Here is a 60948-nt window from a genome sequence, read left to right as displayed (position 1 = left end):
ACTTTAGAAGACAATGTAGTAGGCTAACTTTATTTCACAAAATGGTTTATTATCATGTAGTTGTTGATCTTAAGCAATGTTGCACCTTACAAAAGATAGTCCAGACGCTACAATCATCTTGTGTTTCAGATACCATTTACTACAGCCAATTATTACAAAAAATCATTTTTCTCTAGAACAATTGTTCAGTGGAACACGTTACTATATGTCTCATGTAGTACGATCTTTGGATTCAAGTCAGCACTTGCTACATTCATGTTTACACCATAATTTCATTACTATCTTATCACTTTTATCCTGTTTTTAACCTTTCTAACATCGTCCGTCCTGCACAGTATATATTTTGCAGTGAAGGGATTTAAGGTGTTAGGGTTTTGTACCATTTTCTTCACAACTGTCAGGAAAACCTAGGTGGACTGAGTAGTCTAGGAAACCTGACAGTCTTTTACTTTTTCTAACCCCCAAGCATGGCCACAATATATCAAATGAAATATTGAATGTTTGTCATTATTGTAAAAGAAGAACGAGATAATTTATTTAACGTCGGGTAAGTATTTATAGCTATCTACATCTACATCTACATGATACTCCCAACAGTCAATAACTGACTATGACTGGGAGGCGGCTGTCTGGGGGACACTTTGTTGATTGAGCCGCTATTGAAAATTAGTGTGCAATATTAAAATCAGTACTACTATATTACAAGTTTAAGGTTAAAAGATGATAAAAACATTCATTTCAGGTTAGAACATCAGTACTTCCAGGCCGCTCCTGAACTCGTTAAGAGTAGCACTGGATTTTACATGATGTGGTAGGATGTTCCAAAGTCTAATGGTTCTAGGAAAGAATGAATTCATGTGATACTGTGTGCGAGAGAAGGGAATATGAAAGTTAAGGTTCCTAGATTCTATTAGGTACTGGTGATCTACACAGACAATGGAGTGATGGATTTTATACAACATACCGGGTAATTAGGAATGTGAAATTTCTCCTTGTTTCTAAAATTTGCCATTTAAGTACAGATGACATTTCAGTGACACTTGATCTAAAGTCATAGTTGTTGAGGACATATCAGGCTGCAGCTCTCTGCACTCTTTCAATTTCATATGTTAGATTTTTTTGCCATGGATGCCAAACAGTTGAGCAATATTCCAATTAGGGACGAACATATGTTTTATATGCAGTTTCTTTAATTTTTATATTTTTTGTTTGAACATTTCTTTTTATGTATTTTAGGGTATTGGTTGCCTTGTTTGATATATTTTGTAAGTGTGATTTCTAGCTAAAGTCCTCACTGATGGTTACACCTAAGTACTTAGTACTTTTAGTAGTTTTTAATTCTTGGTTATGTAACTTATAGGGAAAGGTGATGGTTTTTCTCTTATTTTTTTGATATCCTAATTACTTCGCACTTATCAGGATTAAACTCCATGGACCAGGTCTTTTCCCACAGTTCTAATTTATGGAGGTCCTGTTGGAGAGTCTCACAATCATGCTTGGTATTAACAGTTCGGTAAACTACTATATCATCAGCAAATAGTCTTACACTGCTTTTAAGTGAGACTGGCATGTCATTGATATAAGTTAGGAAAAGGCAAGGCCGAAGGACAGACCCTTGGGGTACCCCTGATATTACAGGAAGAACATCTGATTGGTGGCCTTCTACAACCACAGTTTATGTTCGTTTTTGAAGAAAAGATTTAATCCACATGACTGTTTTTCTGTCAATGCCTAATTTAAATAGCTTATATACCAAAAGATTGTGATCGACTTTATTCAACGCTTTACTAAAATCCATTACAATGAGATCTGTCTGTTTAGCAGCTTCAGTGTTATCAAAGATTTCTTGACTAAAAGCAATTAACTGAGATTCGCAACTGTGCTTAGAGCGGGGAAAAAAACAAAGAAAATATCAAACAGGGAATGCCATGTTCCAAAAACGCAGCCTCCCCAAAACGAAACCCACAGCACGCAGACGTGCACACTACAAACAAACACACACATACACACACACAAAGCAAACACACGAGGACAAAACGAACAAATGAAGGAACACAGTGGGGCACCGCCTTGGAACGGTCAGTGGCAAAAACACCACTGGGGAGCTTAAACCGGTTTATGGTGCGCACCTAACCTTACTCTTACCCCCACCATGTTTCAAAGACACGGGAAGCCGTGTTGTAAGGGGTTAAGTAAATTTTTATTATCTAGATGATTAATAATATTTGATACTAAAATAATGTTCCATCAGTTTGGATGCAATGCAAGTAAGAGAGATAGGCCTGCAATTGCTGGCTTTGCTACGTGGGCCGTTTTGTATACAGGGGCAACGATAGCCGTCCTCCAGTCTTGTGGTAAACTGCCAGTACCAAGTGAAGACATGAAAATTTTAGTCAGATAAGGGGCAATTTGTAGGTTTGTTTCTTTTAAGAGTCTTGGTGATATTTTATCTGCGCCTGAGGCCTTGTGAGGATTTAGGTCTTTAAGCATTTTTAGTACCCCTTCATTTTCAATGGTGATATAAGGCATGACATCTTGTAAGGGTTGCATTTTTCCAGATTCAAAAATTGATAATTCATACAAAAATTTCAGACTTGAGTGTTTAGATAATGAAAAAACAGACTCAAATCGTTCGCTTAAAATAGTTGCTTTCCTTGTCGGACAAGTATGTGTTATTCCATCAGAATTCAATGGTGCTATTCCACTTTTCTTATGTTTTACAAAAGAATAAAACTTCTTATTTTTTCTTTGTTTAAATCACTGGTAAAGATAACATTTTCTAAATAATGCCAGTAAGACTCTCTTATGTTTTTTCTGTATTTCAGATTTTAATACTGACAGTTTGTTTTTCAGTGTTATATAGTTTAAATTTCCTTTTTCTCTTTTGACTCGACAATATAATTTATCTCTTTTTTGAATTTTTATCCTACAAATACAAGTGAAAAAGCTTAACATAGGTTAAACCGCAGGCCCTAATCCATCAATTAGCAGGAATTCCAAGATAAAATTAGATAAGATAAGATAAGATAAGATAAGATAAAATGAAATAAGATAAGATTTATTTTAAGTCTGCAAGATATATAGTATGTCAACACATGCACCAAATACATTGGCTACCACGCGTGGGGAATGATAATTGTGGTTTCGTGTCTAGAATATGTAAGAGAGGATTCTCACAACTTTGATATACCACGGACACCGCTATTTAGTAAACAAAATTCTTGCTAAATTTTGTTTGTTTTAACATGTAATTTTGCTGAAAATGACGAAGTTGCGTGTACAACAATACATGGACAAACACAAACTAACACCGCTTTTTGAGGTATTTGCAAATTCTTGCGAGTTTTCCTTTTCCTGTCTTATTTATGTTAATTTGCAAAACTACATGTTGAGGCCTGCAATTTGAGTGAAGTTCGGATATAATGACTTTGAATATTATATGTATATCACTGTAAATTTACTAAAAATTAAGTACACACTAATGAGTGTATTGGCTATTTTTTGTTCTTATTTTATAAAATTCATCATATTTTCCTCTATTTATATTTCATAACTTTATCATGACATCACAGTGGGAAACACTACTTTCTATAGTTTTGTCGGCCATAGTCCAGGCTTTGCACCACTAAAATTATGACTCTAATATACTGACTAAAGGTTAGGGTTAGGTCGACTATGGCCACAGTGGTTCGTTTGCCCAGCCCTTCACAGTACATTATACAGGCTGGTAACATTGCCCGATCGGGCTTAAGACATAAAAAGTGATATTTCTTGAAAAATAATAAAGATATTTCTTTCAAACTTGGTCCATTTATTAAGCATTACATATGATGCTATCAAGATAGAAGTAACTTTGTTGCCTTCAGTTTTATTAGAATTACTTCCCTTTTTCAGATTTTTATGATGCATAATTTTTGAAGTCCAAAATAGTTATGTTTTAATGCAATGTTTAAAACAGAAAAGGTTCAATGGCTTTCTATTGCTCCAAACTTGTGCACCAATACCTTTATTCTATATATTTAGGGTTAATACTTCGTTTCTATTGCAGATGTATGAGCATTTTTTTTAAAACTAACATTTCTCTATGATGTTGTAAGTGAAAGCAGAGTAAAATGTAAACATTCATGTACTAGCGCAATAATTTAGAGCATTTGAAAGCCATTGAACCCTTTTTTTGTTTTAAACTGAGCATTAGAACATATTTTTTTGGACTTCAAAGATTATGCGTCATAAAAATCTGAAAAAGGGAAATAATTCTACCAAAACTGAAGGCAACCAAGTTATTTTTATTCTAATTTGTATAATTTGTTATGCTTAATAAATGGACCAAGTTTGAAAAAAATAACTTCATTAGTTTTCAAGAAATATTACTTTTTATGTCGAAAGCCCGATCGGGCAATGTTACCAGCCTGTTATAGGTTACATTCTACCAATTCAATTCCTTATTTATTTCATATTAACAATAAAATATTCAGACCTGATTTTCAGCACTTTAGAGCATTTCAGTGATATGATAACCATATATAGTCATTTAGCATGACATGTCTTCTTATCAAAAATAGAAAAAATATTGACATGTTATGTTGTATATAGGAAAAATAATCTGTTCTGAGAAACATCACCCTCTGAAAATGTCCCCATGAAAACAGACGTTTCGCAGTTATGCGTAGGTAGACATTTTTCGCAAAGAATAAAAGTTATTCCAGGAAATTCACAATGAAAATGGTGTAGATCTTTTCACAATACAATTAGCAGTAAAACTAAGCCGAAAATATAACTGTCACCTCCTCATGTCACTCATTATACCAGATTTCATCCATAGCATGGAACTATATTTTGGACTACTTCACATGTAACACTGAGTAGATCACTTCCAGTTTGGTGTAATCCGTCTTTAAAGGAAAATTTTCCATACTCAAAAAGTGTTATTTTCACTTAAATGGTACCAGTAACCTAAATGCATGGGCTGAAAAAATATCAGTTTCAGTTTGATACAATCAATTTTCAAGGTTTTATGGCTTTTTCAGTAATGTATGCTAGCGCGCCAAATTTCCTTAAAAATAGCTGTCGCGACATCATTTATGACCATTTTTCCTTGCTTGGGCTTTTTTTTGCCATATTTCATCAAGTTTTACCATCAACTGCACTCAAATCACACACTGTTACTGTAAAATGTACCCAAACTCACCCCTGACACCTAAAATTTAGCAATATTTAGTCAGAAAATATGCATTTTTGGAAACAAATACACCCAAAACAGTGAAATTGAATTAGTTTTAGTTTTTCTACTTTTTCTCTGCTAAATTGCACTGAAATTGTCATTTTCTATCATAATCTGACCAAACTAGCCTATTTAAAGCCACATCTAAACAAGTTTCAATTTTTACCCCTGCTCAACTTATAGGTTACTTTCTACCAATTCAATTCCTTATTTATTTCATATTAACAATAACATATTCAGACCTCATTTTCAGCACTTTAGAGCATTTCAATGATATGATAACCATAATATAGTCATTTAGCATGACAGGTCTTCTTATCAAACATAGAAAAATATTGACATGTTATGTTGTATATAGGAAAAATAATCGGTTCAGAGAAACATCACCCTCTGAAAATGTCCCCATGAAAACAGCCGTTTCACAGTTATGCGTAGGTAGACATTTTTCGCAAAGAATAAAAGTTATTCCAGGAAATTCACAATGAAAATGGTCTAGATCTTTTCTCAATACAATAAGCAGTAAAAGTAAGCCAAAAATATAACTGTCCCCTCCTCATGTCACTCATTATAACAGATTTCATCCATAGCATGGAACTACATTTTGGACTACTTCACATGTAACACTGAGTAATCACTTCCGGTTTGGTGTAATCTGTCCTTAAGGGTTCTAAATGACCAATCAGAGAGCTGCATTTTCGAGTACCTGCCAGTTTCCACTTGGGTATAACGAAGTATATTTACAATGAACATATAGTGACTTTGGAAATAAATATCACATAATTTTAGAAATCAAATTAAAATTTTTAGCCCGCCCGCTTAGCTCAGTAGGTAGAGCGTTGGTCTACGGATCGCGGGGTTGTGAGTTCGATCCTCGGGCGGGGCGTATGTTCTCCGTGACTATTTGATAAACGACATTGTGTCTGAAATCATTAGTCCTCCACCTCTGATTCATGTGGGGAAGTTGGCAGTTACTTGCGGAGAACAGGTTTGTACTGGTACAGAATCCAGGAACACTGGTTAGGTTAATTGCCCGCCGATACATGACTGAAATACTGTTGAAAAACGGCGTTAAACCCAAAACAAAAAAAAAAAAACAAAAAAAAATTAAAATTTTTCACTGCACATACATCAGATGATTCTACAAACAATAAAACTTTGAAGTTTCATTGAAAATTATATCGATTTAATACCTTTATTTCAGTTAAAAGTTTGAGATTTTACACAGGGAGTCTATGATAAAGTCCGAGTAAAATGTAATCAGTACCCAAGCGAAATTAGTGTCATTCCGCAATGTTTTGGACATGTTAAAATCCTGAATTAGATGCCCTGTAACAGGACACCTAGTTTTGGATACTGTAACTAAATAACTGACAGTGACCATTTTAGTTTAGTCCAAATAATAGGATGTTTTGAAACTGGTGTCAGGGTAGATATCTCCTCGCACTTGTCACATCATATTTTTGAAGATTAAAGTCTATTATTCAAAATTTTCAACAGGTTTTATTCAATACACGTGGGCACTTTCCGCATTCATTTTGTTTTCATAGTCCAGCGTCTCGCCGATGGCTTCAAAATGTCGCACACCGCAAAATATTATCTGAAAAAGATAGACGAAACAACAGCTAAAGGGTCTAAGAAAATTGACATTCTGTTAAAGCAGAGCCTTCTATCTCAAAGGTACTTCCCCATCTGTGCAGTGCATAATAGTTTTTGGCGTGACTTCCTCGCAAACCAAGAGAAATCGAGAACATGAATTTTCTTTTGTCTAAAAACTCTGAGACTTTCATTTTTTTAAACTTGTTTCTGTCACATTGTCATTAATAGATAATTTCTTGAATTTTAAATATACATGACTGTATTGACTAGAATATCATTTCTGTGATAGTTTATCAGGGTCTGCACTTTTTGTCATTTTTTGCAGATGCAAAATAGTTCAATTTTGCCAAAAATGATTATTTTGGAGGAAACAAATACTCCTTAAATATTTGATGTTGGAGTGGCCATATGATTGTATATTCTCAACCTGTGGCTAAAATAACCACACAATCCAAGATTCTATGTGGAATAAAACATGCCACAAAAATTCCCTTTTCAGCTGGTTTGTGTCAAAAATTTTCCCCGGCTAAGGGCACTGACCCCTTTCCTCCAAAAGTGGAAAAAAAAACTGTGTAATATTATTTAAATGTTTTATCGAAAAAAATTCAATATTAAACCTACATATAACGATTTTAACTACTTCCTTATTCTGCATCGCTATGGTCGCCATTTTGATTTATTTACTGTTATAAATTAGGACTGGGACAATTACTCGGTTAATCGGATCCGATTCGATTACAAGCAGAAACCGGTTTCAATTTTGCAAAACCGGTAATCGCTCCCAAACAACAAACATCACGATTCGTACTTATCTTTATACATTTCTTTGACCAGCACATACATGTACATCCACAGTATATTTCCGCTAAAACACATCAACTGAACATACCGTAATCAGTTGTCTCACGTTTGCATGTCGTGATATCTTTAAAAAAATACACCAAAATATGACTTATTAATTGTCACACAGCTTGTAAACGATAAAGTCGGTAAGTTTCTAATGAAGTCAGCTGCTGGAAGTACCTTGATAAGGTCGTCAGGAAAGAAAACAGCATTTTCAATATGGCGGCCAATTAACCGGTTGGATTCGATTTCAAACAAATGATTAACCGGTTTCAAAATTCTGAAATCGTCCCAGCCCTATTATAAATCCTGTTTACGGTAGTATTGAACTTGCATATGGAGAAACTTAGGAAACCAAAAATTAGTTAGGTGGTTTATGGAATACCTTGGTTATTGTCCATTTCAAAAATGGCGATCAACGAGAAAAACAGCAGATTTGCAGTGGTTTGAAAACATCGACAGAATTTATGGTATTTCTTACAAAAACATTGTGTTTTTTGGTGTATGCTGATAGAATTTGGTCCAATTGATGGGATACCAATAATTAATTTTGATAACATAAACATATTTATGCTAAAAATCAATTGTGCACATTCCACATGATTTTAATACAAATGTATTGTTTAAGGACTTGATGAACAGAGTGCTACATGAGCAGCCTGAGGATCCGATTGTTTATCTCATCAAATGTCTCTACAAGAAAGCTGCCATTCCAGTTCCAAAGGTATTGTATAAAATTGTTAATTACATACGTGATTTATTACATTATAAAGAACAGTTTGTTTTGAATTTTCAAAATTTAGGTTGTGGCAGATATGTAAATCATAAAATGAGCCGTGCCATGCGAAAACCAACATAGTGGCTTTGCGACCAGCATGGATCCAGACCAGCCTGCGCATCCGCACAGTCTGGTCAGGATCCATGCTGTTCGCTAACAGTTTCTCTAATTGAAATAGGCTCCATGCTGGTCGCAAACGCACTATTTTGGATTTCTCATGGCACGGCTCAAATGTCTTGAATATATTTATGTTTTAATCTTGTTCAAGGGTGAATTTAATTGTCTGTCGCTGTGTGGCATTCAAATGAATTATTTTGTGACAGAAAGATATTCTGAGAAATGATTTTTTTTTTCAATGTCATTACATGTACTGATAAATATGAATCAGTAATAAGGAGCCTTGCATAATTTTCATATTTCATCTTTTAATTCTGCAGGATCTAAAGACAAGCCCAGTGAGGAAAAGTTCTCCTGAAAGATTAGGTATAGTGTTTTTTGTATTGATGTTCTCTTTATGTGTTTATGAAATGAGCATTTTCAGCTTTCTTGTGCGATTTCATACCCACAAGCCTTGTCCTGGCATCATGTTAGAATTCTCAAATCATCTGCATCTGTGTATTCAGAGAATAAGGAGGGATGGGGTAAAAGTGCTTATGTCAGCTTCTCCTTTAACATTGCTTTATGGCATTTAGTGGCAAGCTTTTGAATTGCACTACATGTTTCTATTAAACTATTGCCTCTATTCTCATCATACTTCACACAAGGGTTGGTATTGGTAAGGGCCAGACTTCTAGAAGTTTAGGATCAGGTTTCCCAAATGTCATGGTTACTGGGTCAGAGGTTGTATATTGCAAGCTTCACAGTGCCACAATTGAGCCGTGCCATGAGAAAACCAACATAGTGGCTTTGCGACCAGCATGGATTCAGACCAGCCTGCTCATCTGCGCAGTCTGGTCAGGATCCATGCTGTTCACTGTTCAAAGCCACTATGTTGGTTTTCCCATGGCACGGCTCAAATTGTTTCTTTACTATCCCTGATAGCCACCCTAAACTTAACCTATGCCCTTCCCCCACTCCCAGCCCCAAGCCATCACAACTGCCGTCCTGTAAGTGATTACTGATACATTTCTCACACTAACATATCTTACTTTTCATGTTTTGTCTAAATATCTTTGTTTCCGTAGAAAACCACTCTCACCCATCTGCTTACAACTCTAAATTTGAAACATTTTTTTGCCATTTGAGTTCTGGATTTGAACCATGTACATTTTGTATATGTATATTATTGTATTTATATGACCAATGGCCACTTAAGCAAAATGTATGTACTTGTTAGAAAAGAAATGAGATTTAATTTCATTATGAAGAAAATGTGTAATAAGAAATTGTTATAATCAATATATGCTATTAATACTGTTAATACAAACAATATTTGATTGGAGGTTGCTGAGTTCACTTTTCCGTCTCTGCTCTGGGTTTGAAATCCTGCTTATCTTGTAGAATTATATGATGTGATGAAGCTATCCAGATGCTTTTAGAAAGTTGGTAGTTCGACCTGGGAGCCAGTTTATGTCCAAAATAGTGTCCGTTTAGGCATATATTTGTCAGCTTGACTTTAAATCAAAACCAAAACAAAATTCTGTATTAATTTATAAATTGTAATTGACGTGATATATATAATGTTAATCTTCAATCTGACTACAGCCAGAAGAAGCAAAAGTCCTGAGAAAGGAGCCACACAAGCATGGGCTGTTGCAAGTGGACCAGGTAAGAAATACTATTCAGTATCTTACCATAACTTTCATTTAACATTTTAAACTGTAGATGCCTTGTTATAACCCTCATTTGGAGCTGCAGAATTTAGTTAACAAATGGTTTTATGAATGTGACACATACACCAAAATTTGGTTTATACTACTGAAAAATACAATGAAAGTCATAAGGGTTGCATTATTCAAGAAATAAAGTATTATGTATGGGGGAAAAAGGCCCTAATTTTGACTTTTGAAATCTTATTTTCATGTCTCCTTACCATTTTGGCTAAAATGACAAACTTTAGTTCCAGTGTAACAAATAATGTTTGCAACATTTTCAGATTTGGTAGACCGATCTTACGACAAACCATGGTTAAAACACAGAAAGAAGGTCAGGTCAAAAGATGAGGAGCGATCTGATTCAAGACAAGGTATAATCCAATTTTAGATTAGTTACTTATGGGGATGTACTAGTTACTTACTGTATAGATGAATTTTGAATAAGTGGTCCAAGACACAATTGTAAACGAAACTCTTGTCAACAAATTCAGACATCAAAACAATGCCCCAAACCAGGCTCATTCTAATATTCTATATCATTTCTTTTGACAGAATTGCCATACTTCTTTATAACTTGTATATTAGAATGATATTTAGCTTGCTGTGACAGAATTCTTGTGAACTGTTGCTATAGATACACCATCAGCAGTATGTAGGTATATTGTTAACTGTTCCCAGCAAGCACTTGCCTCTCTACAGCTGATTTAAAATTAATACACCTATACTGATTATACTTTATATAGTGAATGGCATAGGGGCTGGAACTCCCGCTATCATGATAAAAATATGTCCTTGTTTGTACTTTTTATCCTCTTTTTATGCCCCGAAGGGAGGCTATTAGTTTTCAACGGTCCGTCCGTTCGTTAGTTAGTTAGTTAGTTCGTTCGTCACAACGTTAACTTTTTGCATGAAGGCACTTTACTCGCGAACCACTGCACCCAGGACCTTCAAACTTCACATGCTGATAGTACTTATTGAGTACACCACCCCTACTGACTTTGGGGTCACCAGGTCAAAGGTCAAGGTCACAGGGGCCATCGTTAACTTTTTGCATGAAGGCACTTTACTCGCGAACCACTGCACCCAGTACCTTCAAACTTCACATGCTGATAGTACTTATTGAGTACACCACCCCTACTGACTTTGGGGTCACCAGGTCAAAGGTCAAGGTGCTGCGGGGGCTTTTGTCACCATTAGTGACAGCTCTTATTGTACATTTTTATCAACAGAGATTTGTTAGCAGCTGTAAGCTGTTAGCAAATAGGTATTTCAGTAAATACAAATATTAGCTGAATAAAATGGCAATCATTCTTTCCCCATGATAGTCCCAAGTGAATGACAAAGGATTCTTGATACTAAATATCATTTTCATGAGCTGATGCCTCTTTTTGTACTTAGACATTTTTAGCTTGCCTGAGCACCATGTGCTTAGACATTTTTAGCTTGCCTGAGCACCATGTGCTTAGACATTTTTAGCTTGCCTGAGCACCATGTGCTTGGGTTAGTTATAGTGAACACTCCTGACCGTCCATCCACACTTTTCTTCACATAGCATCTCCTCTGAAACTACAGTAAAGAAGTACACCACCCCTACTGACTTTGGAGTCACCAGGTAAAAGGTCAAGGTCACAGGGCCCAACGTTAACTTTTTGCATGAAGGCACTTTACTCACGAACCACTTCACCCAGGACCTTCAAACTTCACATGCTGATAGTACTTATTTAGTACACCACCCCTACTGAATTTGGGGGTCACCAGGTCAAAGGTCAAGGTCACAGGGGCCAACGTTATCTTTTTGCATGAAGGCACTTCACTTGTGAACCACTGCACCCAGGACCTTCAAACTTCACATGCTGATAGTACTTATTGAGTGCACCACTCCTCCTGACTTTGGGGTCACCAGGTCAAAGGTCAAGGTCACAGGAGCCAACATTAACTTTTTGCATGAAGGCACTTTACTCGCAAACCACTTCACACAGGACCTTCCAACTTTACATGCTGATAGTACTGTATGAGTACACCAACCCTACTGACTTTGGGGTCACCAGGTCAAAGGTCAAGGTCACAGGGGCCAACGTTAACTTTTTGCATGAAGGCACTTTACATGCGAACCACTGCACCCAGGACCTTCAAACTTCACATGCTGATAATACTTATTGTGTACACCACCCCTACTGACTTTGGGGTCACCAGGTCAAAGGTCAAGGTGCTGCGGGGGCTTTTGTCACCATTAGTGACAGCTCTTATTGTACATTTTTATCAACAGAGATTTGTTAGCAGCTGTAAGCTGTTAGCAAATAGGTATTTCAGTAAATACAAATATTAGCTGAATAAAATGGCAATCATTCTTTCCCCATGATAGTCCCAAGTGAATGACAAAGGATTCTTGATACTAAATATCATTTTCATGAGCTGATGCCTCTTTTTGTACTTAGACATTTTTAGCTTGCCTGAGCACCATGTGTTTAGACATTTTTAGCTTGCCTGAGCACCATGTGCTTAGACATTTTTAGCTTGCCTGAGCACCATGTGCTTGGGTTAGTTATAGTGGACACTCCTGTCCATCCATCCACACTTTTCTTCACATAGCATCTCCTCTGAAACTACAGTAAAGAATTGCACCAGTCTTGGTCATCCTGGTATGGTCCTCTATCAAGTTTGTTCAAATGTTTCGGGTTGGCCCCTTGAAGGGGCTTACAGAGCTAAAAATAGAAAAGCCTTTAATTGACTTCTTCTCATTAACTGCTTGATGGATCTGTATCAAATTAGGTCTGAGGCATAATATAAGGTCTTTAAAGTTTCCAGATTTGTTCAAATGGGGATGCTTGGTCCCATTTTGGGGCTGCTAAAGGTTAATAAAGGAAAAAATATTTAAATGATCTCTTCTCATGAAGTGCTTGATAGACCTTTATTAAACTTATTCTCTTAAGGTTCCTTATAAGGTCCTCTCCCAATTTTGTTCAAGTAGAGGTTCTTGTCTTGGCCCCTGTTCAGACTCACTAGAATTAAAAATAGAAGTACCTTTAGAAGAATATTTCTTGTGGGCAGTCGATGACCCCAATTGATTTTGTGGTTTCCGCTCAGTATCCTGAAAATCCCTTGACATACGAGCCTCAAACTTGACAGACACATTGTACATTTGGCTTTAGACGACACCTATTGATTATGAGATCAGTGTGTCAAAGGTCAAGATCAAGGTCACAGTGACTGTAAATACAAGAAATGTTTCTGTTTAATAACTTGAGAATGTCTGGACCTACAATCCATAAACTTGATTTTAACATTGCTTATGGACAGCAGATGTCCTTAGTAGTTTTGAGGTCATTTAATCAGAGGTCAGAGTGATTGTTAGTACAAAACAGTTTCTGCTCAATGTCCTGAGAACCTCTAGACCTATGATTCTGAAACTTGCCCATGAGCAGTGGATGACCCCTACTGGTTTTGAGTTTAGTGGGTCAGAAGTCAAGTTCACACTGACAGTTAGTACAAAAAGTGTTGCTTCTTTTTTTAGGTCAAAGGTCATGGTCACATTGAATGTTGGTATTAAAACCTTTTCTGCTCAATATTTTGAAAATGACTCTACCTACGACCCTCAAACTTAGCATACATATTGCCCATGGTTGCAGGGTTAGTAGTTTGAGGTCATGGTCACTGTCGTTAGAAATAATTAGATGGACATATTATATGATGATGCTGGCCAGGCACATTGCTTTGTGGGTGTTATACTCTGTACAGAGGTGCTCTCGTTTTGGTTTAATATTATAACAAATATATATATTATGATGTATAACTGGATGTGTGTCCTACTATGTTTTTTTGTTTAGGAATTCAGGGAGAAAAACTTGAGTGTGCTCTCCAGATATCAAAGAAAGTTTTATGGCCAAGTAAAACATTTGAATAATTAAGCATGGGTTTTGGTATGCCTGTGTATGTAAGCATTGGGTTGAACAAGCTTATCTAGGTGTGAAAGGGAAAAAGGTGTTAGCAGTGCATTATTATTCATATGCAGTCAAACCAGAGGCAGTTGTCATGTGGTAACACTGCTTGACAGCGAAACTAGGGGTTGTGAGTTTGAGCTCACTCCTCCAGCAAAAATAACAAATATTCAGGTAAGAAATGTGGCCAAACTAACACTCTTCTGGGGGGAGTCAGTTATACAAGTTACCATTGGCAACTATAAAGAAGCTTAAATACAAACAGTATGCACTCAGACCTTTTTCACTTTTACTCCATGTAATAGATATATAAAAGGGCTGGATTTGTACATGTTCCTCTAAACCTTGGGCCCATTTCCATGGGTACCCAGCTGGAAATTTACTACCCTCTACCCGGCTTAAAATAATTCAGGTATAGATCGAAACATCTGTAAATTTACAGATAATCTGTAAATATACCACTTTCCTAGACCTGATAATGCTTAATTTTGTACCCACATTTCTGATAACTCATTATACCCAAGAATGTACAATAATGATTGAATATATATAATGTGTTATGTGTAATTTATAACATCGTGTAACACTGCATAGAATTTAGGGTACTAATTCCAGCAGTCATGTTATATTTTGTCATGTATTCAAGTTCTGGATCAGTTTGAAGCTTGGTGGCCTGGGCCTATATTCACCAACTTGAACATAACTTCTCAGCTATTCATAATGTAATCATTAACATAAAATTTTAACATTTGCTTTTTGTGTTCAAGCAGATAAATAAGAGTCTTAGATAGGTACACATGTTTCTACGGTTTTTAGCTCATCTGATTTTTGAAAAAAATCTACAAGGTATTGTCGTCACTTGATCATCGGTGCCGGCATCGGCATTGATTAAAAGTTTTGTTTAGGTCCACCTTTTCTCAAACACTGTAAGAGCTACAGCTTTGAAACTTTGAACATATATTTGAACCATAACTCTGATATGCATTTTGTCAGAATTATGGCCCTTTTTTGTACTTAGAAAATCTGAGTTTCTTGGTTAAGATTTTTGTTTAGGTCCGCCTTTTCTCAAAAACTATAAGCAGAGCTCCAGATAAGCTTTTGGTGCAGTTGGGTATTTACCCATCACTTTTTGTCTGAATTGGGTATCGGAGATCTGAATTGGGTAAAAATAATATCATTACCCAGCCTTTTCAGATGCAATTGGGTGTTTGCTAAAACCAGTTGGGTATTTCGCCAATCTCGCACAAACAACTGAGTATTTTTTGCTTACAGTATAAATGGTATATATCATTAGCCAGGATTGACTAACTATATTGAAGTACTTTAATAGCACCCTTCAATTTTTAATACAAAAACGTATTTAAAATTGTAATGAAATGTGATTAATTAAACCAGTATTGTCTTCTTTTAAATTGTTTTTACATGCCTGTGATTAATGTAAACATGTGTATTTTAGTTCATAGTACAAAGATATTTTTCTCTAATCTTTTAATGTATTCTGAGATACTTTTGTTCCATACTGTTGTTTTCTTTTTCACTTATAATGCAGTCGGAGATCAATTTATCAATATCCCAAATGATGCGTTCATCGCAATATGCGTTCTCCCATAAGATGTCATCCAGTATCAGTGACAATACATCGTCACAAAGAGAAAACTCCATTGTTGAACAGCAAAAATACCCTTTAATTTGTTTGTTTGTGTTGCAACAATGTTTTTTTCTGCTCTCTTTTACATTTTATCGGCGTAAAGAAAATTGTTTACAAAGCGTCCAAATAACACTGATCAGCTGATTGAATGGTCCTGTGATTTTTCCGATAAATTGCAACCTGTTTTGCGGTAATGTATAACTAGTCAGCTGTCTAGCGTTAAAATCTCGTACCCGTTCTAGTGATAAGGAAAGTGCGATATGCAAGCGATCATTCATGAATTGGGTATTAGGAATTTTAATTGCTTTTTAGTATGCACACTATATGAATTCAATTGGGTTTTCTGCAATTTTAATTGCGTAAATACACAAATACGCAGCTTATCTGGAGCTCTGTATAAGAGCTACAGCTTTGAAACTTTGCACACTTGTTTATCATCATTAGGGACTATGTAGGCCAAGAACTCTGATATGCATTTTGTCAGAATTATGGCCGTTTTTGTACTAAGAAAATTTGAGATTCTTGGTTAAATTTTTTGTTTAGGTCCACCTTTTCTCAAAAACTACAAGGATACAGCTTTTAAACTTCGCACATTTGTTAATCATCATTAGGGACTATGTAGGCTAAGACCCATAACTCTGATATGCATTTTGTCAGAATTATGACCCTTTTTGTACTTAGAAAATTTGAGTTTCTTGGTTTAAACTTTTGTTTAGGTCCACCTTTTCTCAAAAACTATAAGAGCTCCAGCTTTGAAACTTTGCATATTTGTTAATCATCATTACGGACTATGTAGGCCAAGACCCATAACTCTGTTATAACTCTGATAGATCCAAATTCTATCATCCCTAACTTTGCATATTTACTTGTAATGAGCCCTTGGATTTACAAAGCAATCAGTTTTAGGCAGATTATAATGTATTTTGCTTAACTGCACATTTTTGTCAACATACAACTTTAATATATCAGCCTCCGTAAAAATGACCAAAAAAGCTTCCATGGATGAGTGGGTATGATCACTGACTTTGATTCACTTGCCTCTCACAGATGTGGGTTTGAAACTCCACTTAAGGCATAGAATTCTCCATGTAGGAAAACCATCCATTTGGCTCTGGAAGGTCAGTGTCTCTATGCAGGTGCCTGTCATTGCATTAAACAGTGTCCAAAGGGGCACCTGGGATCTTCTGCACCATCAAAATGTTTATGCAGTAAAAAGTGGTGTTCCTTTGATTGCGAGCAGCATGCCGTCAGATTAACATTGCGTTCCTGACCTAGTGAGTTTAATCACAGGATGCAGGAATGACAAATGAGCCGTGCCATGAGAAAACCAACACAGTGGGTTTGCGACCAGCATGGATCCAGACCAGCCTGCGCATCCGCGCAGTCTGGTCAGGATCCATGCTGTTCGCTAACAGTTTCTCTAATTGCTATAGGCTTTGAAAGCGAACAGCATGGATCCTGACCAGACTGCGCGGATGCGCAGGCTGGTCTGGATCCATGCTGGTCGCAAACCCACTATGTTGGTTTTCTCATGGCGCGGCTCAAATTTTAAAGTGGATACATGCTTTGTTCCACTCGCTGCTATGATAATTCTAAAAGTCTCACTTAATATTTTCTTTAAAATGTGTAAAAAAGTCCTCAATTTGTTAGCAGCTGGTATACTTGTTATGTTAAACTTGTAAAAGTTAAGAAAACATCAAAATATCAGCTTACTTTATTTATAATTTGATATAGTATTATATACATTTTGGAGATGTGTTACATTAAAGGTGTTTGAACGCTGAATTCCTACACCATCACCCTCTGTGAATATAGGCCTGTATGCTTGTCTTGTTTTGTGTTGTGGAAATACCTGTCTTGATCATGAAAGTTTGTGCTTTGCTAACCGCTACTCACATTTTGAATGAAAGCTTTAACATTATTTTTAAACAAATCATCCAATATTATTACATATAATCCATGGTTTGAAGTCAACATATTAATCAAGGACAGTGCTGATACAGAACAAAATAGTTTTTCCATTCTTTGAAGTCTTAACTATATCTTCATGCTTACTTTTAGCTTTTATATCGACATTTAACTTAAACATCTTCTCTGAAACTAAAGGTCAGAACTACACGAATCTTGGTCTGTACCATCCTGGCATAGAACTCTCTCAGATTTGTTTAAATGCATCTAGTGGCTGCCAGAGCTAAAATAGAAAAAACTTAAAACAACTTCTTCTCATGGACCACTGAATGGTTCTTCATCATACTTGGTCTGTAGCTTACAGGGAAATAACCTTTTAAATGTTTCTTCAAATGGTTCCAATTAACTACACTTAAAGCCCCCAGAGCTTAAAATAAAAAAAAAGAATGTTACTGCCAAATTGCAATCAAATTTATGAGCAAGTCGTTAATCTAATTTTAATTATTGTTCTTGGTTTGACTTTAACCAAGAATGGCAATCCTCATTTGAAACCATGGAAGCCATGTACTTGGCTATAAAGTATATAGAGGGGCCTCCGTGGCCGAGTGGTTATGGTCGCTAACTTCAGATCACTTGCCCCTCATCAATGTGGGTTCGAGTCTCACTCGGGCGTTGAATTCTTCATGTGAGGAAGCCATCCAGCTGGCTTACATAAGGTTGGTGGTTCTACCCAGGTGCCCGCTCGTGATGAAATAATGCACGGAGGGGCACCTTGGGTCTTCCTCCACCATTAAAATATAGATGGCACTTTGAATAGTATCATGTTTGAAACTGTTCGACTTCCGAATAATCTTCCTTTGGTGACCCTCTTGTCCCCACGAAATAGTTGTTTCTGACAAAACCATGGAGGTTAAGGTTAATGCCTATGAAACTAAATGATTGTACATTTGATGTTATGGCTGAAACCATGAGAACTTAAGTAAAAACTTCCAAGTATGAGGTCTAAATCCCTGGAGGAGTATGCATGTATGTTTTCTGTTATGAATGATTCAAAACAGTATATTCTGGTATCAAAAATCACAAAATCTTGTTTATGTTGGGAAGTTGTGAGAGATCAGTTGATACTGGTTAGGAATCTGTGAAAACTGACCACCGTGATTGTATACCTGAAATACTGTTCAATAACAGTGTTAACCCAACAAAAAAACAGACACATTTTTATGCCAAAACAAATGATTTCACAGTATCTCATTTTTCATTTAAGGGACAGGAAAGAAACAGCAGAAATCTGGCTGGGTGTCTGATACTAAGGTGACGGCAACAAGTTTTGATGAGCTGTTTGAAGAGGATGCACATGCTGGTTCCAGGCATACAGAAAATGCAGGAGCCAGACAGAAAAATGAGGAAGGCACAACCATAACTAAAGCATGGGCTCGGCATGTGGGTTTAGATGTAAGTTTTCATCCCTTGAGATGTTTCTAGTCTTATTGTAACAGGATGTGCTAGACTTTAGAGAATATAGACTTAAGCTTGTGGAAAGTTGGTAGTTTTACACAATGTTTTTGTTTATTTATGGTGAAATGTAGGTTGGTCTTCTAGTGCTTACAATTATAATAGGAAATATGTCATCTGTCCAAAGCTTATGATGTGACTAAATCCAGTGATTTAAGGAAACACACAACTTTGCTTGCTTGCTGGCTTCAAACTTTGTGTACTTACCTTCATTACAGGATAACTATAGTAACAGCTGACTGTCATTTAAAGATGGCATAAATTTCCAAAGAACTTATGATTCCAGTTATGGAAGTTTTGAAAACATTTGTTCTGTTTTGTAAAATATGCTATGGATGACTTTCCCAGTTTCATTATTTTCCATTTTAACCCTTATCATGCTGGACATGACTGATGCTGCCTTTGCGTCCAGTGTAGATCTTGATCAGCCTGCACATCTGTGCAGATCTGCACTGTTTGCCATTCAGTCAGTGTCTTTTTGATAAGCACCCCTTTTAACAGTTAATGGTCTAAATGGAAAGATGGACAAGTTCATAATTTATAGAAATTTAGCAGGGTAAGGGTTAATGATAATTTTAAAAAGAAATATATGCTGATATTCGTCATTTTCATCTACTTTTGATTTATGTGGAAAAGTTCTAAGCTACTGACAAGAACAGGCCCGTGCTGGTGCATATCCCAGGAAATGGGGCTTAGTTAAGTGTTACTTGCAATACTGTTAAATGGGTTTAAACCTGTATTAAATGAACATAGCAAATGAAGGCTCTAGTGTAGAAATAGTACATTAACATGTTAAATTCATGCACATGTATTTACAGGATAGTGAAGACCCAAATTACAGAAGTCGAGGATATTCTGGTCCACGTTGCCATAGAAATGAGGAAGATCCACTGGAAGGGGAGATAATGCTGGCCAAGGAGGAATCTACTGTTGAGAGTGCTGTTAGGTAATTAACAAGTGTAGTTTGAAATTCTAAAAACAACGTTATTTAAAGAAAGTAGATATTGAAATAATACACATTTGTGTCTACTGAAAATGTATTGGCCTCAACTTATTACTAAAGAAATTAGCCATTACTCATTATCAGTTTATAAACAGAATATTTGGCTTTGATGTACAGTCGACAAAGTACTTGCGACCACCTCTATTAAGCGATTTTTTTATTAAACGACCGGTCAGAATCCCTCCCGAATGTTTTCAGTACATAAATTCATTCTATTAAACGACTTTTTAGCTCGACTATTCATAGAATAGTGAGCTATTGCACTCGCCCATGCGTCGGCGTCCGCGTCCACGTCCGCGTCCCGATTTTGGTTAAGGTTTTGTATGTAAGCTGGTATCTCAGTAACCACTTGTGGGAATGGATTGAAACTTCACACACTTATTCACTGTGACAAACTGACTTACATTGCACAGGTTCCATAACTCTATTTTGCTTTTTTACAAAATTATGCCCCTTTTTCGACTTAGAAATTTTTGGTGAAGGTTTTGTATGTAAGCTGGTAACTCAGTAACCACTTGTGGGAATGGATTGAAACTTCACACACTTATTCACTGTGATGAACTGATCTACATTGCACAGGTTCCATAACTCTTTTTTGCTTATTTACAAAATTATGCCCCTTTTTCGACTTCGAAATTTTTGGTTAAGGTTTTGTATGTAAGCTGGTATCTCAGTACTTACTAATGGGAATGGATTGAAACTTCACATACTTGTTCACTATCATGATCTGACATGCACTAAGCAAGTCCCATAACTGTACTCTCTTTTTTTTCAAAATTATGCCCCTTTTTCGACTTAGCAGTTTTTGGTTAAATTTTTGTATGTAATCTGATATCTCAGTATCCACTAATTGGAATGGATTGAAACTTCACACACTTGTTCACTGTCATGATCTAACATGCACTGTGAAGGTCCCATAACTCTACTTGGCATTTTTACAAAATTATGCCCCTTTGACTTAGCAGTTTTTTGTTAAGTTTTTGTATGTAAGCTGGTATCTCAGTATCCACAAATTGGAAAGGATTGAAACTTCACACACTTGTTCACTGTCATGATATGACATGCAGTACAGAGGTTCAATACCTCTACTTTGCATTTTACAAAATTATGCCCCTTTTTCAACTTTTGTATTCATTCAATTGACAAGGCTGTTGAATAGTCGAGCGTTGCTGTCCTCCGACAGCTCTTGTTTTATTAAACGACTAGTGACCACATTAATGTAGTCCCAACAGGTAAAATATTCGACAAAAGTATCTATTAAGCAACCGGGTACCAAATTCCCGTCGGGCATTTCTACACCTGTGTTCTTGGCGAGTACCTTTAGCACCTGACTGAATGCAATTAACTTTGTTCACGATCTTAAAACAGATTTTGAAATCATACAAAGTCATGAAGTTTTTCGCCATCATGGCATCCATATCGGCTAAACGCAAAGTACATAAACAGTTAAAAATAACTTTTCTCTTCATTTGACTGAAATTCATTAAGAGACCGTTCCATTAAGAGACCACTTTTTAGCAGTCCCTTGGGTGGTCTCTTAATACAGTGTCAACTCTGAAATTCAAATTTTCCGCTGTATTGAAAAATAAATACTTTCAACAGTAACATACCATTATGGGTTTTCCCTGTTAAGTGTTAAGTTTTGTTAATTATATTTTCAATGCAAAAGGTATGTAGCGAATATCATAGATTGATACAAGCAGAGAAATAGTCGAATACTAATGTATTTGATATACAAAGTTTAAGCATAAAAAATATTTTATATTTATTGCAGAGCTGTAATTGTTGTTATTGTTGAGAAATCAGCGAATGATTTTATTCAAATAAATTAGTACAAACTAAATAAGCCAATTGGTATGTCCTATTCTGTGGCTTATATTATAATTTCAGCACTTCAAAGCCAAAGGGAGCTAAGCTTGAGGCTAAGAGACATAGACAAGATCTGGAGAAGTTGTTACAAGAGTCAGATAAAGTATCTGTGGATTCAGGATTTGATGGGGGTAGAATGGATGACGAACAAGATGATGCAATAGAATTACTGGGTGAGAAAAACATAATTATTTAGTTTACATTAAATGGGTAAAGACTAAGTACAAATGCCATTTTAAGTGCAAGAGTATCTTGAGTCGAGTCAGTATTTCTTTTTAAAATATGAAATGTTTCTAGGGACTTTCAAAGTCAAGTTTGTAACCCCATTGTCCAATTGAATATTGAGAACATTCTCTGTTTGAGACATATTTTTGAATAATTATGTTAGAATTTAAAGCTTCTCTCCTATGGTTTTGGGTGAAATGTTTCAACATGTTTATTTCTACCCAGTTTGGCATAGAATGTATATAAGACACTGCTGGTACTGTCTTACAGCCCATGTGTGGGATGACACTGGTTTTGTAAATGACATCATTTATGGCACCATTTTATTGTCATTCATGATGTCATTTATGAATGAATATTTCATCATTGAGTAAATGTATAAATTCAAACCCTACTTTAAAAAAAACTGCCTGTAAAAAATCAGTTTCTTCTGTTGTTGCAGAACTTGTACAAGCAAAAAAACTTATCACTGGTTGTAGTTGCCTATGGAAATATGAGGCTCTTAATAAATGTTTTATCGGCCACACAGTTAGCCTTATTGCTTCATACTCAGTGAACCTAGAGCCAGATATTCCTGTCTGCACCTGCAAACAGGGAAGATCCTAATTCCTCATAGGGAACAGCATTTTGTACTTTGCTGAAAATATTAGGTCAATGTTTATACAAATGCAGGGCCTCCACTGGGCCTCAGAAAGTTGTAGCTACTTTTTGAGAGAAACTGCCAAATTGAAGCTGAATTGCTGAAATTTGGCCACATTTTAATAAAATTCTTGTAGCCATTCTCAAAAATCTGTAGCCAGTTCTTTGAATTTGTAGCATTTGGCTACATTGGCAAATGGCAGAGGAGGCCCTGAAATGGACCAATTTTACCAAACACATACTTTAACAAATATTGAATCTACTTCATTTTTAGACAAAAACAGCTAAAATGATATATTTTCCCTTTTCTTAGAGGACCCAGAAGACCTGTTGAGAGAAGGTGTAACAAACATTCCAAAATCTGGATATAAATTGAGCAGAGTAAGTAAATGCTAGTGATCCAAGTTTATGGTTGTACTGGTAGTGGTATATGGTTGTACTGGTAGTGGTATATGGTTGTACCGGTAGTGGTATATATATTTGTACAGGTAGTGGTATATATATTTGTACTGGTAGTGGTATATATATTTGTACTGGTAGTGGTATATATATTTGTACTGGTAGTGGTATATGGTTGTACTGATAGTGGTATATGGTTGTACTGGTAGTGGTATATATATTTGTACTGATAGTGGTATATATATTTGTACTGGTAGTGGTATATATATTTGTACTGGTAGTGGTATATATGATTGTACTGGTAGTGGTATATGGTTGTACTGGTAGTGGTATATGGTTGTACTGGTAGTGGTATATATATTTGTACTGGTAGTGGTATATGGTTGTACTGGTAGTGGTATATGGTTGTACTGGTAGTGGTATATATATTTGTACTGATAGTGGTATATATATTTGTACTGGTAGTGGTATATATATTTGTACTGGTAGTGGTATATATATTTGTACTGCTAGTGGTATATATATTTGTACTGGTAGTGGTATATGATTGTACTGGTAGTGGTATATGGTTGTACTGGTAGTGGTATATATATTTGTACTGATAGTGGTATATATATTTGTACAGGTAGTGGTATATATATTTGTACTGGTAGTGGTATATATATTTGTACTGGTAGTGGTATATGGTTGTACTGGTAGTGGTATATGGTTGTACTGGTAGTGGTATATATATTTGTACTGGTAGTGGTATATATATTTGTACTGGTAGTGGTATATATATTTGTACTGGTAGTGGTATATGGTTGTACTGGTAGTGGTATATATATTTGTACTGATAGTGGTATATATATTTGTACTGGTAGTGGTATATATATTTGTACTGGTAGTGGTATATATATTTGTACTGGTAGTGGTATATGATTGTACTGGTCGTGGTATATGGTTGTACTGGTAGTGGTATATGGTTGTACTGGTAGTGGTATATATATTTGTACTGATAGTGGTATATATATTTGTACTGGTAGTGGTATATATATTTGTACTGGTAGTGGTATATATATTTGTACTGATAGTGGTATATATATTTGTGCTGGTAGTGGTATATATATTTGTACTGGTAGTGGTATATGATTGTACTGGTAGCGGTATATGGTTGTACTGGTAGTGGTATATATATTTGTACTGATAGTGGTATATATATTTGTACTGGTAGTGGTATATATATTTGTACTGGTAGTGGTATATGATTGTACTGGTAGTGGTATATGGTTGTACTGGTAGTGGTATATATATTTGTACTGGTAGTGGTATATATATTTGTACTGGTAGTGGTATATGATTGTACTGGTAGTGGTATATGGTTGTACTGGTAGTGGTATATGAATGTACTGGTAGTGGTATATGGTTGTACTGGTAGTGGTATATGGTTGTACTGGTAGTGGTATATATATTTGTACTGGTAGTGGTATATATATTTGTACTGGTAGTGGTATATATATTTGTACTGGTAGTGGTATATATATTTGTACTGGTAGTGGTATATATATTTGTACTGGTAGTGGTATATATATTTGTACTGGTAGTGGTATATAGTTGTACTGGTAGTGGTATATGGTTGTACTGGTAGTGGTATATATATTTGTACTGGTAGTGGTATATGGTTGTACTGGTAGTGGTATATATATTTGTACTGGTAGTGGTATATATATTTGTACTGGTAGTGGTATATGGTTGTACTGGTAGTGGTATATGGTTGTACTGGTAGTGGTATATATATTTGTAAAGGCCTCTTGGGTTTTAACATTTATGAATGACTAATTAAACAAAAAGCATTTAAGGGCCACAAAAACTGGGAAATTAAAAAACCCTTGAAACAAGTGCTTCTCTTAAAGCATTAAATTTTGATAGATTATCTTTGTTCAAATGGTTTTGCATGACTGCACATCTAGGAGCCAGGACATTATAGCTAATAGTTGAAAAATCTTTTATAAAGGTTTTTCTTATGAACCATTTGATGGAAGTTCATTAAATTTGGTCACAAGCATCCTTTCATTAACCTTTCGTTATTTCATACAAATGGTTATGCTTGACACACCAGAGCTGGAAAAGAAAATTTGTAAACAACATTTTCTAATGAACTGCTTGATGTATGTGTAACAGACTGAATATTTTTAAGTCCTGACCGGGAATTGAACCCGGGACCTTTCACACCTAAGGTGGACACTATGTAAAACTAGCTCAATAGCAAGGAAGTATAAATGCACCCTTATACTCTACCCTACTACAGATGTTTAGCAAAATTGTTAACAAGTGCCCTTGTATTGATTTCATAAACTATTTAGGTAAACATATAAAAAAAAAATAGCCTCTTTTGTGATAATTCTTCATAATATTGACTGAAATAACTGCTACTTTAATTTCCATTGTTTTCAGATTCTACGACAAAGACAAGAAGAAGCAAATGTTAAATTAAATATCAAGTAAGTCTTGTGTATAACAGTTTTATTGTCAGGATTTGTCATATAATTACTACTTTCTTACAGCTGGTGTGAAAAATTTGAATATCTCTATTTAGTATTTACTGGCCTATGAAAGGTTGGTCATTCTACTGAAGTGCTGTTCTGCCAGATATTTAGGAAAGAGAGGCACCTGGTATCTTTCTTTAATGCTCTAAAGCCACCATATGACCAGGAATGTGTTCATGATACTTAAAAATCAAACAGAAGTCTTACTTGTTAATTAAACAAATACTTTAATTATCAGTCATACAGTGTAAATGGTAGATATAGATGCCATTAACCCTTAGCCTGCTGGCGGCAAGTGATTCTGCCTTTGCGATCAGTGCAGACCAAGATCAGCCTGCACATCCGTGCAGTCTGATCGTGGCCTGCACTGTTCGCCATTCAGTCAGTATCGTTTTGGTAAGCACCCCTTTTAACAGTTAATGATACTGTCCAAATTGAAAGATGGACAAGTTCATTATAGAAATTTAGCAGGGTAAGGTTTAAGGTGCAATATGTTCAGTTATATTTATTATGCTTCCCTTCAGAAAATTTTGCTTATCTCTGTCAGTCTGGCTGATGACCAATCTTGTTTTGGGGTCAGAAGGTCAAAGGTAGAGGTCAGAGTAATAAGACTCAAAGGTAGAGGAAACATGTAAATGATGCACCAGTCAAAATGATATTATCATAGAGCAGATAATTTCACATTGAATAAAGTGGGAGTTTAATACATAAATTATTTATTACAGTATGTCAGGTCTAGAAGAGAACAGTAAGTTACAACCTAGCAGCATTTACATTGCCATTTTTATTCTCATTAGAAGTAGAAATTTGTCATTAGTGTAACAGTCACAGCTTTTAGATGTTACCATGAAATGTGTTCATCAGTTGTCTTCAGATAGACAGAAGAAAAAATATGTATCTTATTTTCAAAATTTTTAAAAGAGCAAGACTGTGGTTTGTAAACATTCATTATATATCACAAAAGTAATTATTTTGCGGTGGCAGCTGAATAGACCAAAGGGCTTTTAAAAATGATCCCAAATCATGTTTTTTTTTTATCTCACCTGTCACATAGTGACAAAGTGAGCTTTGTGATCACCCTTTGTCCGTCATGCCTCCGTGCGTCAACAATTTCTTGTCTGCATGATAGAGGTTTCATTAGCTCGACTTTTCAAAGAATAGGGGAGATATCCTATTTGCCCCGGCGTTGGCGTGAGCGTGGGCGTCACACAAATGTTAAAGTTTGCGTACCACCCCAAATATTTTCAAAGTCCATTGAGATATTGCTTTCATATTTTGCATACTTGTTTACAATCATGACCCCAGTCTGTAAAAAGGAGGAGGCAACTCTATCCAGCATTTTGACTGAATTATGGCCCCTTTTCGACTTAGAATAAATGTTAAAGTTTGTGTACCACCCCATATATTTTCAAAGTCCATTGAAATATTGCTTTCATATTTTGCATACTTGTTTACCATCATGACCACAGTCTGTAAAAAGGAAGAGGCAACTCTATCAAGCATTTTGACTTAATTATGGCCCCTTTTCGACTTAGAATATGCTTATTGTAATGTTAAAGTTTTACTCTTTGCTTATATTATACTATCAAGCACTGAGAATAGTCGAGCGCGCTGTCCACTGACAGCTCTTGTTTATGATTTTATTTTAACCAAACTTGCACACAACTTGTATCACCATAAGATCTCGGTTCCTTTTTTTTAACTGGCCAGATCCCTTTATGGGTTCCAGGGTTATGGCCCCTGAAAGGGCCAAAATTAGCTATTTTGACCTTGTCTGCACAATAGTAGCTTTATTTATGATTTGATTTTTAGCTCGACTATTCGAAGAATAAGTAGAGCTATCCTACTCACCACGGCGTCGGCGTCACACCTTGGTTAAGTTTTTCGTACCAGTCCACATTTTGACAGTCTTTTGAGATAAAGCTTTGAAACTTTCAACACTTGTTTACCATCATCATGGCCAGTTATAGGCAAGAGCACATAACTCCATCAAGGATTTTGGCTGAATTATGGCCCCTTTTGACTTAGAAATCATGGTTAAGTTTTTCGTACCAGTTCATATTTTGACAAAGTCTTTTAAGATAAAGCTTTGAAACTTTCAACACTTGTTTACCATCACCATGGCCAGTTATAGGCAAGAGTACATAACTCCATCAGGGATTTTGGCTGAATTATGGCCCCTTTCGACTTAGAAATCTTGGTTAAGTTTTTCGTACCAGTTCATATTTAGACAAAGTCTTTTAAGATAAAGCTTTGAAACTTTCAACACTTGTTTACCATCAACATGGCCAGTTATAGGCAAGAGTACGTAACTCCATCAGGGATTTTGGCTGAATTATGGCCCCTTTTGACTTAGAAATCTGGGTTAATATTTCGTACCAGTTCATACTTTGACAAAGTCTTTTGAGATAAAGCTTTGAAACTTTCAACACCTGTTTACCATCACCATGTCCAGTTATAGGCAAGAGTACATAACTCCATCAAAGATTTTGGCTGAATTATGGCCCCTTTTGACTTAGAAATCTTGGTTAAGTTTTTCGTACCAGTTCATATTTTTTGTAAAGTGTTTGACATATGGCTTTTAAACTTTTATCACTTGTTTAGTATAATAGTCTCTATCTGTAGGAAAGAGAACATAACTCTGTCATCTATTTTGGCTGAATTATGGCCCTTTTTGGACTTTGAAATTGGTTCTGTTTTCATACAAGTCCATGTTTTGTCAAAACTATTTGACATATGGCTTTTAAACTTTGAACACTTGTTTATCATTATGATTTCCATCTGTAGACAAGAGTACATAACTATTTTGGCTGAATTATGGCCCTTTTTGGACTTTGAAATTGGCTCATATATTGAAATTGGCTCATATATTGCCATTTAGTGCAAGACTTATCGAAATCAAAGTAATACAGGAACATTGTTTGTCTAATCTATTTATTTCTTTTGTCTGAATATCCGTGGAAATATTTTGACCCCATTCTTCAATCAGTTCTTCGAATAGTCGAGTGTGCTGTCATCAGACAGCTCTTGTCACCAAACTTGTACACAACTTGTATCACCATAAGACCTTGGTTCCTTTTTTGAACTGGCCAGATTCCGTTATGGGTTCCAGAGTTATGGCCCCTGAAAGGGCCAGAATTAGCTATTTTGACCTTGTCTGCACAATAGCAGCTTCATTTATGATTTTATTTTAACCAAACTTGCACACGACTTGTATCACCATAAGATCTCGGTTCCTTTCTTGAACTGGCCAGATTCCATCATGGGTTCCAGAGTTATGGCCCCTTAAAGGTCCAAAATATGCTATTTTGGCATTTGCAGCCATATAGAGGCTTCATTTATGGTTTGATTTGATACAAACTTTCAAAATATCTTCAACAACAATATATCTTGGATTCTATGACGGATCTGTCAGATCTAAATGTAGGTTCCAGAGTTATTTTATATCTGATTACCTCCCCTGATTGTAATCAAAATGGATTTGTATCAGTAACTACTTATAGGACTTATTTGAAATTTCATTATTGTCATTAGTTGAACTGAGACAATCAGGGTGGATAACTATGGACTGATTTTATGTCAAATTACCTCCCTTTATTTCTAATTAAAATGGGTATATCTTCATAACTAATGAAGATTCTGATCTGAAATTTCATTTATGTCAACAGATGGACTTGGACAATCAGTGAAGATACATATTGACTGAATGTATGACAAATTATCTCCCTTTATTTTTATTATGCCCCCGAAGGGATGCATATTAGTTTTCAACTGTCCGTCCATTAGTTCGTTCGTCACAACGTTTACTTTTTGCATGAAGGCACTTTACTCGCAAACCACTGCACCCAGGACCTTCAAACTTCACATGCTAATAGTACTTATTGAGTACACGACCCCTATTGACATTGGGGTCACCAGGTCAAAGGTCAAGGCACTGCGGGGGCATTTGTCACCATTAGTGACAGCTCCTGTTTATCTAAATGAATACATCTTAGCAGCTTCTAATGAGATTGGTTTGAAACGTTATTTATGTCTTCCATGGTAAGAAATAGTCATATTAGATAACACTTGATTGAACATTTATCGATATGAATACTTTACTAATATATTGTTGTATAGGCTTGTACTCTGTATCTTCTACATGCATATACCAATGCATGATTACCTCCCCTGATTTTAATAAAAATGGATTTATCTCGGTAAATATTTACAGTACTCATTTGAAATTTCATTATTGTCTTTAGTTGGACTGAGGCAATCAGGGTAGATAGCTATGGACTGATTTTATGTCAAATTACCTCCCTTTGTTTCAAATTAAAATAGGTGTATCTCAGTAACCAATGAAGATACTGATTTGAAATGTCAGTCTTCCAGGGTAAGGAATAGTCATGTTAGTACAAAAATGCAGCATTTGAGCCTAGGACCCTCAAACTTGGTATGGAAATTGGCCCTGACTAGGTCAAAAGGGACTGTTACAAGAAAATGTTTATCCTGATGATATTTAGTGTGTATGCCTATGTGCTCTATGTCAAAACCTGATCATATCATTTTGAGCAATGGTACTCAGGTGTGCGAAACAGGGCCATCATGGCCCTCTTGTTTCTAAAGCTTTTAAATTGACCCTTGTGATCAGAATGTATTTGACAGATTTTACAGAAATACATGAGAGGTTAGATATTTTAATGTGTACATTTAAGACTTTCACTATATATTTCAGAAAGCTCCTTTGATGTCAAACTTTAGAATATGGCAGTTTTAACAGAGTTCATAAAGCACTTATATATTCTATTTTTGCCACAGGTGCATTAGAATTCCAGCCTCTTATATGACATTGAAGACAACCATGAACACATTTTAGAATCCAAGTTTTCCTCACTCTTCTAACAGTTTGTTGTCATCTCACAATTTCAGTCTTTTTACTGGTACTGCCTCGCCTGATTCTGACTATGGTAAGTTGTGACAGCCATCTTTTCATAAATAAGCCCCTTTAGAAGTAGTACCTCACAAAATAGTATAGCCTGGTGGGCTTGGTAGGTATAACTTTAGACTATAAATAAAGATGTGAGAAGTTTTGCCATACAAAATACAAGAAACTTTATTAAAAGTTGGTTTTGAAAATACCATTAGCTATCAACTTTTTTCTGACAAAAAAAATCATAACAAATATGCAGTACTATGAAATTATTTAATTTCATAGGCATTGTATTTTCTTGGTTTTGGTCAAGAACATAACTTTGAGCCACACCATGAGAAAACCAACATAGTGCATTTGCAACCAGCATGGATCCAGACCAGCCTACGCAGCCACGCAGTCTGGTCAGGATCCATGCTGTTCACTTTCAAAGCCTATTGCAATTAGAGAAACCGTTAACGAACAGCATGGATCCTGACCAGACTGCGTGGATGCGCAGGCTGGTCTAGATCCATGCTGGTCTTAAATGCACAATGTTGGTTTTCTGATGGTGCGACTCATATACTGTGAAATGATTTTTATGAGAATATGAAATTTTACTGATTTCAGACTTTAGAGAAAAAAATGAACTGGAATTATATTTATTAGGATTAAATTTTGTGGACTCATGCAACAATGAAATCCTTAAAAATTACCCCTTCGAACACATTTTGTATTTGTAAAAAGAAAAACAGTTGAAATGTCATACCCACAAAATTGAATGATTTCCCAGCATCACTATTTGTTATGATTCTGTTTTTGTCAGAAAATAGTCCGTAAATAATGTTCATTACATGACAGTTAAACAGAAGACAGTATGTCTAAAGTAATTCTTTCCTCCAACATATCATGTGGAGAAATTGACAGTTACATTGTACTTGTGGAGAACAAGTCTGTACTGATGTAGGATCTATGGAATGGAAGTGCCATATCAAAACTTCCTGCTCTTGCAGTGTGTCTGTTTTAAAAAATATTAAATATTTGGTAGAAAAAAACACCTGCTTTTATCATATTAGTAGAGAATACATGTAGCATTTTGTTTCACTTGTTTGGTGTATATGATGTTGATGTTAACAGTGTGTGCAGTTTAGTTTATACTAAATTATTTTAGCTTGATTTTTCAAGGACTCAAAGTGAAACTAGCCAATATGCATATTTGAGTCGTGCCATGAGAAAACCAACATAGTGGGTTTGCGACCAGCATGGATCCATGCTGTTCGCTGACAGTTTCTCCAATTCCAATAGGCTTTAAAAGTGAACAGCATGGATCCTGACCAGACTGTGCGGATGCGCAGGCTGGTCTGGATCCATGCTGGTCGCAAACCCACTATGTTGGCTTTCTCATGGCACGGCTCATATATAGAGTAGAGACTAGGCTGGTTTTTCATTTTGCCCTGAAATTGATGGCGAAGTTGAGTTTGATTTATTTGAGTAGGTAAAACAATTGCAATTAACAAAAGGTCAAACAACCTTCCTTTGTCTGCTATCTGCTTAGAAGTCTAAATTGTTTTTCAATAAGGGATTTGTCATATAATATCATCAGTTGAAAAAATAATTCCCTGTTGGTTATACTTTTGTTTGAAAGAGAAGTTAGTCTAGCTGTGTAACATTATGTTTGGCCTTGGGGAAACATGGACAGAAATAATCAAGGGGGTAACACAATTATTTTACCATTATAAATTCTTTAATGTCATAGTAGAACATGTATCAAGTTAATCATTCTAAAGGAATAAGATAGTATTTTTTAATAGAATTGTTATATTTAGGCTGTTTCATTTTAAGATGAACCCCAGGGTCTGACTGTCTGACTGCTGTTACATTAATCTAGGACGATTATAAAGATTAAATTGAATTTATCTGTTGCCAGATTTGTTATTTATTATTGCCAAATTTGTTATTCAGAAAACAGAATAAATAGAATGTAGTAGTTACTTGTTAGTTATTTGCCCATGTGAAATACATGCCTTTTACCCACATCATATGCTTTACATAATCTAAATCACAGACATTGAACAAGTATGGTGACTTTAACTACCTGGTCCTGAAAGGCCATGTACGGGGGAAGTCATGTCAATCTAACAGATACTCTGATGTTTCCATTGATGTGAATTTCACTAATTATAACAATATTATCAAATGTTCAGTGCATTTACTGGTATTGTATAGCATTAACAGGGAACCAGTATGGAGACTACTATGAGTCCGACCTGGAGAGGCCTCCTACAGGGATGTCATTTCAATCTAACAGATATTCTGATTTATCACCAGATGTCACTGACGATGAGTTTGAAAGTGTATCTCAAGTCGTTGGTCCTGTAAGTAAAAAATTATTGATTCACCACCATTTTCAAATGATTATTTGAAGAATAAGAAGAGCTATCCTACTCAACACAGTGTCGGCGGCGGTGTCAAACCTTGGTTAATTTTTTTGTACCAGTCCACATTTTGACAAAACGTTTTGAGATATAGCTTTGAAACTTTCGACACTTGTGTACCATCTCAATGTCCAGTTTTAGGCAAGAGTACAGAACTCCATCAAGGATGGCGCCTTTTCAAATCTTGGTTAAGTTTTCGTACCAGTTCATATTTTGTTTAAACTGTGGCTTTAAAACTTTTATCACTTGTTTATTATAACAGTCTCTATCTGTAGACAAGAGTACATAACTCTGTCTAGTATTTTGGCAGAATTTTGGCCCTTTTTTGACTTGGAAATTGGTTCAGTTTTCATCCATGTTTTGTCAAAACTTATTGACATACGGCTTTGAAACTTTTATCATTTGTTATTTATAACAGTCTCTGTAGACAATAGTACATAATTCTGTCAAGTATTTTGGCTGAATTATGGCCCTTTTTGGACTCAGAAATTGGTTCAGTTTTCGCACTAGTCCATATTTTGTCTAAACTGTTTCACATATGGCTTTGAAACTTTGACCACTTATTTACCATCATAGTCTCCATATGTAGGCAAGACTACATAACTAGGACAAGGATTTTGGCTCAGTTATGTTCCTTTTTTGACATAGAAATTAGTTAATAATAATAATGATAATAATAATAAGTTACATATTGCCTTATAGTGCAAGACTTATCCAGCTCTACAAATACAGTACATTATTTGTCTTGACTATTTTCCTTCTTTTCTCTGAAAATGTTTGGTCATATTTTATCCCCATACTTAAATAGATTCTTTTAATAGTCGAGCTGACTGTCAACACACAGCTCTTGTTAGCTAAATTGTTAGAAGAATAGGTAGAGTTAGTACACTCGCCTATACATTAGTGTTTGTGTCTATCCTGATTTGATTAAAATTTCAATTTGAAGTTGGTATCTTAGTAACCAATTCATTATGGAAATGGATTGAAATTTCACATACATTGTAATCTTTCACTGTAATGTTCTGACATGTAGTGCAAAGGTTCCATAATTCTGTTTTGCTTTTTAGCTCACCTGAGCCAAAGGCTCATGGTGAGCTTTTGTGACCGTTCAGTGTCAAGTGTCCGTCGTGTGTTGTGCGTCGTGCGTCGTCGTCCGTCAACATTTAAAAAAAACATGCTTCTTGAAAACCACTGGACAGAATTACACAAAACCTCACAGGAATGATCCTTGTGTGGCCCCCTTTCAAAATTGTTCCATGCAGAACTCTGGTTGCCATGGCAACCAAAAGGAAACAACTTTAAAAATCTTCTTTTCCAAAACCGCAAGGCGTAGAGCCTTGATATATGGCATGTGACATCATCTAATGGTCCTCTATGAAGATTTTTCAAATTGTGCCCCTTGGGTGAAAAGAGGCCCCGCCGCAGGGGTCACAAGTTTTACATAGACTTATATAGGAAAAAACTTTAAAAATCTTCTTGCCTGAAACTGCAAGGCCTAGGCTTTTGACATTTGGTATGTTCCATTGCCTTGTGGTCCTCTACCAAAATTGTTCAAATTATGCCCCTGGGGTAAAAAGAGGCCCTGCCCTTGGGGTTCCAAATTTAACATAGACTTATATTGGGGGGAAAAAATCTTCTTGTCTGAAAGTTTAAGGCCTAGGCCTTTGATATTTGGTATGTAGCATTGCCTAATGGATCTCTAACAAGATTGTTTAAATTATGCCCCAGTGTCAGTATGTCCACACTTTTCTTCAAACGACATCTCCGCTGAAACAGTATGGTAAAAGTTGATGAAAGTTACCCTGGATGTTCTTTTGATGGTTTTCATCTAAAATTGTTTAAAACCGTTATGTTTTGTTGCACATACGGTGCTGAAAGAGCTAAAACTAGAAAAATCTGCAAACAGTGTCTCCTCCCAAACTGCTTGTCTTATTTTGAAATAATTTCACACAAATGGTCCTACCAAATTTGTTCAAACTATTCTTATTCATCAAAAAACATGGCCACCAGTGAGTGTGGTCACTTTTCCTGGTATGAAGCTGCTGGTCTGATTTTAAAATAATTCTACACAAATGGTCATTGTTTAACCCTCTACCAAGATTGTTTAAATTAACAAAACAATATGACTGCTTTTAACGGTGCACACTTTCAGATTCTTGCAATATTTTTCATTGTTATGAAAAGTATAATATGAATGAAGCAGCAGTGTAGCAAAAATATAGCTATACTTTATAATAAATACATTTATTTATTATTCTGTAAACACTGTTATATTTGTTTTGTTTGTTTTGAAAATTATGATATTACGGATTTTATGTGGTAGCGAGTCCTTTTAATGCCATATTTTCAACAAGGCTTAACCTCTCCAGTTTTACCAGTATGTACTTACATGTTTTTGCAAGTGCTAGACCATTTATCAATTTATACCTATGATATTACAATTTTCTCCCGGGTTGGAAAAATGACTGATTAGTCACCTCATAATACTCGTGTAGAGTTAGTTGCGGAGAACTTGTCAGTACTGGTACTGGACCCAGAAGCGCTAGTTAGCTTAACTGACTCTTATTACAAAACTGATATCATAGTGCAGATGATCTGCCCTGGCCGCCATTTTGAACGTCATTCCTTACAGGTTAGACAAGAATTTCGCACATTGCTTTGAAATTCTGTTTTACTGATCAAAATGTTTATTTCTATTGTTGCTACATATGTAATATTGACATGTGAAAGGATTATGACAAGTGTCCTTGTACATGTACTATTATTTTTCTGATTTTTAGCTCGACTATTCGAAGAATAAGTAGAGCTATCCTACTCACCACGGCGTCGGCGTCGGCGTCACACCTTGGTTAAGTTTTTCGTACCAGTCCACATTTTGACAAAGTCTTTTGAGATAAAGCTTTGAAACTTTCAACACTTATTTACCATCACCATGGCCTGTTATAGGCAAGAGTACATAACTCCATCAAGGATTTTGGCTGAATTATGGCCCCTTTTGACTTAGAAATCATGGTTAAGTTTTTCGTACCAGTTCATATTTTGACAAAGTCTTTTGAGATAAAGCTTTGAAACTTTCAACACTTGTTTACCATCACCATGGCCAGTTATAGGCAAGAGAACATAACTCCATCAAGTATTTTGGCTGAATTATGGCCCCTTTCGACTTAGAAATCTTGGTTAAGTTTTTCGTACCAGTTCATATTTTGACAAAGTCTTTTGAGATAAAGCTTTGAAACTTTCAACACTTGTTTACCATTACCATGTCCAGTTATAGGCAAGAGCACATAACTCCATCAAGGATTTTGGCTGAATTATGGCCCTTTTTGACTTAGAAATCATGGTTAATATTTCGTACCAGTTCATATTTTGACAAAGTCTTTTCAGATAAAGCTTTGAAACTTTCAACACCTGTTTACCATCACCATATCCAGTTATAGGCAAGAGTACATAACTCCATCAAGGATTTTGGCTGAATTATGGCCCTTTTTGACTTAGAAATCTGGGTTGATATTCCGTACCAGTTCATATTTTGACAAAGTCTTTTGAGATAAAGCTTTGAAACTTTCAACACCTGTTTACCATCACCATATCCAGTTATAGGCAAGAGTACATAACTCCATCAAGGATTTTGGCTGAATTATGGCCCCTTTTGACTTAGAAATCTTGGTTAAGTTTTCCGTACCAGTTCATATTTTTTGTAAAGTGTTTGACATATGGCTTTGAAACTTTTATCACTTGTTTAGTATAATAGTCTCTGTCTGTAGGAAAGAGTACATAACTCTGTCATCTATTTTTGCTGAATTATGGCCCTTTCTGGACTTCTAAATTGGTTCTGTTTTCATACAAGTCCACCTTTTGTCAAAACTATTTGACATATGGCTTTTAAACTTTGAACACTTGTTTATCATTATGATTTCCATCTGTAGGCAAGAGTACATAACTATTTTGACTGAATTATGGCGCTTTTTGGACTTTGAAATTGGTTCATACATTGCCATTTAGTGCAAGACTTATCGAAATCAAAGAAATACAGGAACATTGTTTGTCTAATCTATTTATTTCTTTTGTCTGAATATCTGTGGAAATATTTTGACCCCATTCTTCAATCAATTCTTCGAATAGTCGAGCGCGCTGTCATTAGACAGCTCTTGTTATCCCCTGCTGAAGGCATTGTCTGTTAGGTTGTTTTTCAGTCCTGTTCTTGCATTCATTCTGCCTGTCTATCCCAAATGTTAATGAAAATGTTAAGTTTTCAAAAGATATTATAGCTAGAATCACCAAACTTCACACAATTAATTGATTAACACATAACCCCTGTTCACATTTAGTATCATCACCCTTTACTTCGTGAAAGCAGAGATTTTCCTTTGATTTCATAAAAAAGTAGGGACTTTTGACAGTAAACGAATTGCTATTTATTGATCTTCGTGAAACTGTACACAAATATAGATCATTATAGGGAGGTGAAGCTTGTGCAACTTTTTTCTGTATATCTTCAGTAACTGCAGAGTTATTGCTCTTTCATTGTTTTAGCATTCATAAATTCCCACATAACAAAGTAAAAATTAGATGGATCTTAATAAAATTTAATACAAATATGTATCAATGTAAGGCAGTTGTGCACATGCATCTTTTATCTTGATATCTTAACTAACTTTAAAGTTATTGCCTTATTTCTGTTACCTTAAGCATGTTTATAAAAAGATTTTCTGGTTGTGTTACGTATTACACTGAAGTTATTGTAAGTTCAGTTTTAACAAAGCTTATTAGCTTTGATAATAAACATTTATTACAAATGTCATTCCTATATGTGGGTTATACTACACATATAGGTTGCAAGGCTTTCAAGAACCAGTGCAAATAAATAAACTTTTGACAGTTGTTTTCATGAATTTATGTCCTGTATGAAATTGTTGCAGCATTAAAAACATGTAAGTAGAGTTTACAGGAATGGAGAAACTGTATGGTAGATATCACATACAGAATTTGCAATGCAGATTTAATAACAGTAATTCTTATCATGCTGGACACGATTGTCTCTGCCTTTGCGACCTGTGTAGATCATGATCTGTACTGTTCACCATTCAGTCAGTATATGTTTGATAAGTACCCCTTTTAACAGTTAATGGTACTGTCCAAATTGAAAGATTGACAAGCTCATTATATAAATTTAGAAGGGTAAGGGTTAAGACAGAATTTGTTTTATATTTATAGAGACAGCCAGTATGGAGTGTTCCAGATTCTGACGGAGAGACATACAGGGTAGAACCAAACAGGAAAACCAGACAGTAAGTACTCTGTTTACTATTACTGTAAAAGCAGAAATTTTCACAAGGGTTTAACTTGCGTTATATTTGCGAGGCCCTACATCTCGCAAAAATTATTCCTCGCATAAATATTGACCATTAGACTAAGTTTAATTCAAATTCAAGTAGGATACCATTTTTAGCTCCACTATTCAAAGAATAGTCTAGCTATTCTACTCACCCTGGTGTCGGCGCCAGCGTCACACCTTGGTTAAAGTTTTGCATGCAAGTACATACAGCTATCATTTAAAGGCATATAGCTTTGAAACTTATTTTTTCTTTTTCTAGATCAATTACCAACCTCACTGGGTCAAGTTCCATAACTTTGACATGTATTTTGAGCAAATTATGCCCCCTTTTGGATTTAGAAAATCTGGGTTAAAGTTTTACATGCAAGTTACTATCTCCAAAACTAATGCAGATATTGAATTGAAACTTCACATGTGTCTTCGGGGTTATAAAACTAGTTGATAGCATCAAGCCCCATAACTCTGACCTGCATTTTGGCCAAATTATGCCCCCTTTTGGACTTAGAAAATCCTGGTTAAAGTTTTACGTGCAAGTACATACAGCTATTACTTAAAGGCATATATATTTGAAACTTATTTTTTCTTTTTCTAGATCAATTACCAGCCTCACTGGGTCAAGTCCCATAACTCTGACATGCATTTTGGTCAAATTATGTCAAATTAAAGTTTTGCATGCAAGTTACTATCTCCAAAACTAATGCAGATACTGGATTGAAACTGTATAGATATTTTAACATTTAGGGTAACATTTTCCTGCTTCTAGGACAATAATTGTACCCCCCCGACAACAAAGTTGTAAGGGGGGGTATACTGGTTTCAGGTTGTCCGTCTGTCTGTCTGTCCGTCTGGTCGTCTGTCCGTAGACGCAATCTTGTGCGCACCATCTCTCCTTATCCCCTTGACAGAATTTAATGAAACTTCACACAAATGATCAGTACCAACAGTAGTTGTGCATGGGGCATGTTAGGTTCTTTTAGAAAAAAAATTTGCAGAGTTATGGGACTTTGTTTTTTTGTTACTATACTATATACATATACACAATCTTGTGCGCACCATCTCTCCTCATTCCCTGGACACAATTTAATGAAACTTCACACAAGTGATCAGTACCAACAGTAGTTGTGCATGGGGCATGTTAGGTTCTTTTAGAAAAAAATTTTGCAGAGTTATGGGACTTTGTTTTTTGTTAGTATACTATATACATAGACACAATCTTGTGCGCAGCATCTCTCCTCATCCCCTTGACACATTTTAATGAAACTTCACACAAGTGATCAGTACCAACAGTAGTTGTGCATGGGGCATGTTAGGTTCTTTCAGAAATTTGTTTTCCAGAGTTATGGGACTTTGTTTTTTTTGTTACTGTACTATAGACATTGACACAATCTTGTGGGCACCATCTCTCCTCATCCCCTTGACACAATTTAATGAAACTTCACACAACTGATCAGTAACAACAGTAGTTGTGCATGGGGCATGTTAGGTTCTTTCAGCGACAAAAATTGCAGAGTTATGGGACTTTGTTTCTTGTTAACATACTATGTACATACAGTCTGCATATGCAATCTTGTGCGTGCCTAATCTACCAAACCCTTGCACACAATTTAATGAAACTTCACACAAGTGATCAGTACCATTCCTAGTTGTGCATGGGGCATGTTACATTCTTTTAGATAAATATTCTGCATAGTTATGGGACTTTGTTTTTTGTTACTATACTGTATACATACAGTCTATATACATACAGTCCACATAATTATGCAGTCTTGTGTGTGTCAAATTGCAATGTACTGTGTCAGTGCATGCAGGGGGTACATTCATCACCTTTAGTGATAGCTCTAGTTTGAATAGTCGAGCATTGGCTGTCTTATGGACAGCTCTTGTTACTATTTCATGAATGTTAAACCTCGCGAACATACTCAAAATTGACCCAGCGAAAAAATGTGCTTTTACAGTACATACTGTTTCTGTCTGTGGATTTTATGAACAAGTTGCTGGTACTTTGAATCTCTTGCCCCTAAATGCTTGCTCTGACCACATAATGTGTGGAATTAAAAGCTCTGAGGATTGCTTGTGAAAGGTTTGTTATTCAGCAAGGTGTACCCATGCCTGATTTTAATTAAATGTATGTCAGAAGGAGCACCTTTTGTCTTCCTCCACCAGTAAAGATAGAAAGTAACCATGTAACCTAACTGGTGCTAGAATGACTTAAATTCAAACAAAACAGACATTAGAGATTGGTTTTAATTGGAAGGCAAGCTAGCTTTGACTAAATTGTATTATATTGTACTGAGTTTGATTTTCATTTACTTTTGAGACATATAGTTGGTAACTGAAACTGCAAAAGTATTTACTTACAGGAAATTCCTGTGTTGTTTTGTATAAACAGGAAAAATCAACAACAACACGTGTAGCGTTCGTTCATAGATAATTATTAACATCCAACGTTTCGGCATTAAGCCTTCATCAGGGAAGAATAACAATTTTTTTTTTTTATGCCCCCGAAGGGAGGCATATAGTTTTTGAACCGTCTGTCGGTCCGTCGGTCTGTCAGTCTGTCCGCAATTTTCGTGTCCGGTCCATATCTTTGTCATCGATGGATGGATTTTCAAATAACTTGGCATGAATGTGTACCACAGTAAGACGACATGTCGCGCGCAAAACCCAGGTCCGTAGCTCAAAGGTCAAGGTCACACTTAGACATTAAAGGATAGTGCATTGATGGGCGTGTCCGGTCCATATCTTTGTCATCGATGGATGGATTTTCAAATAACTTGGCATGAATGTGTACCACAGTAAGACGACGTGTCGCGCGCAAGACCCAGGTCCGTAGCTCAAAGGTCAAGGTCACACTTAGACTTTAAAGGATAGTGCATTGATGGGCGTGTCCGGTCCATATCTTTGTCATCCATGGATGGATTTTCAAATAACTTGGCATGAATGTGTACCACAGTAAGACGACATGTCGCGCGCAAGACCCAGATCCGTAGCTCAAAGGTCAAGGTCACACTTAGACGTTAAAGGATAGTGCATTGATGGGCGTGTCTGGTCCATATCTTTGTCATCGATGGATGGATTTTCAAATAACTTGGCATGAATGTGTACCACAGTAAGACGACGTGTCATGCGCAAGACCCAGGTCCGTAGCTCAAAGGTCAAGGTCACACTTAGACGTTAAAGGTCATTTTTCATGATAGTGCATTGATGGGCATGTCCGGTCCATATCTTTGTCATTCATGCATGGATTTTAAAATAACGACGTGTCGCGTGCAAGACCCAGCTCCATAGGTCAAAGGTCCTAAACTCTAACATCGGCCATAACTATTCATTCAAAGTGCCATCGGGGGCATGTGTCATCCTATGGAGACAGCTCTTGTTTTGTGTTGTTTTGTAAAATATCAAGCATTTCTCCTATAATTTCTCTACAGTAACTACTGCATTTAAAAAATTTATATCAGTGAGTAAGAGGGGACTACTCAAAATGTTCTGGCATTTTGCTTTATATTGAAATAATGTTATAGTATTTGTATGCATTACATTTTGTGTATTTTATACATAACTTATCTTGTTGAAAAATGAATTTTTTTTTTGCTTGAAATTATCATGGATGATAATTAGTGCCTTATTAATGTACATGAGTATTTTTTATTTCAGGGCAAAATTCAGTGCGACGGCCCCTGTACGGTTTGATGATAAACCACCATTTCCTAGGAAATCCATGGACAGTGAAAATATATTTTTAGATGGCAATAAAACCTGGACACCAGGGCAGGACAGAACAGAGAGAGAAAAGGTTTGCTTTGAAACAGCATTATAAAACTTTTTTAAGCTTAAAGATTTACAGCGCTGAATCTAGAACCTGCAGGTCTATCTTCAATCCAGAGGCCATGGGATTGATATCTGGGGAGGCAAATGCTGCTATCCTTAATGATTTAGATAAGATATTCATAATCTTGTTCAGATTAATAAGTTATTTCCTGAAAGCAAGTTAGTAAAGGACTGAAATGAAAAACTCTGCTGATTAATATTTAATTGAAATACTAATGGGTGCCTAATTCAGCCGAAATACTTCTGAGAGTAGTATGCAACTAAAAATCTATTAAACTGAAATACTTTCTTTGGGTGTAATATTTTGCTGAAACACTGTTAAAGGTCATAGTCGAGCGCAGTACCTTTGAGTATCATATTGAATGGAAATTCTGGGGCCTCTGTGGCATAGTGGTTAAGGTCTCTGACTTCAAATCACTTGCCCCTCATTGATGTGGGTTCGAGCCTCACTCTGGGCGTTGAATTCTTCATGTGAGGAAGCCATCCGGCTGGCTTACGGAAGGTCGGTGGTTCTACCCAGGTGCCCGCTTGTGATGAAATAATGCACGGAGGAGCACCTGGGGTTTTCCTCCACCATTAAAGCTGGAAGTCGCCATATGACCTGTCATGTGTCAGTGCGACGTTAAAAAAAAAAGGAAATTCTGTTGTCTATTTAACTGTAATACCTTTAAGTGTCATATTCAATTGAAATTTTTCTGAGTGTGTATTTAACTTAAATGCCTTTGAGTATCCTAATAAACTGAAATAGTGTTAAGTAAAATTTTATTTAAATACTTATGAGTGTCTTATTCAACTGAAATTCGTTTGTCTAATATCTAATTGAAATTTTGAGTGTCACATTCAATAGAACTTCTGTTAAGTGTGTACTTAACTGAAATACTTGTGTGTGTCGTATTTAACTTAAACACTATTGAGTGTCATATTCAACTGAAATTCCACCGATTGTGAATGTAACTGAAATACTTGCGAGTGTCATATTCAACTGAAATACCATTGAGTGTTATATTTAAGTGAAATACTGCTGGAAGATGGTGTAACCCAGCAAAATATTGAACAAAAGCTTGCAACTTACACAGCTATTCTGCCATCTATTCGTATCCAACTTCTGTGGAACATTGAAGATTTGATTTAAGTTGATACAAGATATATAATTATAATGTTTAAAATTTGAGGTGGAATCACGGCTAGTAACATATTGAAATTTATAATGTGAACTGGTTTCTAGTTAGCATATAGCCATATACTGCCTTTTGTAACTCTAACATGTTAACAAAAGAGGGGGAAACTAGGTTTTGTTTATTTTAACTTTAGTTTCTACATTTGCCTCCCTTCTGTTAAATGTGCACAGCTTTAGGAAATGATAAAGAAAAAATATTATACAAGAATGCAAAATAACTTACAACTTTCTACTGGAATTGAGGGTTATTATAGTCTTATAAAATGTTTGGAAGTTACAAGATTACATTGTTCTTTTGAATGAAGATATTGTCAAAAGAATGATTATTGACAGATTTGGAAGCCTTCATCTTTGCCGTACTTTTCCTTTCTTTTTCAAAATGTTCAGCTTACCTTTTCTTTATGTCATATGACCTTTCAGAGTGAAGAAACAATTACAAATTTTGGATATATTTAGAAATTTATACAAATAACATCATTTTTATGGGTGGATATTTTAAAAAGTCATTAAATATCATAATTCTCCTTGGGTTTTTTTGTTCTCGGTCAGAATCCCCTGTGTTTGCCCAGCATTGTCTTAACAGGGCAGTTAAGAGTCTTACACCGCATATAAAGATTTCATTTCTCAAGCCTACAAAACTATATACATATATATACATATATATACAATATTTTGCAGCCCCGGTCAGGTTCCCCTGTAAATGTACGAGATTCTGTCAGAGACTCTGTGAGATCTCTGAGATCACAAGAAGGAGGTGGTTGGAACATTCCAGATGATACTGAGGTTTCCTTAGCAACAGAATGGTCAGAACGTGAGTAGGAAGAAAACTTGCATACTTTCAGTTCATTTAATTTCAGTGGGTATAAATTTTGTGAATTTGTCTCAGACAGGCATTTCTGGGATATGACTTAGTGAATTCCCAATTAGGCCTAAAAAAATTGATTCCGGTATCCTGACTTACCCTTAAAATTAAAATTTGCCGTGACCCTAAATGTTTTTATGGCGTTTAATTTTTTTTTTATTTTGATATTTCTGCTATTTTTCATACTTTTCAAAGGAAGTTGCTCTTTCTTCATTGTAAAAAAAGAAAAAAATTACTATGTACCTACCCTATTTTTTTGGGGAGTGGGGTGGGGCTTAGGGGCATGTTACCGGAAACAAACAATTTTTTTGAAAAAAAATGATGAGTTATTGTCATCAATTGATCTGCGTCAATGTTGCCTGGTTAAGTTTTATTTTTAGGTCAGCTTTTCTCCTAAACTATCAAAGCTATTGCTTTGAAACTTGCAACAGTTGTTCACCATCAATAGCTGAGTCTGTACAGCAAGAAACATAACTCCATCCTGCTTTCTGCAAAAATTATGGCCCCTTTTGGACTTAGGCAATATCAGATTTCTTGGTTAAGTTTTGTGTTTAGGTCAACTTTTCTCCTAAACTATTGAAGCTTTTGCTTTAAAACTTGCAACCTTGTTCACCATCAATAGCTGACTCTGTACAGCAAGAAACATAACTCCATCCTGCTTTTTGCAAAAATTATGGCTCCTTTTGGACGTAGAAAATATCAGATTTCTTTGTTAAGTTTTATGTTTAGGTCAACTTTTCTCCTAAACTATTGAAGCTATTGCTTTAAAACTTGCAACACTTGTTCACCATCAATAGCTGACTCTGTACAGCAAGAAACATAACTCCATCCTGCTTTTTGCAAAAATTATGGCCCCTTTTGGACTTAGAAAATATCAGATTTCTTGGTTAAGTTTTGTGTTTAGGTCAACTTTTCTCCTAAACTATTGAAGCTATTGCTTTAAAACTTGCAACACTTGTTCACCATCAAAAGCTGACAGCAAGTACCATTGCTTTTTGCAAGAATTATGGCCCCTTTTGGACTCATGGGTAGGACAATATTTCTGTTATACAGAGACAAAAAAAATCAGATGAGCATCTGCACCCCAAGGTGGTGCTCTTGTTTTTTAGGCCTTCGCAAAATAAAAAATGTGATTAGGCCGCCACAAGTATAAATGATTTAACAGTAAACAACTTGATACTGATGAGTGATCATGCATACTTTTTCCAGTTAGAATTAGGGATCTGTTTGATTGATTGGTTAAGGTTGCCCCTCACTTCTATAGCAGAGAGCCCTGCTCATGTTTTCATGTGGTAAGTCATCTAGCTTGCTTGGAGAAGGTTAGTGGCTCTTCCTATGTGCTGACAAAATAATACACAGAGAGTCACCTACTAGCCCATCTTCTTAGCTTTGTTGAGAGAGAGAGAGCATAGATCTATGGATTGAGGGGTTCTGAGTTTACCCTCAAGGCTAGGTGTAATGCTCTTCAGAGTCATCATGTCTAAAATCATTCATCCTCCGCCTCTGACGCATGTGAAGAAATTGTTATTTACCTGCAGAAAACAAGTTAGTACTGCTACAGAATCCAAGAACACTGTTGTATATTTACGCACTATTTGTAATGCTTTATTTTGTATTTTGATATTTGATACAAGGCTTAACAAGCAGTTCTTGTTTGTGTAATTAACATGTTCTTTCTAAATGCATCAATCCCCACATAAAGATAGTTATTTGCAGGAGAAGAAATATATATTAAAACTGTTATTACAGTTTATGTAGTTTTTGTTAAGTATGAAACCCATTAATTGTATTTAAACGATACATGAATACACACTTTACAAGCCTGTGTTATTGCAAACCCGAGGTTGTGGTTCATTCCCTAAATTGTCTTGAATTTTCTTTGCATTTTTATCTGTTAAAAGAATTATTATCATCCTGATATTGAAAATGAATTGTATCAGTTCTGTTTGTAGCAATATTGTTTAGGTCTACCAAGATTAAATGTATTTGGGGTCAAGTTTTTGGTTCAAAATCTTGTCATAGTAACATAATAATTATATTTTCTTTTTATTCAGCTAAGACAAGTGGTAGAGCCTCTCCAGGGCCTCCTAAAGGTATGCATTGTTTTGTCATATAAGATTTCAAACTTAATTGTCTATGTTTTTTGTAGGATTTTATCTCTCATATCAGGTACAAAAGTTATATCAATGAGTTCACAAAGCTCTTGCTAGAGTTCGCAAAGCTCTTGTGAAATAAAGTTTTGTCATTTAAAAACTTGTTTATTTCCCTACAGAGATGCCACTAGGGATTGTTTAGCAGTTGCAAAATATGTATCTCAAGCTCTGTGTTACCAATACCATTTTGCAGTTAATATTTTTTTTGAAAATTTACATTGAGATACTAATATTAAGAAATAAATACTTCTGTTATCTCAGACATTTTGACAAAGGATTTATTTTCATTGTATTTGCAAACTGTTCATATTCATATATAAATATTCGTAATAGGGTTATTATGTTCATAAATTAATATATATATCTCATAAGGTGCCCATAAGTCTGTATATTCTAAGTAAATTATTCTTCAGCACCTACCTGTTCAAATTTGAGCTATTGGTAACTTTCAGCTTTGCAAAAATAATTAATTTTACAGTATAATTTTAAATGCACGATTTAAATACATAGATATTATAAACCTATCTTTATTTATCTTTCAGCCTACTGAACAGAGAAGAACAGAATCTACCTGTATCAATATGCCGTCCATTATTTATTGCTTAATTCTACATACACAACTCTTGTATTCTACATATCAAATGCAAGTCTTGTATTCAGTTTCTATATATCAAGTGCAAGTCTTGTATTCTACATATCAAGTGCAAGTCTTGCATTCTACATATCAAATGCAAGTCTTGTATTCTACATGCCACATGCGAGTCTTGTATTCTACATATCAAGTGTAAGTATTGCATTCTACATATCAAATGCAAGTCTTGTATTCTACATGTCACATGCGAGTCTTGTATTCTACATGTCACATGCGAGTCTTGTATTCTACATATCAAGTGCAAGTCTTGTATTCTACATGTCAATTGCAAGTCTTGTATTCTACATGTCAGTTGCAAGTCTTGTATTCTACATGTCACATGTTACATGTTTGTTGCCAAGTGGGAACACCTCTAGTAGGAATATAACATGCTTGGTCAAATATTTCCATTCATGGTTTTCAAGAAGATGGTGAAAATACAATATTCCTTGCTGTTGAATAAATTTCTAATGGCTTAAATGCTATATCTCATTTTGAACTGTGGTTCTGTTAAAAAATTCAAAATGTACAAGAAAACAGTTTTTGCACAGTTTACATACATGTGATTATGTTGGTAAAAAAAAAAATGAATTAGTATTTTCTAAAGTTTTAGATTTATTTATCAGTACACTGGAGCATAGATTTGCTTCAGGTGAGTGACTTTGTCATTACCTTTTTATAAGTCATGTTGACGATCTAGAATTATCCTGACGATTGTTTACAAGTTGAGTTGTACACATATCAGTCTTTATTATGAAGTAGTTGCTTATATTTATATAAATTTTCTTATATTACTTTACATGTTTTACATGTCTAGAAATTAAATTATTTTATGATGATGTCATTGTTATATTTTATAATGTCCTTTTGTGATAAAACAACTGCTGTGTAGAATTACTTCCCTATCAAGGTCTTCTTGTAAATTTTGTAGATATTACCCTAAGTAAAATAGTTTTTATCCCCCCGAAGGGAGGGATATTAGTTTTCAACTGTCCGTTCCTTCGTTCGTCACATTGTTAACTTTTTGCATGAAGGTACTTTACTCACGAACCACTGCACCCAGGACCTTCAAACTTCACATGCTGATAGTACTTATTGAGTACACGACCCTTACGGACTTTAGGGTCAAAGGTCAAGGTCACCAGGTAAAAGGTCAAGGCGCTGCTGGGGCATTTGTCACCATTAGTGACAGCTCTTGTTTAATGCCTCCTTTTGAAGAATAGTGAGTATTTTTGTTTTGCTCATGCCGGTAGGTCAGTTTGTTGACAGGCTGTTGAGTTTCTGGCCGTTAACTAGAGAATACATATTCATCCACTAGTCAAACTCTAGAATGATTGCCTGGTGTGAGTAGATGACCCAGGTTATTTTGGAGGTCAAGAACAATGTCACAGTGACTGAGACTGAAAACAATTTCTGACCAATAACTAGAGAACACTCACCTACGGTGGTGTAATTGCCAGTTTACAATCTTGAGCTTATGGCCATCAGACTTTGTAGAATGAATGGGCGTGATCAGTAGATAACACATAACGTTTATGGGCCATTACACCAAAGGTCAATGTCATTACATCAATGGTCAAGGTCATTACATCGAAGGTCAAGGTCATTACATCAAGGGTCAATGTTACATTTGCGACTGAAAATTGCACATCCATTTACCTCCAGCTGGCAACCAGAGTTGTTATTAATGACACACCAACACAACTACAAGTCATATGGCGACTTCCCAGTACCTGATAGTGGAAGAATACCCACGGTGCCCATTCGAGCATTATTTCAACACAGGCGGGTACCTGAGTAGAACTGACGATCTTCCAGAAGCCAGCTGGATGACTTCATCATATGAAAGTATTCATAGCCCCAAAGCGAGGTTTCGAATCCACAGCAGTGACATACACGTTGTTAAGTCAGCAACCGTAACCACACAAAGGTATCTTGTTCCTGTTTGATTCACCAAGATCCTCGACCTCTGATACATGTGGGGAAGTTGGCAGTTATTTGCGGAGAACAGGTTTGTACTGGTACAGAATCCAGGAACACTGGTTAGGTTAACTGCCCGCCGTTATATGACTGAAATACTGTTAAAAACGGCGTTAAACCCAAATCAAACAAAGATTCACCAAGAATAGTGAGTATTTTTGTTTTACTCGTGCCGGTAGGTCCGTTCGATGTCCGGCTGTTCGATATCTGGTTACATACCTATACACTAATCAAACTCCAGAATGATTGCCTGGTGTGAGTAGATGACCCAGGTTATTCTAGAGTTAATGGTCAGAGTCACAGTGACTGAGACTGAAAACAATTTCTTAATAACTATAGGGAACACTCGCCTACTCTGGTCTAATTGCCAGTTTCCAATCTTGAGCTTATGGCCATCAGACTTTGTAGAATGAATGAGTGTGATCAATAGATTACTAGTACCCGTATCGTTTTTGGGTCATTATATCAAATTTCAATGTTACAGCTTGCTTGAGACTGAAAATTGCACATCCATTTACCTCCAGCCGGCAACCAGAGTTGTTTTTGTTTAATGACACACCAACACAATTACAAGTCATATGGCGACTTACCAGTTCCTGATGGTGGAAGAAGACCAAAGGTGCCCGAAATTATGTCAACACAGGCGTGTACCTGGGTAGAACCAACAATCTTCCAGAAGCCAGCTGGATTGCTTCGTCATATGAAAGTATTCAGCGTCCCAAAGGAAGGTTTTGAATCCACAGCAGTAACTGATTCAGAGATTCAATAAGCAACTGTAACCACACAAAGGTATCTTGTTACTGTTTGATTCACCAAGCCCCTTCTATCTTTTCCAAATCCATATTTGTCATACATACCACACAAAGGTATCTTGTTACTGTTTGATTCACCAAACCCCTTCTATCTTTTGCAAATCCACATTCGTCATACATCATACTACGAGATGGTGTTTGAGACTTCCAAGTGAAGTTGGAGATACTTACATTGAACAATATTATGGGCTGAGCGATTTTTGTAGGAAGTCTGTAAATTTGGTTTTAAAAAAGCTTGTATGCATACTAAGGTACTCTGAAAGTTTTATATGGATCAAATGAGAAATGTAGCCAAAATTGCATTTTTTTCTCAAATCTTATGGCCAAAAAGATGCTGATAGACATTGGCAAAAAAGCAAATATGTTTTGCTGGATATTAAAGCACATTCTTGACTTTGTAAATGGTTAAACCGTGACAGAAATCCTCTTTTCTAAGCAGTGGTTAATTTAATGGTTTCACTTATTTTTTTAAGCTGACTTTTGCCAGTTTGTATGGAATATCTAATTTCACAAGTACGCTCCTTTATTTTTAAAAGGATTTCAAAATACCGAGTGTTTGCGTAAGAATAATTGTTAAGTTATTTTTTAATCCCCGCCACGAGTGGTGGGTTTGTGTGTGTGTGGGGGGGGGGGGGGGAAGTTACAGGAATGGTCTCCTTCCGTCTGTCCGTCCATAACAATTGTGGCCGCTCCATATAACTTCAAACCCTTGAAGGATTTTCATGAAACTTGGGTCAAATGATCACCTCTTCATGACGATATGCAGAACTCAAGAGTCAGCCATGTCGGCTCAAGGTCACGGTCACAATTCAAGATCAAAGGTTTTAGCCTTCCATTTTGTCCGCTCTGTATCTCCTAAACCCTTTGAAGGATTTTCATGAAACTTTGGTCAAATGATCACCTCACCAAGACAATGTGCAGAACTCATGAACTCAGCCATGTTGACGCGAGGTCAAATGTTGGGGCCTATCTCCTAAACCCTTTGAAGGGTTATTCCTGTGATCTTTCAGCATATTGCTTAAAACAAATTCATTGATGTCGTCATAAATTGACCATAGAATATACTTAACAACGTCAATGTTTCCACCCAATACCATTACAATAAGGCTGCTATTGTTATTATTAATATTGTTATATAACAGCGGCGGGGGATATAGCAGTCTTTCAGACTGCATTATTTTATTTGTAATACAAGCCGGCGAATGTATTGAACTCCAATAGAAACAGACCTATATCAGACACGTTACGTCAATGCTCTAGATGGATGTGTTTAAGATTTGATCTGGAGTGATGTAATTCCCTAAATTATGACGTTTTCTTGAAGATCGTTGGCAAAGATGTCTGTATGATAAAACACTAAATTACTGTCTTATTCCCTGGACATTTGGCTGAATTGCGTCTATTTCTGTTATAAAGCTGCGAAAGAAACAATTTCGCTGATAGTGTAAGAAAATGTAAGTGGTTGCTGAGAAATAAATAAGTATATCCAAAATGTGAATTAATTTTAAACAGAGATAAATACGAATAGAAATAAACTTGAGGGGAACACAAGTGTCGGCCGCCATAACCGGAAATCTTGGGGTTCCCCATTTTGGTTACGACCACACCCAGTAGTCTTTTTCCAGGAAACGGTCTCGAGAGTGTTTCAAATAAGCTTGAAGCTTCCATCACAATCGGGCTAAAATAAATTAGTATAAACTAAGTAAACTTCAGAAGTGTTCCAAATCAGCTATAAATCTATGTATTTTGTAAATAAAAAAAAGTCAAAATGAAACGAGAAAACATTCATCTGACGGATCTTTATGTAATTTTAAATATCTTAAAACATGTCGGTTATGTAGATTAGGTATTTATCGCGTCAATTCTGTTTCGCGATTCATTGATCATTACACATATCCGCCTTTTTCACGTGTCGTAATTATATTCAATGAGATGATGCTGTGTTTTTTTTTCTATTCACGACTGCTTGAAAATATCCTATAAGAATTTCCTTTGGAAGGATAAAACGTAATGAAGAAAAAATAGCAGTTTCGGACTGGTTGGGTCTGTTCGCGAGAGGTAATGAAATGTGCAACCCCTCTTCGCGCCCCTATCACCGAAATAAGCAGAATGCTATTATGCGATTGCATTGAAAAGGACTTCATGATTCCAGAAAGACCAGAAAATATAACGAAAACAAAACAGTCATGAATAATAACCAATTTTCAGAAGTAAAACAGATTATCGCTAATTTGTAAAACAGATTGTCGTTAATTGCTTATTCTTTAACGTAAAAGTAGGGTGCAGTAAAACACTTGCACTGCAAGACTTTCCAAGTTCCACTTGAACTTTAAGCGATATAATCTAAAAGAGATGCAAATCAGTAAGTGAAAATTGATCAAGAGATGTAGATTCAATGCTTTGATGATCTGAAAAAAATAGTTTACAGAACAGAAAACGTAGATTTAATGGGTTTGCAGTTTTTCCAACTCAAGTGGATTAACATCTAGAATAATTAACTTTGTTAAATTGTTTGTTCAAAATCAAATTTTTTAATGTTACCTTTTAAAACTATTTTAACTTTCTGGAATTGTTTGTTCAAAATCAAATTTTAATGTGACCTATTAAAATTATTTTAACTTTTTTCAATTGTTTGTTCAAAATCAAAATTTTAATGTGACCTATTAAAATTATTAATTTGGAAATCGTAGTATCGTAATAAACAAGTCCGGTCACCATAGATTATGAAACAGGTGCCGAATTCAGCAAAGGTGTGCGTGCGCGCGTGTGTGTGTGGAGATGTCACCATAGATTATGGAACAGGTGCCGAATTCAGCATAGGTGTGTGGGAAATCCAGCAAAGGTGTGTGCGTGTGTTTGGGTTAAGCGTCTTTTTGAACAATTTTTCACTAATATAAATGAAGGAGTTGAACACAATGCTCAGCTTCATAGTGCTGCATCACTGGAATATTATGAGATTCTTTCACTGGTTGTAGGTGCAGATGGGAATTTCCGGTCTCGAGGGTAATTGTTTAGGCGGTTACGAGGCTCCAGCCGAGTTACCGCCTAAACAGTTACCCGAGAGCCGAATATTCCCATCTGCACCTATAACCAGTGACAGAATCTTTTTCTTGCATACAGATATCAAGAAATAATAATAAAAATAAAATCAATCGAACGGCTTTCTTTTTAGAGCTGTTTCTTATAGCAGCGTATTTCAACAAAGCGCGGGAAAGCAACGTCCGTAAACAGGAAAGACATAATGACGTTTCAAAGACAAATAACAATGTTTAGTTCCGGTTATGTTTTATCAGTTGCAGCGTAACGCTATGATTTTTTGATAAAATAACGTGTTTTGAATCGAGAAATATACTATCAGGAACAAAGAGGAACTGTCAAGGTATTGGATTTTTATTCCGTTTTTAGAAATAAAATATAAATAACTACATAAATCTTCTACATATATGTAGTTCGTGATACGTCATTTAAAGCACGAGAGTCATCTTACACCCCGGGGTGTAAAATGGGTTTTTCCAGCACCGGTAAAAATACCGGAAATCCCCGTCTGGTATGCAAGAACACGCCGTAAGCACACGACATGATACCCCACTCAGTTACATTATAATGACGGCGGGCTGACGAATCCTAGTTTTATCCTCTTAACCCAGGAAGCTATTAGTACCATTTTTTCATGTCCTCTAACACTAGTATGCTGGGAAGGCTTGAAATAAATAATTAATTCTCTAAAATGTGTCCTAATTTTGTCAATGGTTAAAATATTAATTTCTTTAACATATTGAGTCATTGCTAGTATTTATTACGCTTTCCTGTTTGATGGTGCGATGATCACTGCTGTAGTCGCTCATCTTGCTCAAGCCGTTGTTTCTTTTATCACATCTTTTATACTTTATATTAAAGATTGATGATGCCTTTTTTAAAAACACTATTTGTTTCATTTTGAACACAGAATATTATAATTTCTTCTTAAATCCTTTTCCCTATTATTATTTTCTCAAATATTTGTACTAATAGTAGAAAGTTTTATTGAATCCACTGTTTTGATTACCTCCCTTCCTTTATGATTCCAGCTGTACAAGTTCATGATCCGCGTTAAAGTGTTTTTCTGTCCATGTATTTATGCATAGCATCTATTTGGACCGTTGTTTCCTCATTTTAACATAAAATAAAAAGCCGTATTGAACTTTAAATAAGCAATAATTGTGTCACTAATGTAAGAGCTGAGCGGGTCAGATAGGGTATGAACAGTTGAACTTAGGATAAGTGGAATGTTGACATGGCAACCGCACAGGTTTATCACCAATACCCATATTACAGCCCTGAAATTACCGTTGCCGATTTCTTAATTTTCAAAATGATATTGGCTCGTATCGTGGTGCCATAGTTTGAGGTAATATTGATCCAAGGCTTTACAAACAGTTCTTTTTTGTGTAATTTACTATAAGATTCTTTCACTGGTTATAGGTGCAGATGGGAATTTCCGGCCTCGAGGGTAACTGTTTAAGCGGTAACGAGGTTCCTACCGAGTTACCGCCTAAACAGTTACCCGAGAGCCGGATATTCCCATCTGCACCTATAACCAGTGACAGAATCTTTTTCTTGCATACCGATATCAAGATATAATAAGAAAAATAAAGTCAGTCGAACGGCTTTCTTTTTAGAACTATTTCTTATAGCAGCGTATTTAAACAAACCGCGGGAAACCAACGTCCGTAAAAAGGAAAGACGTCATGACGTTTCAAAGACAAATAACAATGTATAGTTCCGGTTTTGTTTTATCAGTTCTAACGTAACGTTATGAATTTTTGATAAAACGTGTTTTGAATCGAGAAATATACTATCAGGAACAAAGAGGAACTGTCAAGGTATTTGATTTTCATTCCGTTTTCCGAAATAAAATATAAATAACTACATAAATCTTCTACATATGTGTAGTTCGTAATACGTCATTTAAAGCACGAGAGTCATCTTACACCCCGGGGTGTAAGATGGATTTTTCCAGCACCGGTAAAAATACCGGAAATCCCCGTCTGGTATGCAAGAAATTGTCTTTGAAAATGCATCCATCCCCACAAAAAAAAGATAGTTATTTGACAGAAGAAGAAATATATATTAGAACTATTACTGCAGTTTAAGTATTTTTTATTCAGTATGAAATTCATTAGTTGTATTTAAAAAATACATGAATACACACTTTACAAGCCTGTGTTATTTCAAACACAATTTAAAATGTCAGAGGTTGTGGTTCATTCCCTAAATCATCTTGAATTTTCCTTGCATTTGTATCTGTTGAAAGAATTGTTATCAGCCTGCTTTTGAAAATATATTGTTTCAGTTCAGTTTATAGCAATGGTTTAGGTCTACCAAAGATCAAATGTATTTAGGGTCAAGTTTTTGGTTCACCAAGCCCCCTCAATCTTTTGCAAATCCACATACGTCATACATCATACTACAAAGATGGTGTTTGAGACTTTCAAGTGAAGTTGGAGATACTTGCATTGAACAATATTATGGGCTGAGCCCTTTTTGTAGGAAGTCCGTGTAAATTTGGTTTTTAAGTACTTGCAGACGAGCGATGGCACCCGTAGGTGGTGCTCTTGTTTTTATTTGTAATACAGCGAATATCGTCCTAAGACATACTTGAACTCCAGTAGATTAAGATGTGATCTGGAGTGATGTAATTCCCCAAATTATGACGTTTTCTTGAAGATCGTAGACAAAGATCTACGTATGATAAATCTTACTCTCAGGGAATTTGGCTGAACTACGTCTTTTTTCTGAACAATTTTGTTGGAAATTGGATTCATCTCTGTTTCATTAAATATATCTTAAATCAAAAAGGCTGTCTAGTGGGGAAAAAAGTAAATCACTATAATTATTCTTTATTAACGTTAGCGCTGGCAGAGTAAAACGATACAACGGATAGAAATAAACTTGACGAGAGCGGTGATCAAAATTAGTAGTTACGGCGCTGGCCGGCTAAGTCGTGAATCATGGTTTTCCCGAAGTGGTTACGCCCACACCATCGCATATGACACCAGTACTGCTTTACGGCCTGGAAAAGGGTTCGAGAGTGGTTCAAATATGGTTTAAGCTTTTGTGACAAGCTAAAATTTTTATACATTAACCCTAACCCTAACCTAACCTTTCCCGCTTTTTTTCATGTGTCATAGTAAGTTATATTTCGGGAGATGATGTCATTTGTTTATTAACGACTGTATTATAATCTATGGAAGGATAAACGCAAGAGAGAAATAGCAGCGGTTTGTTCGTAAGTGCTTGTTCTGGTAATGAAAGGCGCAATCCCCTTTGCACCTTATAAATACCAAGTTAAGCGGAAAGCTATTCTACAGCTGCGTTAAAAAGGACTTACGATTGTAAAAGGACCAGATAGAAGTCATGAATAATATCCAATTTGCAGAAGTAATACAGATTATCGCTAATTTGTTAAACAGATTGTCGTTAATTGCTAAACTCCTCAACATGAAAGAATGGTGCAGTAAAACACATGCACTGCTAGATTTTACAAGTTCATCTTGGAAGCGATGAAAATCAGCAAGTGAAAATTGATCAATAAAATCTGGAAAGTAGATCCCTCGGAAGCACAGAGAACAAGTCAAACAGTGAAAATTGAAGACTCGGTTTAATTGAGTCTGTTCATGAGCAGTAATTGAAAATGCAACACTGCTCACGCCCCCTAGCACCGGCTTAAGCAGTATTCAATCTTCAAATCTAAATGAGTTGAAATCAATGATCCCGAAGGACCAGAAAATATAACAACACTGAGACGAAGTCGCGGCGACTTTTTACGGCCGCCACACAGCACTTAACACCCGCTGTTGTGAAGTAAATAAAAAGTAAGACATGTTTTAAAGTCAATGCCCTGATGATCTGGTAAATTAGCATTTGGAACAGAGTACATAGTTTTAATGCGTTTGCAGTTGTGTTTTTTCAATTCAAAGGGATTAACATATATTATAATTAACTCTGTTAACTTGTTTGTTCAAAACCATAGTTTTCAATGTGACCTATTAAAACTATTATCTTTTTTATGCTCTTGACTCCGGGCCTAGTTAACGGAATTTCTGAAGTTTCTCATAGAGTATGTGTTATAAACCCTTGGGAAAGGGGCAGGAAGTCCTGCTCCACACAGGACACATTAAAGGACTGGCCTGTCTTTTCAAAAGAGCATAGCTATGTTAGCAAGACCTGTCTGTATCATAAGTTCCTCCGCATCCCCACTCTCTCTCTCTCTCTCTCTCTCTCTCTCTCTCGCTCTGCTTATTTATCATAAATATGGTGCTATTTAAATTTGGTATAATAATAAAGGTACTTAGCATTGACGCAGCATAATAGAAATATTAGATCTGGTCCACACAGCCTCTTTATGATTAAGTCTGACAATAGGCGAAGGCGTTTCACGAAAGCCTTTATAAATTAGCTTGTTTTATGTGTAAGAAAAAGTTTCGCACGCACCTGTTTCATCTTGATTAATATTGCAAATGTCACTTTCAATGATGCAAATGTTGTGAAACAGGTCCATCACTCTCTTAATTTGCGGATTGAGGTGCACAAAAAAAAGTGTTCTGTTATTCCTAAAGTACTTTGTGTACTGGTATTTAGAGGATAATAGATAACGTTTACACAGAGGTCTCTAGGAAAGGCGGTGATAAACTGCACCAAATAATTAACTGTTCCAAAGAATTAAGCATTATGCAATCCATGTAAAAATCAGTTTTGCAAAAGAAAATTTATCAGCAACAAAAAAAAAACGCTGCAAATTAGTTCCGACAACGTGATAAAACCATGGTTCCGTACAGTAATGGTTAGTTCAGTACAAGTCATCGTTTCGTTTGCTGCATAAGAACGCTCAGTACATAAAAAAATCTCTGTTAAGTCTTAATAAAGGCTGGCAACAGTTTTGGTATTTTAGTAGTTTTGATACTCGTTTGATTAGCTGCAGACGGTAAACCAGTCGACTTGGATTCGAGATGTCCTTTCTCTTCCACCTCTGATTCATATGGAGAAGTTGTCACTTACTTGCAGTAAACGAGTAAATTCTGAGAAAGAATACATTTTTTGAGACAAGTTTCACATTCGGCGAAGTTAAGCATTTTCTGGATTTCTCGCCAAATGCAGAATTTTCCAAACGGGGCGCAGACTGCCAGGTCAGAATTAAGTGATAATGATAAAGAATTGATAGAATGTTGTGTGTGACAAAATAATTTACCACTCCTACAGAAAATCAATGAAAGTAAATTTTTATTGTTACAAATATTAGACCAAAGGTGATAGATACATAAGAACGACACAGTCCTCTGACATTCAGATAACTGCTATTTTTTTAAAGAGGCAGTTGATATTCATATGACATGAATACCACTTTTTGTTAAGTTCAATTTGAATACTATTAAGTTTTTACCAGGAAAAAAAACAATTTCACTAGACCTATATTTTCTACAGACAACCTCGTTATTTTCGGACCTTGTTGCCTACAGCAGCAAAGACAAAATCAATTTCCATTATATTGTCTGAGCTCCTATGAAATACAAGATACTTTTAAGAAAAAAGTATACCAAAAATACATGATACTGGATACAACATAGATAAATGAGCCGCGCCATGAGAAAACCAACATAGTGGCTTTGCGACCAGCATGGATCCAGACCAGCCTGCGCATCCGCGCATTCTGGTCAGGATCCATGCTGTTCGCTAACAGTTTCTCTAAATGCAATAGGCTTTAAAAGCGAACAGCATGGATCTTGACCAGACTACGCCTACTGGTACATGAGTTGCTTTTGAGATGCTTTGTTATTTCGGGGTACGGTATGAAAATACGATTATAAGATTGCAGTGTGAGTCAACTCTAGAACCTTTCGAACTAACCCTTACCCTGCTAAATTTCTATAATGAACTTGCCTATCTTTCAATTTGGAGTACCAATAACTGTTAAAAGGGGTGCTTACCAAACAAGAGGGCCAAGATGGCCCTAGGTCGCTCACCTGAGAAACACACTATAACAGTGTAAACATTGTTTGACCTAGTGAATTCATGAAAACGAATATTCTGACCAATTTTCATTAAGATTGGACCAAAAATGTGGTCTCTTGAGTGTGAACAAGTTGTTTTTTTATCTGACCTAGTGACCTTTTTGTTGGCCCCACGTGACCTAGATTTCATCAAGGCAGCCATTCTGACTAAATTTTATGAATATCCAGTGTAAAATGCAGCCCCTATTGCGTACAAAAGGTTTTTCTTTGATTTGACCAGGTGAACGTCTAGTTTTTGACCCCAGATGACCCATATTAGAACTTAACCTAGATTTCATCCAGACAAACATTCTAATTAAATTTCATAATGATCAGGCATCAAATGCAGTCCCTGTTGCATACACATGATTTGACCTAGTGGCCTAGTTTTTTACCCAAGATTACCCATATTCAAACATGACCTAGATTTCATCAAGGCAACCATTCAGATTTAATTTCATGAAGGTCCGATGTATAATGCAGTCCCTATTGCATACAGAAGGTCTTTCTTGATTTGACCTAGTGACCTAGTTTTTGACCCCAGATGACCAAAATTCGAACTTGACCTAGATTTGATCAAGGCTATCATTCTGACTAATTTCATGAAGATCAATTAAAAAATACAGCCTCAATCGCATACACAAGATTTTTCTTTGGTTTGACCTAGTGACCTAGTTTTAGACCCCAGATGACCCAGATTTAATCAAAACAATCATTCTGACTAAATGTTATAAATATTCTGTGTAAAATGCAGCCCTTATTGCGTACACAAGGTTTTTCTTTAATTTGAACAAGTGACCTAGTTTTTGACCCTAGATAACCCATATTCAAACTTGACTTAGATTTCATCCAGACAAACATTTTGATCAAATTTCATGAATATCTGATGTAAAATTCAGCCCCTATTGCGTACACAAGGTTCTTTAATTTGACCAAGTGACTTAGGTTTTGATCCTAGATGACTCCTATTCGAACTTTTCCTAGATTTCATGCAGACAAACATTCTGATCAAATTTCATGAAGATCTGGTGTAAAATGCAGTCCCTAATGCATACACAAGGTTTTTATTTTATTTGACCTAGTGACTTAGTTTTTGATCCCAGATAACCAATACTCGAACTTGACCTTGATTTGATCTAGGCAATCATTCTGACCAAATTTCATGAAGATCAATTGAAAAATACAGCCTCTATCGCATACACAAGGTTATTTCATGATTTGACCTAGTGACCTAGTTTAAGATCCGAGATAATCCATATTTGAACTTGACCTAGATTTCATCAAGGCAATCATTCTGATCAAATTTTATGAATATTCAGTGTAAAATGCAGCCCCTATTGCGTACACAAGGTTTTTCTTTAATTTGAACAAGTGACCTAGTTTTTGACCCTAGATAACCCATATTCAAACTTGACCTAGATTTCATCCAGACAAATATTCTGATCAAATTTCATGAATATCTGATGTTAAATGCAGTCTCTATTGCATACACAAGGTTTTTCTTTGATATAACCTAGTGACCTATATGTTGATCCCAGATGACCTATATTCAAACATAACCTAGATTTTATCAAGACAATTATTCTGACCAAATTTTATGAAGATCAATTGAAAAATACAGCCTCTATTGCATACACAAGGTTTTTCTTTGATTTGACCTAGTGACCTAGTTTTTTACTTCAGATGACCCATTTTCGAACTTGGCCTAGATTTTATCAAGGCAATCATTCTGATCAAATTTCATGAAGATCAGTTGAAAAATACAGCCTCTATCGCATACACAAACTAAATGTTGACAGACGACAAACAGACAGACAGACGACGGACGCCGGACATAAAGCGATCACAATAACTCACCTCAGGTGAGCTAAAAATACTGACTGACGTGCAGGCTGATCATGAT

At 35.8% G+C, this 60948-nt stretch overlaps 1 protein-coding gene across 7 annotated transcripts; it reads left to right on the top strand.

Moving 5' to 3' along the window:
- Window positions 1-3174: 3174 nt before the first annotated feature.
- LOC123540360 (uncharacterized protein C8orf34 homolog) lies at window positions 3175-48066 on the top strand. Of its 7 annotated transcripts, none has more exons than XR_008367953.1 (19): window positions 3175-3322; window positions 8289-8384; window positions 8876-8921; window positions 10143-10205; window positions 10534-10623; window positions 14077-14136; window positions 19008-19195; window positions 20074-20201; window positions 22149-22300; window positions 23305-23372; window positions 25824-25870; window positions 30827-30864; window positions 33033-33181; window positions 38456-38529; window positions 42231-42369; window positions 44260-44392; window positions 46498-46536; window positions 47139-47254; window positions 47504-48066. XR_008367953.1 is itself a non-coding variant. In XM_053527382.1 (18 exons), the coding sequence occupies exons 1-18, from the start codon at window positions 3263-3265 to the stop codon at window positions 47144-47146; spliced, it is 1563 nt and encodes a 520-aa protein (XP_053383357.1). In that variant the 5' UTR covers window positions 3175-3262; the 3' UTR covers window positions 47147-47406. The 7 variants fall into 7 exon arrangements, 5 of the variants coding, with proteins under 5 accessions (XP_053383357.1, XP_053383356.1, XP_053383355.1 ...); XR_008367954.1 differs by lacking the exon at window positions 47504-48066 and adding an exon at window positions 47423-47437; XM_053527382.1 differs by lacking the exons at window positions 30827-30864; window positions 47504-48066 and adding an exon at window positions 26641-26663 and having other exon boundaries at window positions 47139-47406.
- Window positions 48067-60948: the final 12882 nt, after the last annotated feature.

Source organism: Mercenaria mercenaria, chromosome 16, assembly GCF_021730395.1.
Source record: "Mercenaria mercenaria strain notata chromosome 16, MADL_Memer_1, whole genome shotgun sequence".
Classification (NCBI taxonomy): Eukaryota; Metazoa; Mollusca; class Bivalvia; order Venerida; family Veneridae; genus Mercenaria; species Mercenaria mercenaria.
Note: the sequence above shows the minus strand (reverse complement) of the source record. Positions and strands in the feature narration are given on the sequence as shown.

What these genes read in the sequence shown, in the direction of transcription:
- LOC123540360 (XM_053527380.1), top strand. Translation starts at nt 3,263, where the DNA reads ATGACGAAGTTGCGTGTACAACAATACATGGACAAACACAAACTAACA. An exon ending in ACTGTTGAGAGTGCTGTTAG is followed by an intron (nt 20,202 to 22,148) that starts GTAATTAACAAG and finishes TTATAATTTCAG; the next exon opens with CACTTCAAAGCCAAAGGGAG. An exon ending in CTCGCCTGATTCTGACTATG is followed by an intron (nt 30,865 to 33,032) that starts GTAAGTTGTGAC and finishes GGTATTGTATAG; the next exon opens with CATTAACAGGGAACCAGTAT.